This window comes from Triturus cristatus, chromosome 9, assembly GCF_964204655.1.
Source record: "Triturus cristatus chromosome 9, aTriCri1.1, whole genome shotgun sequence".
NCBI lineage: Eukaryota > Metazoa > Chordata > Amphibia > Caudata > Salamandridae > Triturus > Triturus cristatus.
This window is the reverse complement of record NC_140592.1, coordinates 246,214,614-246,286,702: the sequence shown is the minus strand read 5'-3', so window position 1 is coordinate 246,286,702 and position 72,089 is coordinate 246,214,614.

Here is a 72,089-nt window from a genome sequence, read left to right as displayed (position 1 = left end):
ATACGCCTTGATCACGACCTTTCCCTCAAACAGCACAGTAACATGGTAGCTGGCTCATGCTTCCACACCATCAGCATGATGCGCAGAATATTTCCACTGCTACCGGATTCCTTCAGAAAAACTTTGGTGCAAGCCCTTATATTGAGTCGTATTGACTACTGTAACGGACTGCTCCTTTCTGCTAATGAAGGAGTTCTGGATAGGCTCCAGGTGGTCCAGAATACGGCAGCTCGCCTTGTCCTAAATGCTCCCCCCAGAACAGCATCAAAACCTCTATTACAGAAACTACACTGGTTGAGCATTCGACAAAGAGCCAAGTTTAAGATATGTTGCATTATCCATAAATGCTTAAACGGAAATGGCCCTACATACCTGGAGCAGAAATTTATCCCCTACACTCCCTCCAGATCGTTGAGATCTAGTGAGAATTTTCTGTTGGCAGTACCTCGTGCAAAAAAAACCAGACATGGAGGGAAAGCTTTATCTGTTGCAGGGCCCACACTGTGGAACAAACTGCCTCTGGCCCTCAGGCTCTGCACAGACCATTTAAAATTCAGGAAGCAACTGAAAACTCTGCTGTTTACTGATAAAATCTAGACCCTGCCCCTCATCTGCATATTTATATAGACTCTATTTGGTATCACAGCGCAGAGATACTCCGGTTGGAGTCGATTCCAGCGCTATAGAAACCCATAAATAAATAAATAAATAAAATAGTGATAGGACACATACCCCCTATGAGTGGAGGTGGCAGTAGTGATGGGCAACAGGTCCCCTATGAGTGGAGTTAGCAGTAGTGATAGGCAACATACCCCCTATGAGTGGAGGTGGCAGTGGTGATGGGCAACGGGTCCCCTATGAGTGGAGGTGGCAGTAGTGATAAGCAGCATACCCCCTATGAGTGGGGGTGGCAGTAGTGATGGGTAACAGGTCCCCTATGAGTGGAGGTGTCAGTAGTGATAAGCAATATACCCCCATGAGTGGAGGTGGCAGTAGGGATGGGGAACAGGTCCCCGATGAGTGGAGGTGGCAGTAGTGATAGGCAACATACCCACTATGAGTGGAGGTGGCAGTAGTGATGGGCAACAAGTCCCCTATGAGTGGAGGTGGCAGTAGTGATAGGCAACATACCCCTTATGAGTGGGGGTGGCAGTAGTTATGGGCAACATACCCCCATGAGTGGAGGTGGCAGTATTCATGGGCAACAGGTCCCCTATGAGTGAGGGTGGCAGTAGTGAAGGGCAACATACCCACTATGAGTGGAGGTGGCAGTATTCATGGGCAACAGGTCCCCTGTGAGTGGAGGTGGCTGTAGTGATAGGCAAAATACCCCCTATGATTGGAGGTGGCAGTAGTAATGGGCAACAGGTCCCCTGTGAGTGGAGGTGGCTGTAGTGATAGGCAAAATACCCCCTATGAGTGGAGGTGGCAGTAGTGATGGGCAACAGGTCCCCTATGAGTGGATGTGGCAGTAGTGATAGGCAACATTACCCCTATGAATGGGGGTGGCAGTAGTGATGGGGAACAAACCCCCTATGAGTGGAGGTGGCAGTAGTGATTGGCAACAGGTCCCCTATGAGTGGGGATGGCAGTAGAGATAGGTAACATACCCCCTATGAGAGGAGGTGGCAGAATGCATGGGCAATATGTCCCCAATGAGTGGGAGTGGCAGTAGTGATGGGCAATAGGTCCCCTATGAGTGTGTGTGGCAGTAGTGATAGGCAACAAGTCCCCTAGGAGTTGGGGTGGCAGTAGTGATAGGCAACATACCCACTATGAGTGGAGGTGGCAGTAGTGATGGGCAACAGGTCCCCTGTGAGTGGAGGTGGCTGTAGTGATAGGCAAAATACCCCCTATGAGTGGAGGTGGCAGTAGTGATGGGCAACAGGTCCCCTATGAGTGGGGATGGCAGTAGTGATAGGCAACGTACCCCCTATGAGTGAAGGTGGCAGTAGTGATGGGCAACAGGTCCCCTATGAGTGGAGGTGGCAGTAGTGATAGGCAACATACCCCGTATGAGTGGGGGTGGCAGTAGTTATGGGCAACATACCCCCATGAGTGGAGGTGGCAGTATTCATGGGCAACAGGTCCCCTATGAGTGGGGGTGGCAGTAGTGAAGGGCAACATACCCACTATGAGTGGAGGTGGCAGTATTCATGGGCAACAGGTCCCCTGTGAGTGGAGGTGGCTGTAGTGATAGGCAAAATACCCCCTATGATTGGAGGTGGCAGTAGTGATGGGCAACAGGTCCCCTGTGAGTGGAGGTGGCTGTAGTGATAGGCAAAATACCCCCTATGAGTGGAGGTGGCAGTAGTGATGGGCAACAGGTCCCCTATGAGTGGAGTTGGCAGTAGTGATAGGCAACATACCCCTATGAGTAGAGGTGGCAGTAGTGATGGGCAACAGGTCCCCTATGAGTGAAGGTGGCAGTAGTGATAGGCAACATTCCCCCTATGAGTGGCGGTGGCAGTAGTGATGGGCAACATACCCCCTATGAGTGGAGGTGGCAGTAGTGATGGGCAACAGGTCCCATATGAGTGGAGTTAGCAGTAGTGATAGGCAACATACCCCTATGAGTGGAGGTGGCAGTGGTGATGGGCAACGGGTCCCCTATGAGTGGAGGTGGCAGTAGTGATAAGCAGCATACCCCCTATGAGTGGGGGTGGCAGTAGTGATGGGTAACAGGTCCCCTATGAGTGGAGGTGTCAGTAGTGATAAGCAATATACCCCCGTGAGTGGAGGTGGCAGTAGGGATGGGGAACAGGTCCCCGCTGAGTGGAGGTGGCAGTAGTGATAGGCAACATACCCACTATGAGTGGAGGTGGCAGTAGTAATGGGCAACAAGTCCCCTATGAGTGGAGGTGGCAGTAGTGATAGGCAACATACCCCTTATGAGTGGGGGTGGCAGTAGTTATGGGCAACATACCCACATGAGTGGAGGTGGCAGTATTCATGGGCAACAGGTCCCCTATGAGTGAGGGTGGCAGTAGTGAAGGGCAACATACCCACTATGAGTGGAGGTGGCAGTATTCATGGGCAACAGGTCCCCTGTGAGTGGAGGTGGCTGTAGTGATAGGCAAAATACCCCCTATGATTGGAGGTGGCAGTAGTAATGGGCAACAGGTCCCCTGTGAGTGGAGGTGGCTGTAGTGATAGGCAAAATACCCCCTATGAGTGGAGGTGGCAGTAGTGATGGGCAACAGGTCCCCTATGAGTGGATGTGGCAGTAGTGATAGGCAACATTCCCCCTATGAATGGGGGTGGCAGTAGTGATGGGGAACATACCCCCTATGAGTGGAGGTGGCAGTAGTGATTGGCAACAGGTCCCCTATGAGTGGGGATGGCAGTAGAGATAGGTAACATACCCCCTATGAGAGGAGGTGGCAGAATGCATGGGCAATATGTCCCCAATGAGTGGGAGTGGCAGTAGTGTTGGGCAATAGGTCCCCTATGAGTGTGTGTGGCAGTAGTGATAGGCAACAAGTCCCCTAGGAGTTGGGGTGGCAGTAGTGATAGGCAACATACCCACTATGAGTGGAGGTGGCAGTAGTGATGGGCAACAGGTCCCCTGTGAGTGGAGGTGGCTGTAGTGATAGGCAAAATACCCCCTATGAGTGGAGGTGGCAGTAGTGATGGGCAACAGGTCCCCTATGAGTGGGGATGGCAGTAGTGATAGGCAACGTACCCCCTATGAGTGAAGGTGGCAGTAGTGATGGGCAACAGGTCCCCTATGAGTGGAGGTGGCAGTAGTGATAGGCAACATACCCCGTATGAGTGGGGGTGGCAGTAGTTATGGGCAACATACCCCCATGAGTGGAGGTGGCAGTATTCATGGGCAACAGGTCCCCTATGAGTGGGGGTGGCAGTAGTGAAGGGCAACATACCCACTATGAGTGGAGGTGGCAGTATTCATGGGCAACAGGTCCCCTGTGAGTGGAGGTGGCTGTAGTGATAGGCAAAATACCCCCTATGATTGGAGGTGGCAGTAGTGATGGGCAACAGGTCCCCTGTGAGTGGAGGTGGCTGTAGTGATAGGCAAAATACCCCCTATGAGTGGAGGTGGCAGTAGTGATGGGCAACAGGTCCCCTATGAGTGGAGGTGGCAGTAGTGATAGGCAACATTCCCCCTATGAGCGGGGATGGCAGTAGTGATAGGTAGCATACCCCCTATGAGTGGAGGTGGCAGTATTCATGGGCAAAAGATCCCCTAGGAGTGGGGGTGACAGTAGTGATGGGCAACATACCCCCTATGAGTGGAGGTGGCAGTATTCGTGGGCAACAGGTCCCCTATGAGTGGGGGTGGCAGTAGTAATGGGCAACAGGTCCCCTATGAGTGGGGGTGGCAGTAGTGATAGGCAACAAGTCCCCTATGAGTAGGGGTGGCAGTAGTGATGGGCAACATACCCCCTATGATTGGAGGGGGCAGTATTCATGGGCAACAGGTCCCCTATGAGTGGGGCTTGCAGTAGTGATGGGCAACATACCCCCTATGAGTGGAGGTGGCAGTAGTGATAGGCAACAAGTCCCCTATGAGTGGGGGTGGCAGTAGTGATGGGCAACATACCTCCTATGAGTGAAGGTGGCAGTAGTGATGGGCAACAGGTCCCTTATGAGTGGAGGTGGCAGTGGTGATAGGCAACAAGTCCCCTATGAGTAGGGGTGGCAGTAGTGATGGGCAACATACCCCCTATGATTGGAGGGAGCAGTATTCATGGGCAACAGGTCCCCTATAAGTGGGGCTTGCAGTAGTGATGGGCAACATACCCCCTATGAGTGGAGGTGGCAGTAGTGATAGGCAACAAGTCCCCTATGAGTGGGGGTGGCAGTAGTGATGGGCAACATACCTCCTATGAGTGAAGGTGGCAGTAGTGATGGGCAACAGGTCCCTTATGAGTGGAGGTGGCAGTGGTGATAGGCAACATACCTCCTATGAGTAGAGGTAGCAGTAGTGATGGGTAACCGGTCCCCTATGAGTGGAGGTGGCAGTAGTGATGGGCAACAGGTCCCCTATGAGTGGGGGTGGCAGTAGTGATAGGCAGCATACCCCCTATGAGTGGAGGTGGCAGTATTCATGGGCAACAGATCCCCTAGGAGTGGGAGTGACAGTAGTGATGGGCAACATACCCCCTATGAGTGGAGGTGGCAGTATTCTTGGGCAACAGGTCCCCTATGAGTGGGGGTGGCAGTAGTAATGGGCAACAGGTCCCCTATGAATTCGGGTGGCAGTAGTGATAGGCAACAAGTCCCCTATGAGTAGGGGTGGCAGTAGTGATGGGCAACATACCCCCTATGAGTGGAGGGGGCAGTATTCATGGGCAACAGGTCCCCTATGAGTGGGGCTTGCAGTAGTGATGGGCAACAGGTCCCCTATGAGTGGGGGATGGTAGAAGTGATGGGCAACATATCCCCTATGAGTGGAGGTGGCAGTAGTGATGGGCAACATACCCCCCTATGAGTGGAGGTGGCAGTATTCATGGGCAACAGGTCCTCTATGAGTGGAGGTGGCATAGTGATAGGACACATACCCCCTATGAGTGGAGGTGGCAGTAGTGATGGGCAACAGGTCCCCTATGAGTGGAGTTAGCAGTAGTGATAGGCAACATACCCCCTATGAGTGGAGGTGGCAGTGGTGATGGGCAACGGGTCCCCTATGAGTGGAGGTGGCAGTAGTGATAAGCAACATACCCCCTATGAGTGGGGGTGGCAGTAGTGATGGGTAACAGGTCCCCTATGAGTGGAGGTGTCAGTAGTGATAAGCAATATACCCCCGTGAGTGGAGGTGGCAGTAGGGATGGGGAACAGGTCCCCTATGAGTGGAGGTGGCAGTAGTGATAGGCAACATACCCACTATGAGTGGAGGTGGCAGTAGTGATGGGCAACAAGTCCCCTATGAGTGGAGGTGGCAGTAGTGATAGGCAACATACCCCTTATGAGTGGGGGTGGCAGTAGTTATGGGCAACATACCCCCATGAGGGGAGGTGGCAGTATTCATGGGCAACAGGTCCCCTATGAGTGAGGGTGGCAGTAGTGAAGGGCAACATACCCACTATGAGTGGAGGTGGCAGTATTCATGGGCAACAGGTCCCCTGTGAGTGGAGGTGACTGTAGTGATAGGCAAAATACCCCCTATGATTGGAGGTGGCAGTAGTAATGGGCAACAGGTCCCCTGTGAGTGGAGGTGGCTGTAGTGATAGGCAAAATACCCCCTATGAGTGGAGGTGGCAGTAGTGATGGGCAACAGGTCCCCTATGAGTGGGGATGGCAGTAGTGATAGGCAACGTACCCCCTATGAGTGAAGGTGGCAGTAGTGATGGGCAACAGGTCCCCTATGAGTGGATGTGGCAGTAGTGATAGGCAACATCCCCCCTATGAGTGGGGGTGGCAGTAGTGATGGGCAACATACCCCCTATGAGTGGAGGTGGCAGTATTCATGGGCAATATGTCCCCAATGAGTGGGGGTGGCAGTAGTGATGGGCAATAGGTCCCCTATGAGTGTGTGTGGCAGAAGTGATAGGCAACAAGTCCCCTAGGAGTGGGGGTGGCAGTAGTGATAGGCAAAATACCCCCTATGAGTGGAGGTGGCAGTAGTGATGGGCAACAAGTCCCCTCTGAGTGGAGGTGACTGTAGTGATAGGCAAAATACCCCCTATGAGTGGAGGTGGCAGTATTCATGGGCAACAGGTCCCCTATGGATGGGGGTGGCAGAAGTGATGGGCAACAGGTCCCCTATGAGTGGGGATGGCAGTAGAGATAGGTAACATACCCCCTATGAGAGGAGGTGGCAGAATGCATGGGCAATATGTCCCCAATGAGTGGGAGTGGCAGTAGTGATGGGCAATAGGTCCCCTATGAGTGTGTGTGGCAGTAGTGATAGGCAACAAGTCCCCTAGGAGTTGGGGTGGCAGTAGTGATAGGCAACATACCCACTATGAGTGGAGGTGGCAGTAGTGATGGGCAACAGGTCCCCTGTGAGTGGAGGTGGCTGTAGTGATAGGCAAAATACCCCCTATGAGTGGAGGTGGCAGTAGTGATGGGCAACAGGTCCCCTATGAGTGGGGATGGCAGTAGTGATAGGCAACGTACCCCCTATGAGTGAAGGTGGCAGTAGTGATGGGCAACAGGTCCCCTATGAGTGGATGTGGCAGTAGTGATAGGCAACATCCCCCCTATGAGTGGGGGTGGCAGTAGTGATGGGCAACATACCCCCTATGAGTGGAGGTGGCAGTATTCATGGGCAATATGTCCCCAATGAGTGGGGGTGGCAGTAGTGATGGGCAATAGGTCCCCTATGAGTGTGTGTGGCAGAAGTGATAGGCAACAAGTCCCCTAGGAGTGGGGGTGGCAGTAGTGATAGGCAAAATACCCCCTATGAGTGGAGGTGGCAGTAGTGATGGGCAACAAGTCCCCTCTGAGTGGAGGTGACTGTAGTGATAGGCAAAATACCCCCTATGAGTGGAGGTGGCAGTATTCATGGGCAACAGGTCCCCTATGAATGGGGGTGGCAGAAGTGATGGGCAACAGGTCCCCTAGGAGTTGGGGTGGCAGTAGTGATAGGCAACATACACCCTATGAGTGGGGGTGGCAGTAGTGATAGGCAACATACACCCTATGAGTGGGGGTGGCAGTAGTGATGGGCAACATACCCCCTATGAGTGGAGGTGGCAGTAGTGATAGGCAACAAGTCCCCTATTAGTGGGGGTGGCAGTAGTAATGGGCAACAGGTCCCCTATGAGTGGGGGGTGGGATTAGTGATGGGCAACAAGTCACCTATTAGTTGGGTGGCAGTAGTGATGGGCAACATATCCCCTATGAGTGGAGGTGGCAGTATTCATGGGCAACAGGTCCCCTATGAGTGGGGGTGGCAGTTGCGATGGGCAACATACCCCCTATGAGTGGAGGTGGCAGTATTCATGGGCAACAGGTCCCCTATGAATGGGGGTGGCAGTAGAGATGGGCAACATACCCGCTATGAGTGGATGTGGCAGTATTCATGGGCAACAGGTCCCCTGTGAGTGGAGGTAGCTGTAGTGATAGCCAAAATACCCCCTATGAGTGGAGATGGCAGTAGTGATGGGCAACAGGTCCCCTGTGAGTGGAGGTGGCTCTAGTGATAGGCAAAATACCCCCTATGAGTAGAGGTGGCAGTAGTGATGGGCAACAGGTCCCCTGTGAGTGGAGGTGGCTGTAGTGATAGGCAAAATACCCCCTATGAGTGGAGGTGGCAGTAGTGATGGGCAACAGGTCCCCTATGAGTGGAGGTGGCAGTAGTGATAGGCAACATACCCCTATGAGTAGAGGTGGCAGTAGTGATGGGCAACAGGTCCCCTATGAGTGAAGGTGGCAGTAGTGATAGGCAACATTCCCCCTATGAGTGGCGGTGGCAGTAGTGATGGGCAACATACCCCCTATGAGTGGAGGTGGCAGTAGTGATGGACAACAGGTCCCCTATGAGTGGAGGTGGCAGTAGTGATAGGCAGCATACTCCCTATGAGTGGAGGTGGCAGTAGTGATAGGCAACATTACCCCTATGAGTGGGGGTGGCAGTAGTGATTGGCAACATACCCCCTATGAGTGGAGGGGGCAGTATTCATGGGCAACAGGTCCCCTATGAGTGGGGCTTGCAGTAGTGATGGGCAACAAGGTCCCCTATGAGTGGGGGATGGCAGAAGTGATGGGCAACATACCCCCTATGAGTGGAGGTGGCAGTATTAATTGGCAACAGGTCCCCTATGGGTGGGGGTGGCAGTAGTGATGGGCAACATACCCCCTATGAGTGGAGGTGGCAGTATTCATGGGCAACAGGTCCCCAATGAGTGGGGGTGGCAGTAGTGATGGGCAACAGGTCCCCTATGAGTGGGGGATGGCAGAAGTGATGGGCAACATACCCCCTATGAGTGGAGGTGGCAGTATTTGTGGGCAACAGGTCCTCTATGAGTGGAGGTGGCAGTAGTGATAGGCAACATACCCCCTATGAGTGGAGTTGGCAGTAGTGATGGGCAACAGGTCCCCTATGAGTGGAGTTGGCAGTAGTGATAGGCAAAATACCCCCTATGAGTGCTGGTGGCAGTAGTGATGGGCAACAGGTCCCCTATGAGTGGAGGTGGCAGTAGTGATAAGCAACATACCCCCTATGAGTGGGGGTGGCAGTAGTGATGGGTAACAGGTCTCCTATGAGTGGAGGTGTCAGTAGTGATAGGCAATATACCCCCATGAGTGGAGGTGGCAGTAGTGATAGCCATGCAACCCCTATGGTGGCCTGTTGCTAGTGGACAGAATATGGATCCCCTGGGTGTATTTGACATTTGGCAGGTACTTGTTGTTCGTTTGTGTGGTGGGTGTCTGACTTACCGGCTGCGCCGTCCGCGTCTGTTCCTGATCCGGTAATAGATGTACAGTACTGGTATGACCTGCGCGATGGGATGTTGCTCCGTCTCGTACCCTTTTGCTAGCTGGTCCGTCTCATAGCCGTGGATTGTGTTCTGGCGCGAATCATACCTGATATGCTACTTTCCCGGATGCTGTTACGTGCTGTACGTGGCAACCCGTCCGGCGTGTATGATTTGCGCATCGTACTTGTCCGGCCAGAAACTGCTGTGGGAACTGCTTCCGGGGGACTCGAATCGGCGATCGGAGGTATGGCTCATACTGGAAATGCTGCTAGTATCGCAGCCTACGTGTCGGTCGGAATTGTGTCAGTTATGCGCATTGTAATTCATTGCCCGGACGCACCGGCTCCCGGAACGTGTCGTTTGCAAGGTAAGGCTACGAACAGCTCTCGGAGAGCTGTCCGGCCCAGATCGGAATCGACCCCTAAGTGTACGTATCCAGAACGTAACATTTGTAACGTCCAGCTCAGTATTAGTATTGACCATAATTGCGACTGACTATGCTGTAATATGAACATGTCTTGCTGTATTATGTCAATTACGGAAGACACTATGTTGCCCAGTGAATAAATTCTGGATGATAAAGTGGTCATCCCACTGTCAACCACAGCCAAAGCCTTTTCTAAATTAACCCTATCAATCTCACGCAATCTCTTGGCAGCTTCCTGCTGAGAAATCTTCCACAGCTCGTGTATATTCCATACAAAAAGTGCTTTTGACAAGGGTTCCGGGGACCTAGTAAAAAATCCCTGAGATTCATGTCATCAGAAAGAAGGAACCTGTGTTGTTTCACCTGGGAGAGTGTAGAGGACTTTAGCCAATCTAGGAATAACTTCCCAACACTGTATGACATCAACACAGAGTGTTCTACCTGTAGCTATCGTTGATCATGCCTATTAATCCTAAATCCTTCGGGGTTACCCAGGAATCCAGATTGATACCCGTTTGTGTCCACAGGCCAAACCAACCAACCCTTCCAATTGGAGTCTGGTGAATTCAAGGAACCATTGCGTATCGTGGTGTGTAAAGTGCTGCCAATTCTCAAAACGTGAGAATGCAGGAATAGGAGGTGTATTCAAACCCTTTGTTATTTGATATACCTAGACAAGTAGTTTGCTGCACTGCCCTGTTCAGGAAAATCATTTGCTGTGGTATGAGGTATGCACTAAATAAAGCCTCTGTCCTCTGAACCTGCCAAACTTATGTCCCCCCAATAGACTTTGTGTCTATTGTGTCTTTCCAAAAGACAAAACCCTGTGTAGACAGTTGGGAAATAAAGGAAGCAGAATATATCAGCTTGGTGTTTGTGAGCATATTTTTCTTTTCAGGTGTAGGTGCAATAGTAACATGAGGGTGGTTCTGATGTTTCAAAACCTGATAAATAAGCAAACTTCTGTGCAAAAGTCCTTGAACTATCTTTTGGCATGTTGGGCAGTGTTCACATTGTGTGTAGTTATAAACAGAGCGTGGGATACTGGATTTATGTAAAAAATGGTGACCATAATGCTGGTAAGAGAACATGTATCCAAAATTACTTGTACTATCATATAATAAATATTTTGACAAATCCAGCTGATTGCTCTAAATCTGCAAGCAAATTATGCATAGTTTCAATGTCACAATCATCATCAATGAAAGTACTAGAGGCAATAAAATAATTTAAAGAAATTTTGAACAAATAAGGAATTTCCAAAAGTTCAGTCGGACCAAATACATCATATGATATACCGCCCCATACAATTCCTTCAGGAACTGGAACAGCTGTAATGTTCAACAGGGACAAGTCTCTTACTTCACGGTGGGATTATGCGTGTGGTTTAAAAAACAAGTTTACAAGTTGTACAGCAAAGCTTTCTGAGAGAAATCATCCATTCAAAAGAAGGAAAAAGACAGTTACCATATCAATCCAAAGTACCAGGAAAACAGAGCCAATTGTAATCCATAGATGTATCCAGGGAACACCGAAGTAAGTCTTTTTGAGCCAAAGATAGAAAGCATAAACTCGACGCTTGAAATGGAGAGGCAGAGCTCAGGTTCACTTAGATCTAATGAGAAGTCATCTTAATGCGTAAAGTAGCCAGATGCTGTCCGGTCTATCCTTTACAGTGCAGCAGGTTTTGTAGAACTGGGAGATGGCTTGATCTGTGGCATGTTGACATCGACGACATCAATTTTTCGAATTCAAATTTCTGTACTTTTGGACTGTACAGTTGTAGTTGTTTCAATAGGGAGAATCATCTCATTTTCATTTACAGCTTTTCTTTGAAAAGTGGAGTCTTCAGTCGTCATTAAAGCTTCCATCTGAACTTTCTGTATGGAAGCGAGAAGAGTGTGGCGGCTACCCAGGAGCCCACGTGGCCTACTGCTGAGAATCGGCTACATAGTGTGGTTTGATCAGATCAATTGAGACAAAACATTTGTCTCTTCGGCCAGCAAGGGGCAGAAGAAAAACAGTTCTCGTTCAGTGCTAGTGCTCTATCTCTCACTACAGCAGTCTGTACTGTTGTAAGTATCTTTTCTGTGGATACAAAACGCATTTCACTGTTTGTGTACAAATGTGATTTGTATGAAATGGGTACAGTTTTGCCTTTATTGAAGGTGGGGTATGTGTACCCTGATTGACCTGTGACTACATGAATCACCACATTTGTGGTATTTACACATATGTGTAAATGTTTGGAAGCTATCATGTCAGCTTGTATGGAACGGATAATTTCTATATGGTCTATATATAATCCAAAATGTATGTTCTGCCAAAATGTAGGAATCCTAAAATAGATTGTAAGACTTTGAGAGTCTTTAGAGGTTGGAGCAGCGCACTTTTTCCTAAAACATTAGCTGCCAGGCTTTTTCCTTCACTTGATAACTCTTATCCCAAAAATAGGACACTGAGGTGGACAATTTTTTATTTTTTAAAGGTGAATTTGTAGCATACAGTGGCGTACCCCAAAATTATGTTGTTCACCCTATGCAAGTGGAATATTAACTCTTCGTCTGTAAGATAAATATCATCTATATAGGACAATGCCTCATCACAATGTTGAATTAACTCTGTTACTCTTGCTGAGAACAACCAGGGACTATTCTTATACCCTTGGGGCAGTCTACAGATTTGGCGTTGAGAACCTGGGGCTGAGAATGCTGTCAAATGTCTGCTACCAGATGCTATATTTTGGCAGAAGAATCCATTTGAAGAATCTAGTGTTGTTTTGTATTTCTTCTGCACAATGGTATTCATTAATGCGGCACTGTGTGCATTTGGTACTGCAAATGTTTTTGTGCATGTGTTCAAATACCTGTAGTCTAAAACTAAATATTGTGAATTGTCGGGTTTCATTATGGGAAACAAAAGATTATTCATGGAGAAGTGCAATTTTCAATCACACCTTAATATTCAAGTTAATCTAAGATCTACTTGACTTGTTTCTTTGTGTCATGTTTTATTGTAGTTTTAATGGGTTTTCATGGTGAGGTAACTCAGCATCCCACCCTACACGATTACTGTAAAGTGCGGGTGCTAGCTCTAACGCCCACTCCTGCAAGTAGGAATGTTTTAGTTACTCTGAAACGAGTTTGGAGAAAGCCAGTAAAAATACATCTTCCCCCTTTGGGCACTCCATGACGAACTCAGGTGGGCAATCTTTTTCAGCCAAAAGGATATTGTATCCATATATCAGGTTTCTCCCAAAAGAGACCTTTCACTTTACTGTGTATGCCCCGCTACATTTGGTGCGTAATTTCGTATAAACAATATGGGACGCTTACCCTTGTATCTAGTGTCTCCACCATGATGTGTTCATTGAACTCTGCTCTCACCAGGAATTCCATCAGGTTCTGGTGAGCTATTGTTACCTCTGCTGCACTGTCTTGCATCGTCAGAGCCCATTCCCCGTTCAGTAGTAGAATCCTCAGTAGCATAGTCATTTCTTATTTTATGGCCAGCTACATTCTTATTTCTAAATTGAGGTTTATTTTTGGGTTTATTGTCTTGTTTGATAAGGTGGTCTATTGTGATCTGAAGTGCGATGTGTGACTCTTGTCTTGCCTTGCTCTTCTGACCTGTGGTCTGATTATCCTTCTCTCCCCGAGTTTTTTGATGAACCCTGAAAGGAACAAGAGGAACATGTATCAGTATCCTGATACCTGTCAGGTTTTTTAATATTATCACTGTTTCTAAGATTGTATTTTCTATCTAAGAGCTCCTGTTGCGGAGAGCACCCCGTAATTGGGATGCAGTTTGCTTATTATTTTTTGACTGTTTGTTATCCCATTTCTTTTTTTTAAAGAATCGGGTGCTTGCTTTTCGTTATCTTTTTCAGGATAGCTCTTTATTTGTGGTTTTCCAGGTCCAGTTCAGAAGTTATCTCGACCTAGTGAAGCATAGGTTTCTTCGATAATCTTAGGTTATTCTGGCTCCTGTTGTGCAGGAGTAACTTCCCTCAGGCGTTGGCACATATCCACCGCTGCTGCCTCCCCTTTTATGTTACCTAACATAATTTTTTATTCCTGGGAAATATTGCCTATCAATATCATCACTAAGTCCCGGACATGTTCTGCCCCGTACTCATTCGGTATTTGCTTCAATACTTCTGGTATGACTGCTATTGACGGGGTACCATGAGTTCTACTGTAAATGGCAATGAAAACTGTACACCCAAGTGATACAGTTCTCTATCGGGGTAGCTAACTCCATTGGCAAGCAGATTGTTAGACTTCTGTGTTTTTCCTGCAGGCTCGTATGGGGAAATACTGCTTCAAGCTGTGCTATCTATTTTTGGTGCTATCCAGAATGGCATCTGCTCATGTTTCGTGGGCATTCTTCCCATAATCGCGTTCAGCATTTGTGGGCTGATTTTTGTCAAAGTACCTTGCGGTTGACCACCTTTAGTGACCTTTGTAGGTTGAATTGTAAGTATTCCCATTATGAACTGTGTAAGGTTTCTGTATAGTTTTACTATTTCTTTGTAAAGTGTACGTAAAACTGCTACTGGCAATGTATCAATCTCAAGATTCGGTGTGTAAGCATCTATGACAGGCTATGTCACTACTTCTCTGCTGAGCTGACTGAGTCTCACATTTCCTGTGGTGAGGGGGAGGACACCTTTAAACAAATTAATATGTTCTTAGTAGGTTAACAGGACTTCTATGTTCTCGTATAGAGAGTATTCTTCAGGTGTCTCATCTGGAATGTAAGTATGAAAAAAAAGTGTGCGTGCATCGGCAGGTGGGAATTTGATCCAAGAATAGAATACCTCTGTTCTGAATTCCTTGTATGCCTCAATCATGAAGGTAACCGTCTCACCTATTGATGGGAGGCCATAATCTACTAATTTCATAGTAAGTGCATGTCTGCAATTTTCTGAAATGTTTAGAGCACCATCCTGCTCGGCTTCCTCTGCACTAGCACCACTCATACCAGCGTCCCTATTGATAGACATCATGGGAGGAAGTATCAAGAAAAAGAGATAAAGTTATGCACAATGTGGGGAACTATGATCCTTCAAGCTTGAACAAACCTATAGCCAATGCATAGGATACACCTACTCAGCAGCGGCGGATTTGTCCTTCCCACTCCAGATGTCTCTGGGTAAATATGAGTAGGGGTCTCTAAGGAAGCACGACCGAACTACTCCGATTTGACCATAAAATAAGAACCACACCAACATTGATGGCGCCATGTCGTGTAGTTCCTAAACATACATTGGATATGCACGTTTAGACAATGTAAACTAAGGGATTGGTATCCAGACTGATTCTAGACACCCCAATGGACATTTTAGCCTTTAGACCAGCAAGCTGACAGTGCCACCATAAGCCCTCGAACCTTACCAAGGAGCAAATAGTTTCTGGCAACTATCACACATGACAACCCTTGATCCTTCAGGGATCATGGAAACAGTGCAGTACTTTTCATTCAGTCAATCATGCTCACTTAGTCTCAGAGAGATACGCAGAATAAACAATGGGGACGTTTTCAATAAGCATTTATTGAACCAGCATCATTCTTGTATAAAACATGTTTGCTGCGACAATTATTAGACAGAAACAAATGTATAAGATTACAAGCACAAACAGAGGAAATAAAAGGTAGAATACTACCATGGTGCTAAAACACTGAATATATGCCGGCAAATAGATACATGATGATAATCAAGCTTACTCCTATGATGCAAACCCTACCTTAGTGTACCTAAGTGTACCTTGCATGTATGTGGGTGTAATGTTAAGAATTCCCTAGGAAAGAGCCAACCACATTACCTGATGGTAGAGAATGAATGACCTCGTCTTGGTCTCGAGTTGGACAACCCGTTAAGGATGTCAGACCACTGTGTGTTGGAGCTTCTGCTTGCAGGGACCTCAGCATCTTGTGTCAGCCTGGAAGCTTCTCCTCTGCCTATCTAGTGTTGGTATGGTTGTTTTATACAATAAAGATAGCCTTGGGGTTCCTTACAAAATCGATATGTTGTGAGTGTGATTAGGTAAATGAGCCTCAATCAATACCTGTAATTATACAAAGTACTTCTTTTGCCCTAGGCTGAAGATGACCATGACCTTTATACAGAGTATATAAATCCTGTTGTTTGCAGAAACTTTTCTAAGAATTCTCCTGCATAATAAATGAGGCTAGTTTCAAGGCAACCGACATTTATTCAGCACATACCTGTGTAAAATGTCAGTGCTAGAACCATTATGCAGAGCAAGGTAGGACAAATGTAGGTAAAAGGTTGTGTAGCTACTCAGCCTAGATTGGGGTACATGGGGGTACATAACCCGGGGCACTGGTCCAGGACTTGGGGGCTTGTTCTATACACATGCAGAATCCCTTTGGTGCATTTGCAGCCATGCTCTGCTTCTAATTTTAAAAGCACTGCATGCTCAAACACAAAGAACCACCACAACAATCCATGTGCGAATCACCTGATCAGGATGCCGCATATGAGACCAGCCAACAGGAATTTTAAATTTAAATCACTAGCCCATCCAGGGTTGTCTTCCAATCATGCCAGTAAATGACCAATCCCCTTTACTACAGCCAGAACCAATCAATAACTTATATTTGAGCTCCCATCCAATCACAGGCTGTGCCAATCAAGATAGCACTAATCAAGAGTCTACCTCCGCAGAATCAATAAGTGCTATCAATTGATAAGGGGTGGGAGGCTCGCACTGCTAAAACCCACTACGCATGGCTGACAGAGTTTTTTTCACACTCTGTGCTTCAAGCAGAGTGGGAAAAACTCCGCAAACTCCACAGGCAGAGCTGAGTTCACCGCCCAAACCTAGTATTTTTTCAGTTGGTGCAAAACACATTTCAGCATTTGTGTACAAATGTGCTTTGTATGCAATAGGTACATGCATCACCTTCATTGAAAGTGATGTAGGTGTACCTGGTTGGTCCAGTGACTACACAGATCACCAGATTAGTCATGTTGACACGTGTGTGTAAATGTTTGGAAGCTATCATGTCCCCTTGTACGGAACGTAGTATATCAGTATGTTCCTGTGTCCAATTTTGCTCTGAAAATTCTGGTCTAATTAAGTTGTAAAAAGGTTTTACCCTTTCTGTGTAATCTAAAATGTATGTTTTGCCAAAATTCAAGAATCCGAAAATGGATTGTAGTCTTTTCAGAGTCGTTGGAGGTTGGAGAAGTGCACATTTTTCAAAAAATTGTGCCGCCAGGCTTTTACCTCCACTTGACAACTCATACCCTAGAAATAGGACACTGAGGTGACCCAGGTGAGCAAAACCAAGGATTATGTGGTTCACTCTGGCCAATTGTTCCGTTCATTCATCGTCTGTCAGATAGATATCATCTACATAGGACAATGCCGCCTCATCAAAATTTTAAAGTAACTCTGTTACCCTGGCTGAAACGAAACCAGGGCTGTTCTTATACTCCTGGGGTAATCGACAAAATTGGCTATGAAAGCCTAGCGCAGAGAACGCTGTCAAATATCTGCTTCCAGGTGCTATATTTTAGCAGAAAAATCCATTTGAGATGTCTACTGTTGTCTTGTATTTTTTCCAGATGATGTTATTCATTAATGCTGCACCATTTGCATTTTGTACTGCAAATGTACGTGTGGATGCATTTAAATGTCTGTAATCTAAGACTAGACAATAAAAATGATCAGGTTTCAGTACCTGAAATGAGGGATTATTCATAGGTAAGGTGCAAATCTCAATCACACCCTCGTACTCAAGTTGATCTAAGATCCCCCTGACTTGTTTCTTTGCCTCATGTTTAATCGGGCATTGTCTCTGAGGGTGATGAATTGATTTTAATGGGATTTGTGATGAGGTGGCTCATCATCCCACCCAATTTGATTGTGGTAAAGTGCAGGAGCTATAGTTAAAGCCCACTTCTGCATGTGAATTTTTAACTGATTCTGGTACAGGGTCAGAAAAAGCAGGTAAAATAACTTCTACCCCCATTGGGCAATTCATTATGAACTCAGGTTGCCAATGCTTTTCGGCCAAAGGAATGTCATAACCATAGGTCAGGTTCTCTCAAAAGAGACCCTTCAATTTCCTGGTAATGTCCCCCTCCATCTGGAGCGTTATTTCTTATAAACGATGAGGGACGCTTACCCATGCATCAGGTGTTTCCACCATGATATGTTCACTCAGCGCTACTGCCCCAGAAAGTCCATCAGGTTCTGGCAAGCTATGGTGACTTCTGCTGTGCTGCTGAGCATCGTCACTGCCCATTCCCCATTCAGAAGCAGAGTTCTCAGTAGCCTGGGCATGTCTGATTTTAAACCTGGCTACCTTCTTCTTTTTAAATTGAGGTTTTAAAGTATTTTGTTTGTCTCCTTGTTTAATGATTCAGTCCAAAGTGTGATGTGTCTCCCTTTTCGGCTTGACTCGCTCTTCCGATCTGTATTCTGAAGTTGCGTCTCTCTCCAAACGCTTTTCAGATGTCTCCTTAAAGGAATGTGAGCAGATCGTATCAGAATCCTAATACCTGTCAGGTTTTCTAATATTGTCACAGTTTTGTAAGTTATATCTCTGGTCAGTGTGTTCCTCTTGAGGAGACTCACCCTGTGAATGTATTTTGTTTTGTTTCTTTTTTTGTTTATTATCCCATTTTTTCTTTAACCCCTTCAGTGCGTCAGACGGCAGGGGGCTGTCCGACACACCAATGCTCATGTGCATCAGATGGCCCCTGGCCATCCGATCACATGGCACTGGGAATCCATCTGGTGCGGGCACCAGAGGGATTCCCCTTCACCCCCAACAGCCTTGGGAGCTGGGTAAAAGCACGTAGAAAGTCAGGAGAGGTATCATTGGAAATTCTGGGTAGGAAAACGTTGGGGGATCCACACAAGCCATATCTCCCTGGACTCCCCCGGGTGTCTAGTTTTCGTAGATGTGTAGGATTGGTAGGTTTCTCTAGATGGCCGCTGAGCCCGGGGCCAAAAACCCAGGAGCCCTCCTTGCAATACCAGGTCTTTTTGTGATAGGTACTTTTGATATCTCCTCAATACGTTTTGGGCCCTTGCCTGTCGCGGGTACTTGGGCCACCCATGCAAGTGAGGTATCATTTTTCTTGGGAGATTTCGGGGAACGCTGGGTAGTAGGAAATTTGTGTCAGCCCAGTGATACCACAACTTTCTGAACCAGATATTTGGGAAAAAAGTGATTTTTTCAGCTAATTTGAGGTTTGCAGGGGGTTCTGAGTAAAAAAAGGTTGGAGGTCCACACAAGCCACACCTCCCTGGACTTTCCCGGGTGTCTAGTTTTTAGAAATGTGTGGGTTCGGTAGGTTTCCCTAAATGGCCGCTGAGCACGGGGTCAGAAACGCAGGTGACCCCCCATGCAAAACCAGGTCGTTTTGTGATAGGTAATTTTGATGTCTCCTCAAGAAGTTTTGGGCCCTTACCTGTCGCGGGTACTTAGGCCAACCACACGAATGAGGTACCATTTTTATCGGGAGACCAGATGGAACGCCGGGTGGTAGGAAATTTGTGTCAGCCCAGTGATCCCACAACTTTCCCACACAGAAATTTGAGAAAAAAGTTATTTTATTTTAGCTACATTTGAGGTTTTCAGGGCATTCTGGGTAGGATATCGTTGTGGAATCCATGCAACCCATACCTCGTTGTACTACCCCCGGTGTCTAGTCTTCAAAAATATGTGGGTTTGGTAGGTTTCCCTAGATGGCCGCTGAGCCCGGGGCCAAAAACCCAGGTCTCCCCCCTTGCAAAACCAGTGATAGGTAATTGTGATGTCTCCACAATAAGTTTTGGGTCCTTCCCTGTCACGGGCACTTGGCCCATCCACACGAGTGAGGTGCCATTTTTTTCCGGAGACTTTGGAGAATGCTGGGGGGGAGGAATTTTGTGGATCCACACAGATTCCAGAACTTTCCATCACAGAAATGTTGGGAAAATGTGTTTTGTATTTTTTTACAAAGTTTGAGGTTTGCAAGTGATTTTGGGTAACAGAACCTGGTTAGAGCCACACAAGTCACCCCTCCTGGATTTCTGTGAGTGTCTAGTTTTCAAAAACGTATAGGTTTTGTAGTTTTCCTCAGGTGCCAGCAGAGCTAGGGTTCAAAATCCACTGCTAGGCATTTTGCAAAAAAAGGGTCTGTTTTCACTGTAAAAATGTGGTGTGTCCACGTAGCATTTTGGGCCATTTCCTGCTGTGGGCACTAGGCCTACCCACACAAGTGAGGTACCATTTTTATTGGAAGACTTTGGGAAATGTGGGGTGAGTGGAATTTTGTGGATACATGCAGATTCCAGAACTTTCCATCACCGAAATTTGAGGAAAATGATTTGTTTTTTACAAAGTTTAAGGTTTGCTGGGATTTCTGGGTAACAGACACTGGTGAGAGCCAGACAAGTCACCCCATACTAAATTTCCCTGGGTGTCTAGTTTTCAAAAATGTATAGGTTTGCTAGGTTTCCCTGGGTGCCAGCAGAGCTAGGGTTCAAAATCTACAGCTAGGCACTTTGCAAAAAAGGGTCAGTTTTCACTGTAAAAATGTGGTGTGTCCACGTTGTGTTTTGGGCCGTTTCCTGTTGCGGGCACTAGGCCAACCCACACAAGTGAGGTACCATTATTATTGGGAGACTTAGGGGAACACAGAATTGTGGAGCAATTGTTATTGCCTATTGACTTTCGATGCTATTCTGCCGTCCAAATGTAAAACAATGTGTAAAAAAGAAGTCACTTTGAAAAACTTTCTATATACATACATATAGGTGGCTTTCATACCGATTTTTCACTGTTTATATGTTTCCAAATGACTTGCTATATACCGATACACAATAAAAACCATTGCAAGACGCTGCTCAGTTATTGCCTCTAAGATCCTCGGGTTCTTGGTGAACCTACAAGTCCTATATATCAATCAGAAGGGTCCAGCGGATATAACGGTATATTGCTTTCATAATGCTGTCATACTTTGAAGAAGTTACAGGTGAAAATGTTGGCCCAAATGGCTGTTTTTTCCAAATCATTTTCAATTTTTCCTATATTCAACTGTTAGTTTCTATAAAAAAACCTTGAAGGATCTACACAAATGCCCCCATGCTGAATTCAAAATGTTGTCAATTCTTCTGAAATGTATAGCTTTCCAGGATCCATTATTGCTTTCATACCCATTTCTACCACTAACTGGAAGGAGGTTGAAAGCACAAAAAATAGCAAAAATAGGTTACGTCCCAGTAAAATGCCAAAACTGTGTAAAAATGTTTGGTTTTCTGACAAAAGTCTGTCAGTCCCTGAAAGCTGAGAAGATGGTGATTTCAGCACCTCAAACCCTTTGTTGATACCATCTGCAGCACTTTTTCCCAATTTTTCCCCAAAAAACTAAATTGCTGTATTTTGGCTAATTTCTGGGTCCCCTCCAGGGCAATCAATAAACCCTGGGCACCTTTAAAATCCCCATGATGTTGGAAGAAAAGGACTTAAATGTGGCGTGGATACCTTATGTGGCCAAAACGTTACAGGGGCCTAAGTGCGAACTACCCCACATAGCCAATGAAAGGCTTAGCACGGGGGGGGCAAGGAGCGAAAGGGTTAAAGAATCGGGTGCTTGCTTAGAGTTATCCTTTTCAGAACTTCTCTTAACTATTGGGTTCCCAGGTTTGGCTCCCAGATTATCTCTGCCTAAAGAGGAATATGTTTCTTCAATAATCTTAGGTAATTCATGCTCCTGCTGTGCAGGAGTGAATTCCTTTAGGCTTTGGCATGTAGCCCCCGCTGCTGCCTCCCCTTTTATGTTACTCAACATAATGGTAGAAACCCAGGTAAAATTGCCCATCAGCGTCATTCCCAGATCTAAGGCAGGCTCTGCCGAGTAATTATTCTGAATCTGTTTCGGTACATCTGGTGTGACTGCTATTGAAGGGGTACCATGTATTCTGGTGTATGCAGCAGCAAACACTGTACCCCAAGTGGTACAATCTTCTAACTGGGGAGCATCCCCATCGGGAAGCAAATTGTCAGTATTTTGTGTTTTTTCCTGTGGGCCCGTATGGGGAGAGAGTGCTGTTTTTTGTACTAGGCTGAACAGGATTTGCTCCCGGCTGGTGGGAACCTTTCCTGTGATGGCATTTAGTGTTTGTGGGCTAATACCTGTGGTAACCATGTGTGGTTGTGTAGCCTGAGCAGCCCCCGCAGGTTGGACTTGCAATGTTCTCATTACATATTGTGTAAGATTTCTGTAAATTTTTACTAGATCTCTAGAAAGTTTGTACATTCCTGCTGATGTTAAGACAGCAACATCTAGATGCAGTGTGTATGATGCTAACACTGGCCAAGTCACTGCTTCTCTGCTAAGCGGACCGAGTCTCATGTGTTGAGTTGTATGGGGTAGGGCACCTTTAAACCAATTAATGTGCTCTTGGTATGTTAATGGGACTCTAGTTCCACGTATGGAAAATACTCATCTGATGTTTTGTCTTCAATCTAGTCATGAAATAACCATGTGTGTGCATCTGCAGGCGGGAATTTAACCCAAGAATAGAATACCTCTGTTCTGAATGCTTCCTGTTCCTCAACCACGAAGGTAACATCTCCACCTGTCATTGGGAGGCCATGCTGTAATAATTTAATCGTAACCACCTGTCTGCAATTTTCTGTAATATTCAGTGTATCTATCTGTTCTCATCCTGTTTTGTCATTCTCACAGCAGTGGAATTTAACTGATATTTTATAGAGATTGTCAGTGCACAAGGTGGGAATTTTAATCCTCCAAGCTTGATTTAACCTACAGCCAATACAAAGAGAATACCTACTCATCTGAGGCGGATTTGTTTCCCCTTCCCACTACGGATGTCTCTGGTTCAAATGTGATTAGGGGTCTCTGTTAAATCACAACTGAATTACTCAGAATTGACCATTAAATAAGAACCTTACAAACGTTGGCGCCACCATGTCGTGTAGTTCCTATCAATCTGTAGGACCAGCACATTGTTCTGAAAACATAAACTGAGGGCTTCGTGTCAAGACTGGTTCCAGACACCCCATAGGATATGTTGGCCTATAGACCCAGCTAGCTCACAGTGCCACCATAAGCCCCTAACCTATCAGGGAGTGTAGGGTTTCTGGCAACCACTGAACATGACAACTCTGATTCCCAGGAATCATGAAAACAGTACAGAACCTTTTGCTCAGTCACTTGTGCTTTTATTAAATCCTCGCATAAAAATACGTGTGCTGCAATTCTTAGAAGACAGAAGCAGAGAAACGTGATTACAAGCACCAAAAGCTTAAATTGTAGGTAGAGTTTTACCATAGTACTAAAACAATGTATTTATGCAGGTATAGAAACAAGGCAGTAATCTGGTGTACTCCTACGATGCAGACGCCACTCTAAGTGTACCTAGAGTGTGTGTCGGTGTAAAGCCAAGAATCGCCCCAAGGGACGATCCAACTGCATTACCTGGTAGGATAGAGTAAAGGACCCTGCCTTGGTCACGAACTAGACACCCCTCACGAGATGTCAGACCACTACATGGTGATTTCCCAGCATGCAAGGACCCTCAGTGTCAGCAAAAGTACCTCCTCTACTAATCTATCGGGATGCTCATCTTTTCCAATAGAAATCAGGCTTGTGAAGTATGCATAGATTAGTGATGTTGTGGATATGTAGATAGTCCAGTCCCCCCATGGAGGAGGATAATGATGATATTTGTACTTAGTAAGGAATGAGGCCTTGTACATGATGTTCAGGGCGTTGTGATAATGTTGTGCGAAGCTAGATGTAAAACAAGTTTAGCTTCAGATAAACTAATACAACGTTGTTGTGTGTGCAAATGTATGCAACAAGTCACAGCTTGGAAATTATATTTGTGAGGACAATGTAAGAAATGAGCTGCTTCGCTACATGGACCTAACCCGGAAATATACCACTAGGTACATGTAGTACCACTTTAGTAGGGACTTACATGTAAATTAAATGTGCCACTTGGGTGTAAGTCCTAAGGCCAACAAAAACGAGATCAGCAAGAAAATGGAGGTTGAAGACAAAACATTTGATGGAAGTCCACCCTAAGGCTGACAGGTCAGTTCAGATCAGATCAGAAAAAACTTTATTTCTCTCTCAGTCTATAGCACATAAAGTGCAATAAAATTTCATTTACATTAAATATAATATTTCAAAGGTTTTACAATTACAAGATAAAAACAAATATACACAAAGAATATTTATGAAGCCATTAGACAGACATTCCGCTTTGAAAATACAGCTAAAATTAATTTCAGTATCATATGGCCAGGAGGGGAAGGCAGAGGAAGAACAATACATCTAGCGACCCAAGCCCACATAATTTATTATGGCAAAATTCATTTTCTTCTCTTTAGCAAGGACCATAAGAAGGAAGCCACAGAATAGCATATAAAGGGATCTCCTAACTGTTGGATCAAATGCAGGGCACCCAACATTGTCTAAAACCAAATTTCCGTAAATCCAGGAGAATATATCTTTTCCTCTGAGCTGTATAAAAGCTACAAAAGAATAAAATATGTAAATTTCATTAAGAGGCCCTATCACAAGGACATGGCAGCAAATCTCCTGGCGAATATACTTTCCTCTGGAATCCCAAAATTAGCAGGATATAGTTTAATCTATATCTCAATTATAGAAAATGATGCTGGGGGTTGGATACTGTCGCTAAATAGGACTGCAGGTCTTGTGTTATGGAAGGCCTCACAAGGTATGTTAACACTGAGTGGTTTATGATGTTGGCTGACCTTCTTTCGCTCCTGACCTTTTCTTGAAATAGTTCCTTAATTCTAGATTCAGAAATAAGGGAGCAGTTATGAGGATTCTCGCTAAAAACCTTTAGCTCTAGCGAGCTCCGCATATTTTTAACATATTGTAATCACCTGATATTGTATGCTCAATCCAATCTCTGACAGTCCCTGATGATGATCTGGTTCAAGTTTACTGTCTCTCTTCTCCAAATTGAGTGCCACAATAGAATGAGTGCTAAACGAACTATGTCAACTATGAATGGAGCACCAACTTATATATGACAATTGTAGTTTGAACAGATACTTTGAAGACACAACAGCCTTTTGAAAAAAAAAACATCCTCTATGCGCTGTAAGGTCCCAATGGCTGCAGGTTCCCAAACTCCGGCTCCATAGGTAGCCACAGTGATTACTTTAATGTAAAATATTTACTTGATTTCAGATATGCGCGTGGACCCCAATTTCTTTCTAAATGTGAAAATAGCCATTATAGTTTTGTCCATTAGTTGGACCCTATTCTATATTATGTTGTTCCAGGATTGTTTAGAGGCAAATAGTAGCCCCAAGTATGAAAAGGTATTCACCACCTCTAATCTACAATTATTTATAAGGAAGGGTTTTTGTTTCATGGGTGACTTATTGAGACTAATACATGAGTTTTAGCCTCATTTTCTCTAAGGTCCAAATTTTCCATAAGGGTCTTATAGACCTCAATTGAAATCTGTAACGCTTTACCTGTTCTGGCAATTAGCATGGCCCCATCCACATATAAACGTAAAGGAAGGGGGTTAAGTTAATGTATGGGACATCCGGGTGGAACCAATCAAGGTGGCCTCCACCCCATTGGTATAGATTGAAAATAAAAATGGGGCGAGGACGCAACGCTATCTGACGCCCCTCATGATCTCAAATGCCCTTGTGCATTCCCCATTTCTTCCATACTGAACACATGCTGATTCCATGATGGACCTTAGTTTAGTCTGAACAAAGTAGTCAAATGCTGCTGAGAGGTCCATGGAGGGCCATAGATATTTTCCCCCTCTTAGCAGGGGTGTATTTTTCGATGACCAGGTTCAAATTTAAACATTGATTTATAGTTCCTTTCCCTTTCCTGAGGCCATATTGCAAAGGTATTAAAATAGCCTGATCCTTCATCCACTCCTCCGCCCTATTTAACAGTAACCTTCCCATTAATTTGGCTGTGACGCCCATGAGGGATATGGGTCTATAGTTAACAGGCAGAGCCTTGTCCCCATTTTGTAGATAGGGATACAAATATTTTTTGTCCACAAATATGGGGGCCCACCTTTGCAATGACATTCATTATGTTTGTTAAAAGTGGCACCAATGGGTCCTGGTGTACTAAGAAGAAATCTATAGGTATCCCATCCGGCCCGATGCCTTGTCCGAAATACACTGTGCCAAGCAACACCTTATCTCTGATAAATCAAATATCAGGTTGTCCTTAAAGTCAGCTTTCTGCATGGTATTAGGAATGCTCTCCTCAATTGCAATCATCCCACAAGTGTTCTTAAAGTGTGCCACCCAATCTTCTTCCGCTATGTGTGAATCTAAGGCCGGGTCACTCTCACTTTTAAAAAGAGGGGAGCTTATCACTTTCCAGAAATCCCTACTATTTTTCCTGACTGCTGCTGATCTCAAGCTCTCCCATTCTTCCTCCTATAGGCTCCTCATTCTAGCATTTCGGGCCTTCTTGTATTGTGTTTGGAGGTCCTTGACTAAGTATTTCTTTCTCAATGAAGCCTCAAAGTTGCGTGGAGACATTTTAGGGCCTTCAAACATTCTGAGTCGAACCAGCGCACACTTAGCTGCTGGATCGTCGGGTGTGGTCTTACCAAATTTAATTTAATGGGGCTTGGCAGTTCTTCAAAGGCTCTCACTACTAGTGCTGGATCAGAATTAAATTCCAGACATGTTAAAATATCTGGGAGTATTTGGGCCATTATCAGAGGATCGAACGTTTCGTTATTCACCATCTGCCATTGTGGAATTAAACCAATTTAATCTGAGGCTTGGGGACATTAGTGTCTGGTCGCTTTGATGTGACATCCCGGGTCATCAAACAGCAAAGGGCAGCATGATCGCTTAAACTAAGCAATCTAACTTGTACTTGGCGGATTTGTTTGAGTAGACTTTCGGACGCCAATATGTAATCAATTGTAGAACCATTTTCTGGGGACACAAACGTCTTTTCCAAAGCACCGGGATATGGTTCTATTGTGTTAATTATGTTTTGATTCCTAGTAATAAATAGCCTGTTAGGCGCATTTCCATGTTCATTGTGGCTAAAATTACAAATTGACTCCCCCTCCCTCGCCATCAGCTAACCCACACACCGGGCTGTCTAAATTTTCGCAGTTGTAAGCACTAAAGTCTCCTCCACATAAAATTCTTAAATATTTAGGGTGTGAAGTACAAAACAGATCTTGCTCTTTTTGTAGATAAACAACCACCTCTGCCATTTAACCATCAAATGAATTATTATAGTAATTAATTAGGATCCAATCCCAATCTTTGCCGCCCTCGCATAACAGAATCTTGAAGAAAGGTGATTCATTGAAAAACCTTAAAACCTGGCTATTTAATGCGTTTGTCAGCATAAATATTTTGCCTCCTTGCACTTGACCTGCCCTAGAGGGGGTCGCTGGGGTTTGAAAGGATGGATAGCCATCTAAGAAAATAGAGCTTATTTCTCCTGAAAACATAGAATATCATAATCCTGCACTATATTCACCCAATCAGGGTCAGTCAATTTCGACCTTATGCCTACAATGTTCCAAGTAATGAGACTTATCCTCTGCATGCCCTCCTCCCTCGTTCTTACATACTCTTGGTCCTTAGATATAGAACACATAGATTCATGGCAGCCCTCTGGTTCAGTGCCCAGTCAATTGCTAGTCACTGAGCCTTCTAATGAGGCGACCTGATCAGTGGTCCTAATTCCGTATCTGGGCGACTCTGATGGCCGGTTATGGGGGGGGGGGGAGTGGGAAGCAATGTGTCGACCCACCCATGTAACTTGTGATATCATATTTAAGGGTCTGTAAAAGAAGCCCAGAGGTAATACAAAGATCTGAGATTCTAGTGAAAGGTTATTTGGCAATGTTCCCAATAGATTCCCCACTAACCTGTGGTCATGAAAATTATTTACAATGCAGTCACCTCCCAGCAAGTTAGAGGAGAAGCCCATCCATCCCACTCTTTGTGCCATTATCAAGAAGTTGCTGGGTAGGTAATCCTCTTTAGCATATCTGGTTAGTCAGCATAGGGCTTTCGTCATTAGCTGCTCTGTAGATTCGACCTGCCCCCCTCTCAGCTCAGGGACATTTGCCAAAATTAAGACGCAAGGGCAGGCAGCAGGAGACAGGTCTAGACTCACACACTCAATCAGGGGCAAAGATATTCTTTGCTGTCCTCTACCATCAGATTTCATTTGCGCTGGCACTGGCATTAATGAGCCCACGGTATGATGAAATTCCTGCTCACCCGGGGCCCTATGTAATCTTTCTGTCGGTAAGCCCCCCTCGTATTCGGTACACCTCATGGCATTAATAAGAGAATTTAAACTTTCTTCAATCTTTAACAATCACACCGCTAGTGGTTGTAACATTAGTGAAAATGCATTTTCCAGTCTTTGGTATAAATCATTAGTCACATTTTCCATATTTATGTCCTTTGGGGCCGTTTCCGTATTAGCCACAGTGGGTACCTTATGTGTCTTGCCCGCTCTTGTTACTGGTTTGCTCCTTAAATCACTCCTTTTTTTCTTTACCGGGGTTTACTTGGGGATGTTATATCGTTAACATCTGAGGGTAGAGGTTGCCCGCCTAACCCTGCATGAGATCTCAATCTTTCAGTAATTCAAAAGTGGACTCCTGCAGCACTACGCTAGCTGCGGGCTCACACTGTGCTTAAATGCTCACGATGGGCGGGAGTTAAAGTGAAGGATGCTGGATGATGGAGTTCCCTCCTGGGCAACTCAAACATGAACTCCTGCAGCAAACTACAATCCTTTTAATAACACAGTTTACCAGATATCCTGTACACAGTACTCTTGACTAATGAAGAAACACCAGTAGTCGATCCAAGAGGGCCAGTTGTATTTAACCTCTTTTATTGTGGGCGGTATCCCCTCTACTCTTTTCTCTCATTTTCTGCCTTTTCTAAAAGCACAGCTTCTAGCAGAACCGTCTACCTGGGTCACATAAGTTAATGGTAGTTCCATTGGGCTAAAAAAGCCTGAGTTGCACAGCTAATGATCTCTTTTGTCTTTGTGACCCAAGGAAACTGACTACACTGAGGCCATGAGTCTGATATTTCCCATAATGATGTGCTGTTGAAATAATTGTATATGCGTCAAGGTTGTCTGAGCCTGCGCTGAGGTGATGTAAATATAAAGCTGATGATGTATAACAATGAATTCTGCAAATAAATGGTGTGTAAATTTTAACATGCTTCATTTTTGAATTTCAAGTAAAGATTCATACGTGCTACTGTGAATACCAACAAACTGGGATCGGTCTTATGCATTGTATGTGTTTGACAATTAAAGGGGTGCTAACATCTGGTTACACAAATGAGCACCCTAATTGAATGCTGTTTGATCAACAGTCATTTATGAAGAGAAACTTTATGAACCATTTTAATGCATCCAAATGTTTGATGCAGCTCCAAGGACCAGTAACAGCAAGTACTGTGTGTTTTTATGTGCCACTCTTTTAGAGCTGGGTGGGCTGAGGTTCAGGCAGAATGTAATTCTTGGCCCTACTGTATCTGTGACCACTGCTTGATGCTAGAGAAGTCAAAGTCCTCTTGGTCGCAAAGTACCATTGGCATACTAGTCGTAGCATACATTACATTCCAATTTTTGTTTCATGAAACATTTATGGCTAGAGTCTCATGAAGAGCGCATGACTAGTCATGCTCTCTGAAAAACACTGATTTTCATGACACTATAACGTATCGAGGCATCCTTAATGATCAACAAACAAAAATACAAGTACATATGCCCCTGGAGAAGGGATGTATATGGCCCAAAATGCATTAGAGTACAAACGCATTGATGAGATTCAGTGAAACAATTATGAATTATTGAAGACAAAAGCAAGCTTGCTTCAAAGGGGTGTACTCTCTTCTAAACTGAACTATGGCTATATACTATCCAGTGGTGGTGACCAATGGGTAGGTACAGTTAAGACCGCATTTCCATTGGAAATTGATTTGTTTTTGCTTGCTAATAACTTTAGCACCATTTGACGAATCTTCAAGAATCTTTCCAAAACAATTCTCATCTACTTCAGCTCCTTCCTGGATAGTTTTGGGGTGATCCACCAAGTGGGGAATAAAAAACAGGGGTCCCAAAACGTTTTCCCCATGCAATTTTCCATAGGAATATTGAACAGGAATACAGAAAAAAACAGCTGAACTGAACTACACCAAATTTGGTAGAACGCTAGATCTTTTCCCAGAAGCTGTGCTCTTGTGATTTGATGTAAATCCATTCCGTAGTTTTTGAGAAATAAGGGTTCAAAATGTATATACATTTCAGGCTGCTGAGGATCCACTGCTCCAACAGATCAAAAGCTTAAATGTGATTGGCTGCTGTCAATTTCAACAAAGATGTTGTAGCAGCCATTTAGGACCCAGGGACTCAATCCCGATGTCCTGAAAAATATATTTAAAAAACATATAGGAGGATCCCTAGGCCTGGTGGGAGGGGTCCCAGAGGATCTCCCCTTGGCTAAAACATACCTATTGTTTAAATGATACGGTAACATGTAATTGAAGAAAAGTGTGGACTCATTCTCCTTTTACCTTTTTAAATATCTTGGGTGGGCGAGGGCTATGGGGGAGCGCTACTTTATAATTTTCAAAGGGATGGGGTGTGCAGCCCCCCGCCTGAGCCATTAAATGGCTCTGGGAAACCCATCTGCTGGGGCCCGTCCAAATAATTATTTGGGGAGGGGGCATAGGGTTCCCCTCCCCAAGCCATAATATTGCCACAGGAACCACTTCCCCCAGGGCCCGAATTCTGTCAGTGTCTATGGACCCTAGCCCTCAGGACACTGTGTAGTTTTGTGCCAGTGAGAATGTGGGCAGGAAACAGAAATGTAAGTACCTGCTCTCCCAGGCAGAGAACATAGGTTTGCAAAAGCTACCCCCATTCGACAAAAGCAAACGATTGGAGCTGGCTTCCACCGGGACCCAGGATGGGTGCTGGAAGTGGAGCCAAAAGGGCCATAGGGGCCATGGCCCGCCGTCCGCAGCCCCCAGCAATTCTCAATGCTGTGGGTGCATCAGGTGGGATCGAGATTCATACAAAAATGCATTGCAGGCTCCTGACGTCATCCTGGATAGGTGCTGGCTGGCGAGCCAAGTCAGCCAAGGTGGCCATGTTGTTCATGTTGTTGGACTGGAGCACCCTTAAAAAACAGTATGGCCGGCTGCTGCTCTCTGGCTAGTGGGAGCCGCCTGGACCGTGAAGGCCTTGGGCCTTCCCTAAAACCTCCAATGTATGCATCAATTTTTGGTTTCCCTGGTTGGGACCAGGCACCCAAAAGATAAAAAATAAATTAAAAAAAAAACCAGGGCACAAATCTGAAATGAGCAGATCAGCCGCTTATTTCTTATTCATTGCTTCTTGCTGGGAGACCTCATAATGCCATTTAAGATGTTTCCCATACAGAGGGGCACCACAAAGCATTTTTTAAATGTTCTGGGTTTTGCTGCACGCAAAATATATGACCCAAGGAGAGCTTACCATAATTTCTGTTGCACTCCGAGTTTGAGCTGTATGCTCTTCAGCTGGAGTGCGGGTACCCTAGAAGTTGGCCTAAAGGCTATATTTTGTGCCCTGAAGAGTGTAAAGAAAGACTCTACATATTTTTATGGTTCTTTTGAATACCAATACTTTTAAATATGTTTGAGACATTAGTTATTGTTATTTTTTTGCTATGTATGTACATGGAAATACATTGGATTATAGTTCTTGATAAATTATTGTGGTCATTTCTTGACAAAGCCTGCAGGTTTGCTTTATATAGGTTGAGGTGCTGACCCTTCGCAAAAGCCAATAGCCAGCCTTTTGAATTTTGGTTGTCTGACCCTTTGAGACAGCTAGTAGCTCTGACTTACTTAAAATGATATATCTTTATATTGTTATTTTATGTTAAAAAATACGGAAATTCAGCCATAACAGGGTGCACCAAGCTCTACTCTAATGGAATCTAAATTTCTTCAAGTTATTTAGAGTTTGGTCAATGCAGCAAAACTTGCCAGATGCTCTGTCCACCCTTTGTACAGTGTATAAACAAAGATGAAAGTGATGTTATAGTTAGGTCTGGTTATAATATCTTACTTTTCAATAAAAAAGACACTGAAATACACCAGTTATAGTTAACTGAAGTAACTATAACTCACATCACCGCAGCGCACTACTTATCTCCTCACATATTACATCACTCATGACCTGTTCTATGACATAATTTATAACATCACTGATTTCATCCGAAACAACATCATTGATGACAACACTGTGCATGGCGAGTCATTGGTTATAGTTACTTCAGTTAGGCGGTCGCCAGTAGATAGTTATAGTTACAACCTAGTTTCCATAGGAAATCTCAAAATTCTATTTTGAATAACTTTGGCGCCGGTTGACGAATCATCGCGAAATTTTCAAAACTAATGGGGCGCTCCGCTCAGCTCCTACCCTGAAAGTCTTGGGGTGATTCGTCAAGCGGGGGCCAAGAAAAAGGGGGGGTCCCAAAACGCGTTTTCCCCCTGCATTTTTCCATAGGACCTTTAGTCGCAGCTACAGCCTGAACGGCTGAACAGAATTACTTGAAATTTGGTAGAGAGGTAGCCACAAGGTCAAGGAAGTGCCTTTCGCAGGTCTGGTGTAAATCTGTTCAGTATTTCCTGAAAAAATAGCATTTAAAAGCATATCAATATCTATACGCGCGCAGGGTGCGCGCACTGTGCAAGCCCTGTGCGCGCACCCTGCCGTGCGCGAGCGCAATTGCGATTGGTTGTTAGATGTCGGTAAACATTCGAATCGGTCGAAAGCAGGAAGTGTCGGCCGCCATTTTGTCTCTCGCAGTCTGAGGGGGTGAAAAAAAAAGGTGGAGAACGTGAAAAGGGGGCAGAGTGGACAGTTCCTGACCCCCTAGCCTTGGTCAGGGGGTCACAGAAGGACCCCGAAGGGAGAAAAAAACATTTTTTTTTGTTTTTAAATCGCGAGGTGCGCGCACCGCGCGCGCACGGCACGCACTGCGAACCGTGGGAGCTCGGTGCGTGAAGCGCACCGAGTGCCCACAGCGCGCGCACGGTGCGCGAAGCGCACCGCGCGTGCAAGGTGCGCGCACCTCGCGATTTAAAAAAAAAAAACATTTCACGGTGCGCGCACGGTGAAAAACCTGAAAAAAAAAAAAATTATAAATACATAACTTAGCATTTAAAAAAACTAACAAATTCACTGAAAAAACCATAGGTTTCACACACGTTAGAGTTACGAATTAGCATTTAAAAAACCTTGCAAATTCACTTAAAAAACCATAGGTTTCACACATGTTATAGTTAGCTGGACATTTCACTCGTAAAAAAACAATGAAATTCCCCCGTTATAGTTACTGCAGGCAACTATAACTCACGCGACCGCAATCCTCTGCTGATGACGTCAGATATTACATCACTGATGACATATGTGTCTTTATGAAAAATAAATATTTGTAATATATGTATAGCAAAAGATTAATGGAAGAAGACATGGGTAAATAAGTGTCTAAATACAGTGATGTAATATCTGACTCATCAGCAGAGGATTGCGGTCGGAGTTATAGTTGCCTGCAGTAACTATAACGGGGGAATTTCATTGCTTTTTTACGAGTGAAATGTCCAGCTAACTATAACATGTGTGAAACCTATGATTTTTTAAGTGAATATATATATATATATACTTTTGTGTGTGTGTGTGTGTGAGAGTGTGAGTGTATAATAGATAGATAGATAGATAGATAGATAGATAGATAGATAGATAGATAGATAGATAGATAGATAGATAGATAGATAGATAGATAGATAGATAGATAGATAGATAGATAGATAGATAGATAGATAGATAGATAGATAGATAGATAGATGCACAATAAAAGGAGAATTCTTATCATGAAGTGATAGTTGGCAAGTAATTTTGCAAAGAACATGTTTATGCATGTCTAAAAATGAATGCTATACAACAAGCCAAATTTATAAACGATTTGCAATGGTGCAAAGTCAGCAAAAGTGATGCAAACCAGAGCAAAGTGTTCATCTGGGATTAATCTTCCAGCCAATTGGAAAGTATCCCAAAGTTACGTCGCACAGCTTTCCATGTTTTTTTTCACCCAAAGCCCTATCTACCGACATTTGTAGACAGAACTTTTCTCCCAAAATGTAACTCCTCCTCAAAGCAGGCACAAAGTTGGAGAAAAGTTTTCTTTTCTTCAAAAATTTCTAGCATTACTTGTGCTCTGTACAGGAAAACACTTGCAACGTGGGAAAACTTTTTAACCATGTGTTAGACTAATATTTTGTACTGAAAGTGTACCTTCTAGTACAAATTGGGCGCTTGGCATAACACACACCTTTGCACTATGGTGTAGAGGAGTGTGTTTGGCATTAGGCAGAAAGAAAGTGTGCTTGCACAGGGGAGAACAGCGGTCCCCTTTCTTAGGGCCATATGTAGGTAGCCTCACATTTACCGATTCATAAATACCGAATTTTACCGATTCGGTATTTATGAATCGGTAAATGTGATGTAGGTAATGATTCGGTAAAGATTACCGAATCGGAAAAAATTCGGTAATTATGAATCGGTATTTACCGATTCGGTAATGAGGCATACCTTCCCATTGATTCCTATGGGCCTGGAGGCCCATAGGAATCAATGGGAAGGTATGCCTCATTACCGATTCGGTAAATACCGATTCGGTAATGGGGGGCGCATATACAAGGGTGGCAGGGTGTCACATTGACACCCTGTTGCACCCCTGAATCTTGCATGTGTGCACATGTGGCGCACACACATGCCCTAAGGGCATGTATGTCTGCCACATGGCACTCTTAAATCTGCAAAATATTGCTTTTTGCAAGGTATTCGTTATTTATCACCAACCTGTATTTGGTGGTAAATAACGAATTCTTCATACTAATTTTCACTCTGTTGAGTGCTCCCTACATTGCATTTCTGGATTCGGTATTTACCGAATCGGTATTTTACCGATTTCTTAATTTCCGATTTGGTAAATACCGAATCCAGAAATCAGCCCCCTACATCGCAAATGCCTAAATACCGGTCGGTAACGGGATATTTACCGAATTTCGGCCGTTACCGACCGGTATTTGGCTTCCTACATGAGGCCCTTAGTGTTTATGGCCTGTCCTGCTCTCTGCCTTTGACGTACCGCAGTGGAGCAACTTTGGCTGCTGCGCTGAGTGAAAAAATAGTAAATTTGGAGGAATAAATGTATGAAGGCTTTTTAGCAACTACCATTAGTGCACTAAACATACCTGCCAACTCACATGGTGGTGCCACCGTGTGTCACACGATTTCAGCTCCCATCACATGGTCTCCCAGCGTGGAGCCATATCACACTGTGGCAGGGAAAACGAGCTGGAATCCACTGTGAATAGTGGTTTTCCAGTTTGTTTTCCGAGGCTTTTGTCGACGTTCATTAAGGGGTGTAAAAACACCCCAGGATATCGGCATCAGCCTCAGCAATATGTATTATTTTTTGGTGGGGGCTTGGGGGCAAGGTGGGGTTCAAAAGTGCCTCGTAGGAACTTCTCGGCACGAGCCCCCCCCCCCCGCCCCCACCCCCTTCATCACACAGTGAGAGTGTTCTTTCAAGTTGGCAGATAGGCACTAAAGGACATCTTTATTAACTACTGCTAACCTCCTGAAAATTAAATACAAACAGAAGGAAGGAGCACTGAAATACACCGTTTCTAAAACATGCTGAGAAGGAATGTACCAGGAAATGTCCCCAGTCAAGTGCGTCCTTTCAGTCCACAGAAGCTCTAAACACTCTGGGTAGCCCAGGCATTAAAGGTGTATTGGGCTGCAGCCTCTGATCCTATCTCACGGAAAGAGTCTCTGTCGGGGTCGCCTGTAAAAGGCCTCATCTGTCATTTCAAGACGAGGTTGCTTCTTCACAGACTGGTTTTTCAGGCCGCTTCTCATGCAACGTTCTCTTTTTCGTGACTAATTTCGGAAAATGTTTTTGTGAGTGTTGGACTTCCCTTCTGGCAACAATTGTTCTCTTTCTTGAAGCTTTTGTTCTTTAAGAGAGGTTAACAAAACTGTAGGGGCCTAGCTTAGTGGCTAAGTGGTGAGGAGATAGCGCCTTGCTGTTTAATAATATAGTACTTTTCGGCCTGAATACTAGGAAGCAAGTAAATTCAGATCTCTGTGAAGAGATTACAATTGTGGGTTGTGCTATTATGATCATATGTGCGCGGTTCTCAACTGTCAAGTCAGACTGATGACAATAGGGACCGTGCAAAATATATTGCCGGAAAGTGACCGGAATAAAAGCAAAATGTGGATTTAGGTGCAAAGTTCCAGATCTGCATGTCATTCCTAATTCGCATGGTAGAAACTGCTAACAGAGGTACTTACGACACCTACTACTTACCTTACCCCCGTTGTAACAGTATGCACACAGCCCACGAGTTTTGCACAACTTGGAATCAGGCTCTAGGCCATCTAACTTGGTGGCTGTGATGTATTGAGCCCTGCAAGGCAAATAGCCTTATAGTACTGTTAGCAGTTTCTAATTGCTTCTCTTTTTAAGGTTTTACGATATCTATCTGGCTACAGAGGGGTGCCTCAGCAGGATAGCAATCTGGATAACCTGAATGATATTTCATTATTTTTAATATCCCCAAACGTGTGTTTTTTGGTACGGTTGTTTCTGAAACATCCTGGATACTAGGGGTACTGAAAGACAAAATTTTAACTGGACTCTGAGAAATGAGGTCAAAATGTAGGACTTGAGGTAGCCTTTGCTTGTGAGAAGGTGTGGAATAGCCATTTGACCAAAGGTAATGGCTTCTGCGGGACTATTAAGTGCTTGGCACTCAAATCATATCACACAGGTGCTGGAATCCTATTGTGCCACTGCAGCCCACATCCTATGAACTGGGAGCAACGCTCATACCAGGAATGGGATGTGCGCCTTATAGAGGGGTTTTCGGAGAGGTGTGGTCAAGAAGCAAAACAGCACAAAGGCACAGCAGGTTTCTCCAAACAACATGCAAGATCTGTCTTACACCCCTATTTTCTTTGGCCTTGCAACCAGATAGTCATCCATCCATTCATACTGCTTCTTACCAGCACAGTCTACTTGGCAACCGTGAGTCAAGGCATAAGGTTGTTGCTTATCAGTTTGCCTCTGGCAGAGTTTAACCCAGATCTGTGATTGGAAGTGAATGTTTGACAAAGTTCAGAATTACGTTCGTCATCTTTCTTTTGTGTTGCTATAGTTGCCCTAAGTGGGAAGATTATTCCCAGATATGGGTCCCAAGCGTGCTATGCCACTGGATTCTATCTAGCCTCACTGATCAATTAATCAATCAATCATTTGTAGAGCGCACTACATACCTGCGAGAGTCTCAAGGCCCTGGGAGGGGCGGGGGGGCGCTACTGGTCAAACAGCCAGGTCTTGAGTAGCCTTGTGAAGGTCAGCAGGTCTTGGGTCTGTCGTAGGCTCAGTGGGAGGGTGTTCCAGGTCTTGGCGTCGAGGTGTGAGAAGGATCTCCCGTCAGTGGTTGTTCTTCGGATGCGAGGGACGGCGGCGAGTGCGAGGTCGGCAGAGCGGAGCTGGCGGTTGGCAATGTAGGAGGAAAGTTGTCTGTTGAGGTAGGCTGGGCCAGTCTTGTGGAGGGCCTTGTGTGCGTGGAGGAGGAGCTTGAAGGATATCCTCTGGTTGACGGGGAGCAAGTGCAGGTTTCTCAGGTGGGGGGCGAGGTAATTCGAGAATGAGTCGTGCAGATGCGTTTTGGATGCATTGCAGTCGTTTGATGAGCTTGGTCAGGGCTCCCGCGTAGAGGGTGTTTCCGTAGTCGAGTCTGCTGCTGACGAGGGCCTGGGTGACTGTTCTTCTTGTATCTGTCGGGATCCACCTGTAGATCTTGCGGAGCATGCGGAGGGTGTTGAAGCAGGAGGAGGAGACAGCGTTGACTTGCTTGGTCATGAAGAGCGTTGAGTCGAGGATGATTCCCTGGTTGCATGCGTGGTCGGTGGGTGTCGGGGCTGCCCCCAGTGCCGTTGGCCACCAGGAGTCGTCCCAGGCTGAAGGGTTGGAGCCGAGGATGAGGACCTCCGTCTTGTCCATGTTCAACTTCAGTTGGCTGATCTTCATCCAGTCGGCGACGGCCTTCATTCCTTCGTGGACGTTGGATTTGGCGGTGATGGGGTCCTTGGTGAGGGAGAGGATCAGTTGAGTGTCGTCGGCATAGGAGATTATGTTGAGGTCGTGCTGTTGGGAGACGTGTGCCTGCGGGGCCATGTAGATGTTGAACAGTGTCGGGCTGAGGGAAGATCCCTGAGGTACGCTGCAGATGATCTCGGAGTCTTCGGATCGGAATGGGGGGAGGCGGACGCTCTGGGTTCTGCCGGAGAGGAAGGAGGTGGTCCATACCAGAGCCTTGTCTCAGATCCCTATGGCGTGGAGGCGTGCGTGTAGTCTGCGGCGGCAGACGGTATCAAAGGTGGCGGAGAGGTCCAGGAGGATGAGGGCCGCGGTCTCACCGTTGTCCAGCAGGGTCCTGATGTCGTCGGTGGCGGCGATGAGGGCAGTCTCGGTGCTGTGGTTGCTGAGGAACCCTGACTGGGAAGGGTCCAAGATTCTGTTTTCTTCGAGGTATCGGGTTAGCTGTCTGTTGACGATCTTCTCGATGACCTTGGCCGGGAACGGAAGCAGAGAGATGGGCTGGAAGTTCTTGAGGTATCTTGGGTCCGCCTTGGGTTTTCTGAGTAGGGCGTTGATCTCGGCGTGTTTCCAGCTCTCTGGGAAGGTCGCGGTCTTGAGGGAGAAATTGATTATGTTGCGCAGATGGGGTGCGATGGAGCTGCTGGCTTTGTTGAAGATGTGGTGGGGGGCTGGGTCTGACGGGGATTGTGCTCATGGTCTTAATGGCGTCATCGATGCTCATGTTGGCCCAGGCTAGCAGGGGTGGTGTTTGATGGTGTGCGGAGAGTCAAGTGTGTTGATGTCTGTTGGGGCTGTCTGGGTGTTGAAGCTGTCGTGGATATCTGCTATCTTGCGGTGGAAAAAAGTGGCGAGGGAGTTGCACAGGGCTTGCGACGGCGGGATGTCGATGGTGTTGGAGCTGGGGTTGGAAAGTTCCTTCACGATGTTGAAGAGCTCCTTGCTATTGTGTTCATTGTTGTCGAGGTGGTCTTTGATGGAGGTCCTCTTGGCAGTCCTGATGAGGTGATGGTGATTGCGGATGGCGTCCTTGTGGGCTGCGTGGCTGTCCAGAGTCTGCTCACTGTGTAATTTCTTCTCTAGTTTCCGGCAGGCTCGCTTGGAGGCTAGGAGTTCTGGGGTGAACCAGCTGGCTGTCTTGCTGCTGTCTCTGTAGGAGGGTTTCTTCAGCGGGGCAAGGGTGTTGGCGCAGTCGTTGATCCAGCGTCTGAGGCTGTGGGCAGCGTCGTCGGTGTTGGAGGGTTCGGTGGGTGGGCTAAGAGAGAGGTTTGCGTGTAGTTGGTCTTCGGTGATTTTGCTCCAGCAGCGGTGAGGGATCTGTTGGGTGTGATGGTAAGTGGTGGGTTACTGGTAGGTGAAGTGGATGCAGCGGTGGTCGGTCCAGAGGAGTTCGGTGGTGTGGCTGAAGGAGACGTGGGAGCTTGAGGAGAAGACAGGGTCGAGCGTGTGGCCGGCGGAGTGGGTAGGTGTTGTGACGTGTTGTCTCAGTCCGAGGTTGGCGAGGTTATCGATCAGGGTGGTGGAGTTGCTGTTGTTGTTCTCAAGGTGAAAGTTCAGGTGTCCGAGGAGGATGTAGTCTGTGGAGGTCAGGGCGTGTGTGCTGATGAAGTCGGCGATGGAGTCGCTGACCTGGGGTCAGGGTCTGTAGACGAGGGTGCCTCTGAGGGTGGAGTTGGGGTCTGTGTGGATCTGGAAATGCATGTGTTTGGTGGTGCTGAGAGTGTCATCAGTGTTGGTCGAGACCCTGATGCTGTTCTTGTGGACGATGGCGATTCCTCCTCCGACTCCGTTGGTGCGGTCTCTGCGGGTGATCTTGTAGCCGTCTGGGATGGCAATGGAGATGTCGGGTGCGGAGGAGTTCTTCATCCAGGTCTCTGTCAGGAAGGCGACGTCCAGGAATGAAGTGTCGAGCAGGTCCCAGAGCTCGCCGGCATGTTTGCGTGCGGAGCGGGTGTTCAGTAGGATGCATCGGAGGTGATTGTGGCCTTTCTTGGGGGGTGGTTCGGCAGCTCTGAGGCTGGTGTAGCTGCAGTTCCAGCAGGTGAAGGGACCTTGCATGCGTTTCGGGGTGGCTTTGAAGCAGGTGTGGGTCCGTCCAGGGTTGAGAGTGTGGAGTGTGCTGGCATCGTAGCGGCGGCGGTCGTCGTGGCGGCTGCGGGGACCAGGGGTTCTGGCGCTGGGAGCGGTCCGGGCGCAGACGGGTGCAGATGGGCTTGCCTTAGGCGTGCCTTTGTCGCACCAGCGGAGTGCCTGCTGCATGCGTCCGCTGCACAGCGGTCACAGACACCAGAAGACAGTATGGCCAGTACAGGGAAAGACATCGAAAGTGATACAAACCTAAGGCCTGCCACTGGCCATCAGGGATGAGGTGCAGGTGGTAGACTGCGGGTGGAGGAGGGCCTCAACTTCTACAGCAGCGGCAGCTGGGGCAGGGTCAGGACACACAGGCGGAGCTGTGTGGTGGGGGATCGACCTACCTAACAAGGTCAAGGGTCGCTTGTGAGGTGATACCCCAAAACTAGTCCCAGGATGCTTGTTTTCCAGTCCAGGGAGGACCTGGCGGGGGGACCTGGCCTAGCAGTTCGGGCTGGACTGTTCCCATGGGTAGCAGGTCAAGATTGTTTTGCATATTGCTGAGGTCCAAACTGGGGTGGCATAGAGATTAGAAAAAAACAATGGATTAACCCAGATCGGTGACTGGGCGTGAATGTTTGACAATGTTCAACATTCAGTCCGTCATCTTTTTATTTTGCTATAGTTACCTTAAGTGGGAAGGGTATGCCCAGATGTGCATCCCGTGCTCCCTACGCCACTGTATTCAAGGTATCTGGGGTGATACTCCAAAACTGGTCCCACAATGCTTGTTTTCTGGTCCAGAGAGGACCTGGCCTGGCAGTTCGAGCTCGACGTTTCCCATTGGGAGAAAGTTGAAGAGTGATTTTCATAGGGTCCAAACTAGGGTTGCATGTTGAGCAACAAAACAATGTATTTAACCCAGATCTGTCATTAGGGATGAATGTTTAACAATGTTCAGCATTCCGTCCATCATCTTTTTGTGTTGCTATAAGATATGGTGTACTCCACCTTATATACTTTGAATAGAATAATTAATACATGAGTTTCACACATGGCTTGCATTTATGTGAATTTCCGGAAGAGCATTACATGTCAGTAAACAGGGTGTCAAATTGATATACAGCAATCGTCCAGAAATCCAACATTACTCTGGTTATCACACTCAGTGCTAATGAACCTCAGTGATAATTAAACATAACCATCTGAGTCATGAAACAGACAAATCCAGCTAATTTGACTAAAATATGTACACAGATTGGACATACTGTCTGGACAAGCTTCAAACAAATTAATGTTACTAGAAAGACTTCAATCATAGACAGATGCCAAGGATTGCGGATATACTAATATTGTACAAAGGATTGCTGATAAAACACATGTAGTGCAAAGGCCTATGGGTATGAAGATAAAACCAAGGGCCTTTCAGATACAGATGCAGTACAAAGCATTGTGGGCTGTGGCTGGTCCATTGAAACCCCTCAATATTTCTTGCTTTGTAAGTATCACCACTGCAGGATACTCACATACCCTCAATTCTCCAAACAAAGTATACACACACCCACAATCCTTGCATAGGAATTATTTTCATCACCACCATCATCATCATCCCACAGCTTCCATTCTGAAATGGAGAAATTCATTTATTTTAATTTGTATTTCTATAGTAAGTGTATATTTTTCTCTCAAATGCATTTAGCTGATGTTAATTAAATACCGATATTACTTTTTAAGTTGGATTACTATTAGTGTATTTATGTATAACAAATGCCCAGAATACCAGTAAAAAATGTGTTTTTACTACTGCTCATTTATTTAATCACACTTGGCATAGCAATGATGCCTCAAGTACTGTTTTTTTTAAATGATTTGTGGTATAGCTCTTTGCATTAGCGAGCCTTCAAAAAGTGGAAAGATATATGGATATTTCTTGGACCTGAGTAACTTATATTTTGCTCAAAAAGTTTCCCCTTCAACAGGCAGCCCTGGGAGTTTCTCCTAGAAAGTGATTCAAAATGTGCACAGTGAAAGCATCCTCAAACAAGCGCACACTTTGTGAAGACCAAGAAAATGTGATCCGTCAGTTTGTATACCGCAGTGTTTAAGTTCCCTTGAGCATTCTCTTTGCACTGTTAACAAGCATTGGCAAAGCAAATAGGTCTGGCATTGGCCTCAAGCCTTTTGCTTTATCAATGCGTGTTTTGTTGTGCGATGCTTTTTGCAAAACTTTTTGGGGGAGTAAGTTGGCAGGCCTCCATCAATCTAAAGAAAATTATTAACTAAAAGCAAAAATATTTTTGGGGGTTATAATAATTCAGCTACATTGTGTCTAGATGTGCTCCTTGTGTAAGGGTCAAATGCCATCACTCACTCACAGTGAACTTAGCCAGTAGCTGAAGTGGTCTAACCCACTGCCTTATGCTGTATGCTGAAGTGGGTGGAATAAAAATGTGAATTACACAATAGCAGACCAATGGATGAACGGAGTTGGCTAAACGTTCATAGAAGTAAATCTATTGCGCATATAGTCAAACGGTCTTGGCTAACCGCAGACCGAATAAGACAGAAACAAAAAAAGTAATAATCAAAAATTGGCAAAGCCAATATGTGTGGCTTTAATGTGCTAACACATGAAAACAATATTTGGTCATGCCTGTGTTTGCAAGAGTGGGCACATTAAAGCCAAACACTTAGACTTTGTCAATTTCTGTTGAATTATATAACTGATTATTAACATAATGCAGTTTTTAGCTATACAGACTTTAGGTGTATTGCATCCTAATAGCCGAATACACACTTCCCCAAACATGCATGCTATGCTTCGGAAAGCACTCCCTCTCTTACTAATATGGTTTACAGTTATGAAAGGATGCCCTTACTCATGAGTTCCCCACTGCCTTAATATTTACCACAGGTGGCAAAGGTAGGTTCTACAGAGCTATTTTTAACCATATGATTATATTCAGTGTTTAATTTGAGCTGGTGGTTTCCGATGCTCAACACCCGTACTTAATTCTTAGCACCGGTGCTCGTGACAGTCTGCCACGTGGTAGCACTATCTGCCAAATTTGAGTAGGAGTACAACAACAGCGGTTTATTGATTTAATATACAATAACAATCACTAATACGTACCACCCAAGTCATTCTGATTGCTTTTTGGGCATTGGATAGTATGAATTGTCACACTTGTAGGAGTGTGATTGTTAGTAGTTGTGTTGGTACTGTCATTGGCAGCTCTGGCAGGGCAACGGATGGTACAAGCTGTAGAGGCCTCCTGACGAGGGCCCTGGCGATCGTTGTTTTACAAATTAAGCACTGATTATATTCCCAATGACAACAGCTGGTAACATCAGAACATGGCTCTGGCAATATTTAAAGAATGCAGGACATCTGGTGGTCCAGAGGCAAGAGTAAAACTTGTGATGGGCTATGGAGGCTTGAGTCAGTAAAATCTTCACTCGTGATAGCTTCCTGAAATTTATTTTAGTCAACATTATTTAATGATTCATAATGGTTCCTCGTTTTCTTCTGTCATTCACGGAAGGGTTCTTGTGGCCAAAGTTTACTCTCCTTCCAGAAATGATGTACCATGTTAGAATCACTTCAAGAAAACATCAAGGTTATTATTCATTAGTCCAGTGTTATTATAACAAATCTCGCTATGGTCTGTGTTTGAAAACATCCCCTTTTCCACTCCAAAAACATTGTTCTTTTCCACTTTCATAGAGGGGTCATTTTCGCTTTTTTCATAGACAGTTGTTCTTCTCCTCATTGCGGTTTTCCGATTTCTTATGCACACAGGTTTTCTAGGATTTCGTTGAACCTAGCTAGGATTTTGCGAGTCCTTAATTGCGAATATTAAGGAATCGCAATTAAGGACTCGCAAAATCCTATGCATGTAGGAATCGCTATAATAATAGCGACTCCTACACATTCCTTATTTGCGACCCGCAATTTGCGAGTCGCAAATAAGGAATAGCGTCCCATAGGAATGAATGGGAAATTGCAAGCGCAATTTTCGAGTACCAATAGATACTCGCAAATTGCGCATGCAATTTCAGGGTGCAAGGGTGTCAAAAGGACACCGTGTTGCACCCCTGGAATTGACCTGTGCATATATGTTGCACACACACATGACCTAAGGGCATGTGTGTGCGCAACATGAAACTTTGAAAAATGCACAAAAGTGCATTTTTTAAAAGTTTTGCAAATTAACATGAAGTTCAACTTCATGGTAATTTGCACCCCCTATTAGCGAAATTGCTAATTTTATTACTTTACTGCATTGCATTTGGAAGATGCATCCCAAATGCAAAAATACCGGTCGCAAAGGGGCAGATTCTGAGAATCTGGCCGTTTGCGACCGTTTTTTCTTTTGATGTATGTGCCTGATTAACTTTTAGCTAGCCTGTTTTAGCCAAGGTTCCTCATGCTCAGAAAGTCTCGAAGAGCATGTTTTCTGTAACTGTACGTGCATGTCCCATCCTTGAAGAAGTTGATCCGACCAGCGCTTGTCAATGGTTTGAGGCACACTTAGTCCACAATGCAGGTCTTTTCTTTCCATGTGAGGCAGATACTGTGGTCTTTTCTACACAGATTCCATTCCAGTATTCATACCTGCAGATAGAGAGGATGCTCTCAGATTGGCATTTGTTTCCATTTGCAGTGCCATGTAGTATTTTTCACAGGTCAATGGGCAGTGGTTATAAGTGCAACAATAGTCTAGTTCATGTTCAGTTCCATGTAAAAAAACATGCATGTGGGAAGGCCGGTAGAAGACTAAATAAATCTCCAGCCATTTCCCAAATTTCGAGATACCCGGGTCAAGGACATCAACTTTTTTAACACGTACCTGCATGGGAATGTACAGGTGTCACATAACAAAGATGTAAAATCTAAACTGCATTCCACCATACCTCAAGTGCAAAGCTTACTGTACTCCAAAAGCACCAATCACAGAGCTTAGATCTGCACAACAAGCCTGTATATCAATAATGTCGGTAGTTCGGCTAAACAGCTACCCCTAAAAGAGAGGAATCTTTAGCTACACCAGACGGTGGTGTTGCTATTTTTAATCCTATTGCCTATCATATTTGTAACCTCCTACCAGAGTTAGCCAGTTTGAACGTTTAGTGCACTTTCTTTGTTCTGTAAAATCAAGCCAGGGTATTTGTTTTGAGGGAAAGGCAGTTTAATCTATAGTGAAGCTAATATTTAGCTAGCTGCTGTAGCTGAACTTGACTTTGACTTTGATAGTAAAATCGTAGGTGTGCAAAGGAAACTGCAACCATAAAAGGTGTCTGTGAAAACTGTGCTTTAAGATAGTGAGGGCCTGAGATTCCGGAACAACTTTTTTGCCTAGAGTCAAAGCCGTTACTTTGTGCCCACTTCTAAGTTCTTATCAAGCAGATGATTGGTAATTGCTCCTCTGTTCACCTCATTGATATATCTTATGTTGAGAAGTTGTAAAATGGCATGCTTAATAAAGACATTTGCTTATCTAAAATGAATTGTTAACTAAGATAGGTGAAGTCCACCTAGACATCTTCCTACTGCAACATGTTCTGCGCCATTCAGTCGACCTGCTGATGGAGTTGTAGAGCTGCATATCAAAACCACAAGATGCAGTGCAGGACATACAAACTCTGGGAGACACGGTAAAGGACAATGAAGGTAGAGCAAGAAGCAACAATCAGCGATTCCAAGCACTCCCTGAGCCATGGCGGAACCCCACCCAGAACATTTCTTTGAGCCTGGCTCAAGGGGATTACCCCAGCAGAGAGGATCTCTCAATGCTTTGTTGTGAAGCAGGCACAGAGGACTCTGTCTCAAAACCTGCTACCTGGAGCTGCACTCAGACCCAAGGTAGCACATATTCTGAACTATAAAGAGAATGATAAGATTCTGTAGGCGAAACAGGGCCTGAGTATGGTCCAGTATGAATTCCACTGTGTCATGGTCTTTCCTGATTACACAAGACTTGTGCAAAGGCAGCAGAAGTAATGTGAAGGGCCAAGCAGAAACTCTGGGCCTAAAATATGTGTCATATGCTCAAGTACCAGGCCATATTAAGGGCCATCTTTTAATCCCATATCTACTTCTTTGAAACACTAGAAGACGCCTGGGAAAGGGCAGTAGAAAGGCCCATTAGCATGTGGTATGGGAAGGATGTGAGTCTGTTAGGCTCATGATTTACCAATGTAGTGTCCCAATCTAGAGAGAACCACAGGAGATCCCAGTAAAGATGACACACACTCCCATCTCAGAGGAGATCCCCAGACCGTACTGGTCCAATTATCACCCACACTCTTCATCATCAAACTTTGACTGGTCTATCATTATCTATAAATTACCCTCTTGACACTAAACATTTTCAAGCCAACCATTTAGAACAGGGTTCTCCAAAGTCAGTAATGGAGGGCTGGATGCATGGCAGATTTTTAGCATATCCACATTTAAATACATGTAGTTACCTTAAAAATCTGGCATGGAACACAGGAGCTCTCAGAGTATCATGGGCGATCAAATGGGCAACCATGAAGGCTCTCATTTGCCCTCTTAATAAGCAACAAGATGGTCTACTGGAGAACAATGCTAAAAATGTTTGAGACTAGGGGTGCACTTTTCTACTCTTCTTCAAAGTGGAAGCTCCCCATTCTTGGAGTGAGAGAATGCTATTGGCTGCGGCAAAGCCTTTATATTGTGCTATGGTCATATCTTCAGGCAATGGCACCTTTCCAGCTCACACCACTTTTAATTCTACTACTAGTAGTCCTGTATTAATAATAAGAAAAGAAAAACTGCAAAGAACAAGAGGGTATAAAATGGACTACAGCATCTTTAGCAATGCTGCTTTTTCTGCTAGTTCTGCATTGCAAACTGGCTATCATACTTCTCTGGTTATCATGTGAAAATAGAGCTGCAAGTTCCAGAATGGAAATTGCTATTGATGAAAGAACCAGATATGGTGGGATAGCACGCCTCGGACAAGAGGCCACTTCTGATATCGGCACATTATGTGAAATAACCTTATCCTCTAGACTACCACAAGTCTCTGACTTACGTATAGGAGCACTCTAAACAGTACTCGTTAGTACTTCAATTACTCAATGTAAACCAAACTGCACTTGAAGTTTGTGCCATTTCGTTTTCTAGCGTTAATCTGTCAAAGTATTGCAGGGATCAGGATGTGTCCTTCATCAGGACCACTCCGTAGTGTATATTTATTTTCAGAAGCCTAGCAGGATGAACAAATAAACGAATTTTGATTTATGGTAAAAGATAAAAAATAATGCACATACACCAAAATTAAACAATATATATAACTTCGGTATCTCTAAGAAACATTTATATGTTCTACTCTGCAAGGGTGTAAAGGTGGGGCTTTTTGGGCTTCATAAGCATTCCATGTAGTATGCCTGTACAAGATGTCATGTGACATGTTCTACTTCCCCAATGCTCAAGGTATAACTTCGCTTTGGGAAAATGCAGCATAACATGCATGAGATTTCTTTTTTTTTCACTAGAGAAAAATATTTTTCTCCATGGAGAGACTCCATTCTTACATTCAAATTTGGGGATATTCAATTCCCTTTCCCATCCACCCCTTTACCACCACTGCATGCTTGTGAGTAGCTTGACAATGTAGCCATGGCTGCTTAAAATGAGGTGTAACTATCCTCTCACTAGCACTTTACTTTTTGCGCTTTTGTATTGAAGCTGTGAAGGCCTAAAAAATAAGTTAATTTGTTGAAACCACCTGAACATATGTGCTTGCTACAAATGCCCTTCTGTCAGACAAAATGTACCCAATGTACAGGGTGATGTACATAATCCTCAAATAGTTGATGCACTGAAGTAACCACACATTTTGTAACTATAATGATCCAGTTATGAAATTACGGAAAAATGCTGGGCCCACTGGCATACATTACACGTTGTAGTAATTAGCTTCAAAGGAGGAAGTTAAATAGGTATCTGTAACACTAAATGTGTGTTTGCTACTTAGAATATGTTACGAGTAGTTTACCATGTCTGAGCATGCTATGGTTTTGCTAATTTGTCCACATGCAATGTGACACTTTTGATGTACATATCAGATGCATAATTAATAAATATTATTTTAGCTATGTTCATTTTTGAATTGTTAATTTCTAAATTACAAAAACCTTGCACTATATGGAAATGATGATGTAGTATATTAATAAAAATTAATGTACTCTACCATGCTATTGGTCTCTTTTACAGGCATGTTTCACATTGTGTGAATGTGTGTAGAATGAAAGTAACCAATATGTTTAGTACAATGGCCAATAAACAATTTAGTCTTTGGAACAAAATAGCTGTTCTTTGCGCTGAGAGGTAGTTTTGCACCTAAATTTGCTCGACAGTTGATTCAACATGACATCTGACCCAGATCTAATAAAGGTTTATGCGTGCACTTGCAGAAGACAAGGTGATGCAAATCAGTGCAAACGGCATCAAGTATCAGCGTTTGCTCTCAAAGGCTATTTTACACCAAATATTGACCATCATGTGGTGGCAAATCTGCTTTGTGTCAGCTCCCTTTTAACTTTTGCAAAAGGATGTGCCTTGGGCAGAAGTGCGGGAAAAACGTTGGTTTAGTTGCAAAGCCAGGTCCAGTGGCGTAGCTAGGGGGGGGGCGGTGGGGGCGGTCCGCCCCAGGCGGCATTGTTTTGGGGGCGGCGGCCACGCGTCACTGGTGGTCCGTGGCTGCGGCCTTTATAATTTATTTGGGGACACTCACTGACACTACTGTCAGTCACTACAGTGTTCCCAAATAAATTATAAAGGCCGCCACCACGGGCCACCAGTGACGCATGGCCGCCGTATTAAGTGCAACCACACATGCTTGTAAGCTGCCTGCAGTGCACGCACCGCGGTGCACGACATACCGCGTTTGTGGGTCCCGTTCCAGGGCCGTCAATCTTGTAGCGCGCAAAAGCGCGCTACCAATGACGGCCCTGTAAATGGTGCCGTCCTGCCCCCAAGAGTGTTTCTCTGCCTGTGGCCGGGTGTCCCAGCACCTGCTGCGTGGGGGACGTGCGAGGCTGCGTGGTGGACGTGCGAGTCTGCGCGGCCTAAATAACGTGGTCTCGGCCGCCGCCGCCGCTTCCGCATTGGGGTACTGGTAGGTTCGAGGCTAAGTTACGATGCAGCAGGCGCACGGTGAAACCATCCTTCTCGGTTTCTAGTTAATTATCACACATCTTCAGAGGCACATTGGCCTGCCTCCTTCTAATTGATGTGACCCTCTGCACTTGGAAGCTGTGACAGGGAGACCTGGAAACTGAGCAGGCCTTGCGCAAATAGTTGGACCTGGACACCTGGAAAGAAGCACAATCCTACGAGCAGAAATCCAGGTACTGTACTTTGATGCCGCCGTGAGAGCACATTGAGAAAGTGTGGTGTTTTGATTGTATAAGGATGCACTTAGATCAGAGGCGCAACTAGAGCCAAATTTCGGGGGGGGGGGGGGGCTAAGAAAAAATTTCGTGGGGGGGGGGCTGAATCTGTTAAGCCATAGGCAGAGTGGAGCTGCAGGGGCTCTTAGAAGGGGTGAAACACCAGCGAGGCCTCATTAACATGCAAATGGTCTTTTAAAGACCTGTGAAGTGCTCGGGTGCGGCTGTGTGTGCGCCGGGAGCTGTCTCAGCCCGGGCTGCCACACACGAGGGGGGGGGGGGGGGGGCTGAATCCCTTTGAGTCCAATGGGTGTTGCGTGCCTCACTTAGATGCTATCATGATATTATGTGGTTACACCGAAATAGTGTGCCTCGAGGTTACTCCGATGTATTGCTCAATTATGATGATAGAAAAGCGTACTGACAATTTGACATAAATAACAGTCATGATTTGGCTATGATGTGCATTGAGGTTTTGTGCTAATATAGTACGTTGAGATATGTGCCATTATGATGCCATGAGAGGACGCGGATATATTATGCTATTGTTAGGCAAAGAGGATGCACTGATATTCTGTGCTGTTATGATACTGTGACTGATACATTGTGCAGTCATGATGCTACAGATAGTGTAATGTTACGGCGATGCCGTGTAGGTTAACTGTGGGGCAGTTTTACTAAAATCTTGCGCAACACAGCACAGCAGGCAAGAAAGCAAAAGAAGAAGAGAACAGGAGAGCGCCATATTTAAAGAAATATGGCTCTCTCCTCCCCAGTGACAGTGCCCTTGGTCTGCGGGCTACGGCGTGCGCTGGCTTGGCTGTAGGAGGAGTGGGTAATGCCATGTATCGTGGAAAGGTGATGAGAGCGGACAGTTCTGCTGCTGTCAGGTGACAGGAGGTAAGGCCTGTGTGATGGAGGATTTTCTTTCTTGCTTTGCCTCAGGGCGCACATGTTTTGCCTGTGGCACGCATGCCAGCAGCCATCAGCCTGTTCTAAGGGTTAGTAAGAGGTGGCCCCAGAGTTCAAGATGCCCTGTGTTGGATGTTAGGTCACCTGCCCTAGTATTTTATTTTATTGGATTCAGTTCCTGCAATGGGAATCCAGTGTAACTTAGTAGTTAATGTAACTTAAGATTTGACACAGTGCTTCTCGAACCTGTACAGTTCTTTTAAGGGAAGAAGGGGTTAAAAAAAAAGCTCACTCCTGATACTTTTACAGTGTGCATGCATACTCCTGAGTCCTCTTACTGGCTGTTCACGATCAAGCTCTTATTTGTATTTCTAATAGAACATTTCTTTGTACAAATTTTATTATAGCATGCGCACAAAATAATGTGTTGAGAACTGACTGAATATGCAAGGATGGTAGCACTTATTTCATATGTTTTGTCAGGGGCTACTCACATAATGCTAAAGGGAGGGGGTGTTTATAGAGACTTTGCTACTGATCAGAACACGTGTGAGCAGTTTAATAATTATTATACATAAGGATGTGTTAGTAAAGACTCCTAAAAAATAAAGAGTACACCTGGAGTTTGTTGTGAATTTAATGGGTAAACGGTACGCCCAGGGCTCTAAGTGGGTTGAGAAAACTTGGGGAGGTGGGGGAGTGGGGGTCTCTCAAAGAGGCTTTACCTATGTAATAAAGGGTGTGCTTAAACAGTTAAAAATCTGTTCCGCCTGAATGGCATTTTGGTGCTTCTTTATGTAATTGCATCCAAGTATGTAATAGAACTGGCATGCACTTAAAACAAGCCCAGACTATTGGCTTTATCAATGGTTGTTACCTACAGTAGATGAATATGTGACAACAATGACTTTGTGGTAAATAATAGTGAAAATACCGCAGTTCTATAATTAGGACACTGTGAAATTACTATACCATGCCATTAGAAATGTTAAATAAAACTTTTTGTAAAATACTTACTTTTATTTGTTATGTGCTTGAACAAATGTCTAGAAGCTGGTAATGCTTGGCAGCAGCTGCCCATGCAGCAGCATTAATCACTGCAGACATTTTAAATGTAGAGCCTACCCTCTGTCCTTTACACCTCTTGCCCTGCTGTGGATCCCCATGGCGTGCACTTTCAGATCACTAGCAGGTGATCGTATCTTCTGATTAGCTCCTTCGTGGCACCTGCATAACAAAAAAGTCTCTCTAGGCAGCCCTGCCAAGTTCCACACACATCAGGGGTGAGGCTAACGCATTTTAGTGTGGTGTTCTGCATTACCGCACTAAAACACAAATTCACGCCTCTAAAGCTCCTCTCAAACCACCGCGCTGACATGCAGACACAAGCGGGATGGAGCACCGCCCAAGCGCTTCATGATGAGCAACTGTGCGCTGGTCTGGCACAGTGTGCGTCTCCAGCACTGGTACTGCACACTGTGCAGAAAAGATTTCATGTACTATCCTGGGGGCTCAGACAGGCTGCCTGGCTGCAACATTATTGCAGCTGCTGCAAGACTCAGTCCCGACCGGCTGCTGCGGCCTCCATGTGATTTCACATCACATACTGCAGCAAAGTGTATGTCCATATGGCAGACTGATTCTCTCTCTTTTGAGTGCAGGTCGTGGCAGTTGTTTCTTTTTAGTTTGATGCTTCGCTCTGTGCCCCAGTAATTGGTGCCTCAGCATGCGGAGCGCAACGCCAGCATTCACAATCATTGCCCGGTGAGAGGTGGTCACACATTCTTATCTCAGAGGCAGGATCGTCATGTAAAGTAAGTATACAACTGGATCTGACTGCCTCTAGTAGTGCGTCCTCCGGAATCTCGTGGCAGCCCGACTCACTTAGGTCTGTGTGAATCATTGTGCATTTCTGATTTTAATACCAATATGTTGATTATGAGGTGCTAAGCAGCCCACACGAGGTGCTTATCTGTGCATTGCCGCTCTACAGATTGCACAGAGAAACATATTCACGTCTGTTTCAATTCAATGGCAGCAAAGTTACATCCACTGCACCATGTCAAATCTCAATTTCCTATTACAGTGTACCGAAATGTAAATACACATCTGTCAGTAGAGATTTTAATGGAAATAATAATTTTACTTCTTTTTACTGTTTTTGTGCCATAAAACAATGGCTAGTACATGGGACAGAGGGGACACCAGACTTAGAGCCACTGTGGTGCATTGCAATTGTTACTGAAGTGTGAACTCTCAGGCAGCGGGCACCGCTCACTCAGCTATTGATGATTATTTTTATGGAATAGAGACTGAGTTAAGTCTTTTTGAGATATTGGTGCTTCGCAGCACTTTTAAGATAGTTTCTCATTGCTCAAATGGGTGTAATTTCTGATATTTATAAGTTTCCCTCTTCATTGCTTGATTTTGCTCACAAGAAAATGTCCCTCATAATTTCACTGAAATTATGAAAATGTCACACATAGCAATCTGAAACTTTAGCAGCTATGTCTAGTTTTACATCAAAGGCTGATGATTGCTAGTAGTGCCACCAAGTAAAGATTTCTTTTCACTCCCAGAGTGATGGCAAAAATGAAGAGTCCAATAGGGACCCGTCTCAGCATCTGTTTTTCAGAACTGCTGGTGCTTGGCACTGGCAGGACCTGGCTCTCTAAAAGTACTTGTAGATTAAGATAGTCTCCTCATCTGCATACCCAGGGCTTTAAGAGGGCCCAGCAAATCCTGGAAAACTTGAGACCCACCCCCTGTCCAGCCTAGTTTTCTATTTCTGACCTCGAGCTTCTGGATTGTAATTAAAAGAAAACTGCAATCCTCACCATGAACAGAAATAGGCTGGTGGAGGGCTGCAATGGCAGGGATTACTTTGGGCTCTTTTAAGCTCCTGCTTTTTTGCACTGATTTACCATCAGTTACATTATGTATTTGTGGTGACAGAGGGTCACAGTGGGAACTGGTCATCAAAATGAGTGTTATTAATAGAATTTAGGCATGATTGCTGAAGCCCATTGTTGCCCAGTGTACCTCCTCCTACTAAATGTATATTGAATGGACTTTAGAATTAATTTAAAAATGTTTTCTGAAGGCTAGTTTTGTAAAATCAGAGTTTCATCTTTGGGCTGGTTTTTGGGCTGATGCTGCTCTGGTTGGGCTGAATTTGGGCTTGTACTCGGGTAGCTTTGGGCTTGGGACGGATCTCAAAATCTGGCAACACTGCTGGCCTCTCCTGAGGAGTCAAGTCTGGGGCAGTGGCATTGCTGAGCGATTTCTGCAGGCTGCAGTAGAACCAACCTCTACGGGAGAGACCCTGCCACCACTGTGAATACTGGAGCCTGAGGGCGGTAAGAGATAAACGGTTGTCACGAGGGGAGGAAAGGATCTTTGGTGAGTGGCAGGGCAGTGGGCACAAGTCCTATAAAAAGAAGAGGGGGGACTAACCAAGTTAGGCAGTCAGCAAATGACATCATGACACGTGCCATCCATAGCTGCCAAGGTTTCAGATTGCTATGTGTGACATGTTCATAATTTCAGTGTGGTTATGAGTGACATTTGACACTTTCTTGCAAGTAAAAATAAAGCAATGAAGATGAGGAACCATAAATATCAGAAATTAGACCCATTTGAGCAACGAGAAACATTTAGAAGATCTAAAACTGCTGCAAACGCCTGCTTCAGCTGACTATAATTAAAATGACAGCTATGGACCTCTAGAAAGCAAGTCACATGGCTCCTCTAAGAATTAACACCAAAAAGAGCAAGGACCTACGGTTAGGCTGTAGAACCACTGGAGCGAAGCTGTGCAATAAGAGCCACTGACAATACAAGACAACAGTTTAGTAGAGAACACAGATCTTTACTGGACCCCACCAATGTAGAAGGGGCATTGCTGGGTGCACATGAGGCATTCAGAGTTGTAGTGGCATGAGCATCACCAGAGCCTGCCCTGATGTCCTGGCAAAAATATCTCTAGTGACACACAGCGAGGGACAAGTTACACACCAAGTGTAAATACACCAGACGACACTTCAGGCAAAGATTGCATTTTTTTTTCTGCCCATGGCAGAGAAGCAGCTTGGTCTTCAGTCGGGTATTTAGTCCACCCTGCATTGCTGTTTAAAGCCTGCAGCACTGCAGGTGTCGAAAGACCCCTAAATCTAACACCCCAGCTTCAGATCCAGATAAAGCAGGTAAGTGCAAAAGTAGTCTGTCTCGAGTCACAGTCACGACGCACGCTGATGAGAGTACCTGTCTGTGAACATGTGGCATTGCGGCTGTTTAGAGAGAGCTCAAATAATAAACCAGGCGAGAAGAATCGCTAAACTCCATGCTGCTCTCTCTGTCCCACAGGAGACCTGGGCCCAGACTATAACAGGGTGTGAGAGACCCTAACACAAATCTCAATTGCCTCAGGCCTATACCATAAATTCATTAGTCAGCTCACTCACGGACTCCGTCCACCACAGTGAGCATGTGTGTGATAGCATGATTGCTGGGCAAGCCTCGGTAGAACCTGTGAGACACCCATAGTAGTCACAGTCAGGCAGGATGACAAATATGTTTAAAAGTATTTTAAAAAATCACACCAGTTTAATTAAGCGAGTGGCCCCAGGGTGCTGTGCGCAGCCCTCTACAACTGCAAGTTCAGATAGTTAACACTTACTTGCACTAGTTAATTGAGCAGTGTAAAACTAGCATTCCAATGATACATGTGAGAAGCAGTTGTGCCCGAAATTTGACAGTGAGGTGAGATTCAAAATTCGATTCCGAGACTTAAGCTCACACAATCACAGGGCTACAGATGCCAGGGGCGGCAATCTGAGGGATAGCCCCGGGCGCCACAAGCTCTAGCTACGCCCCTGGCCAGGTCTACTAAAGTAGCACGATTTGACTTTGCACCAAATCCAACCTCAAGTAAAGCCTGGCACAAGTAAGGAGTCAAGCAGTCTACTGCCTGATATATTTGCATAAAGGGAGCTTTAAACGAAAACATACATCTTACAAGTCTGACTTGAACTCCTTCTTTCTTTTGGACAAGCTGCTAAACTTTGCTTTTAGAGCCTTTACAACCTCCTTACGCACTGTCATACATTTTACTTTAGTCATAAAATCAGCTGATAATCTGGAAAAAAGAGAACAATTTACAGACTACTACTTCTGTTTATAAAGACGTTATTCATTTCTCCCCAGGAACGAACCTCAAATGCTAAAAACATAGGGGCTTATTTACAAGGCCTTTGCGCCACTTTTGCGTCATTTTTCATATGGGAAAAGTGACGCAAAAGTGGCGCAAGGAGCTTCTAAATCTGCCCCTCAGTGACTTCCTGCAATCTTCACTCGATTAACCTAAATCTTCCTGTCATCCCCAAGCCTTTATGTGCTGTTTTACAATCCTACCTTTATAGCTTTCATGTTCATACCTCCAGATATGGCTCTCAGCTGAACTGCTCTTAATCTCCTTTCATATCTCTCTCAAACCCTTGTAAAGATCCACCTTCTCATACTTGAAAGAAGCTGCAATTAAGCTTTACTATCTCAGCCTTGCCCTCTTCTGCCCTTTCATTATGCCCTGATATCAATATATAGATAGGTAGGTGCATATACCAAGTAGTGTGGCCTGTCTAATGTTAATGTTATGTCTAGCCTAGAGAAATATTTGGCCATTTTACCAGCCTGACGTCAAAATAAATAAATAAAATGAAACATGCACATATTTATATATTCCTAGGGGGACTTTGGGCCACCCTTTTTCATCCATGTTTTCATCCATTCAGCTGTTATTCACATTTTCCTTCGATCCAAAGAATAGCATACAACATGGGGCAATGGGTCAGCCTGCTTCAGTCATTAGCTCTCTTGCACTCTGAGTGACAGCATTTTGTCTGAACACATGCATGCATTCACAAAATGAAATGTACTTCAATGCCAGTGCTAACTGACCAATAATTTACTTTGGAATGTGTTTTTCTTTCAATGCTTATGTTTAAACTATGTCTTGAGGTTACAGTGACTAAAGCCAACAATACCCATTCATGACAGCAATATTCATGTTTTTCTGTGATGTACATTAAAACTAAAAAAGAGTTTCTATACCTCATCTAAAATCACCTTCTGCTAAGAAGCACCCAAACTAGTCTGTTAAAATTACGTGCAATGTTTTTGTATTTTAATTTACATTTTTTATAGAAAATATATGGCCACCCATTAGGGGTCCTGCATGTTTTCTTTTTTTTGGTTTTTATTTTAGTTGTATATGTTTCTACCGAAAAGAAGTACATAATAAATTATCACACCAGCTGGCCAAGGCCAGACCTATTGACTCTACCAAAAATTTTTTTTTCTGTATGTTTGGCCCTCAGTTATCACACATATAGCATTAAAAATACATTTATAACCACCCAAAACATATATGACCTTTTATACGATGGTTCTGCAGTTATGCAGAGCATTTTTTGTTAAAATGCTTATCCATTGCCAATTCAATTTCTGAGGATGTTTTCCTCTTTTAAATATTGAGGATTTTTTTAATCATCTTCGACCCTCATTACGAGTTCTGTGAAACATTCCGATATGTGGACTAACTCCTATTGTAGTACATATCATTTTACAATAAAAATCACACCCACAGCTACATTTCAGCATGGCAAACCTGTTGATATTTATCAGGAGAAACATGTCCAATAGATACTGAGACATGCAGATTTTAGTGAAGTAGGAACCAAAATCCACATGTTAAGCCCCATTTAGGGGAAACATTTGAAATAAGAACTATTGATCACAACCGATGAATGATATATCCCACACTTACATTACTTAAATATTGCTTCTAACACAGGGCCACTCGGAATGAGAGCATCAGTCTCTATAAAATCTCTGCCTGCAGAAGAAATTCGTTTAACACCAGTCCCACAAAGATCTTTCACTCAGTGGTACCACTCCATTCATTTTTCACTTACATAGGTCTCATATTAAATAGAACACAACCACATCAAGTTTTTTCCAAATTACTCCTACCTTATCCAATTGTTTGCACTGGAGGAAATCAATTTCCTGAACATCCTGATAGAAATAAAAAATCTTCTATCTTTTTTGCACTTAAGTGTTTAATTATTTAAGAAGTAGGGCACACGGGACGTTTTAGGTGGTGATAGCTCTATCTTTTCAGTTTTCAAGGTTGCTAGAATTTTGTGCATAATCTTTCTTTTCTTTTTCTTTTCTTTTTTTAGTTTTCTGGATATGGTGAGTATACTAGTGATGTGGAGAAGTAAGAGCTTTGAGTTCAGGAATTATTGAAGATATAGCTCATTTGAAAAGGTCGTTGTGACCCTGATATATGTCTTTTTTTTATTTTACCAGACATTAGAACACTTGTAAGAATGGGTTACAAAGGAAATATTAAGAGTTATAAGCCCTGAAGAAGGTGGTTGAAAGTACCGGAATTTCACCGAAACATATGTTGACCAATTGATTGAAAAGACCAGTTCAAGACATATTGATGGGCGGCTAAAGAAAAACTGTGTTCTTGGTTGTCTGATGAAAATTATTGTTCAGCAGGGTTAAAGGATTTGTGTATATGGAGTATGTATGAGTGTGGGGTATGAGTGAGAGAGAGAGTAACTGGATAGTAGGGTGGTCACATGATTTATTGTTGTTTATTGTACTGTTTCGATTTATTTATTTATTGTAGTACAGTTTGTGAAATCTGTATGACTTGTAAGTATTATATTTATATAAAAAAAGTTTATAAAAAATGAAATACATGAAAATAAGAGTTGTCAGAAATGAAAAATAAAATGTAAATAACAAAAGTAAAAAATAAATGTATAATAAAATAAAAATGTAAATGAATTTTCGGGATCAGCCTGAACTGTATTATTTTCATCAATGTATATTGATAGGTTAAGCGGAAGTGTTATTATTGATAGAAGACTCAATGTTCATTTCTGTTACACATACTATCCTGCCCAGTTACAAGGTATTAGCACAATGTTTTCTACAGTGTGTGACTACAAGGCTCCCCTCATTAACTCTTCCATATTCTTTGAAAGTCCAATAGTAAGGGTAAGGAAATGTGTGGACTGAATTGTGTGATGTTTAAACACATACACACGTATTCACATTTGGTACTGAGTTGCAGCTAGAACCCACTGTGTTATTTGGTTTGCAGCGTTCACACACGTTTGCAGTGTACACGCAGTTTGCACAACATGTTTAGGATAGGAGATTAATGCTTCTCCCACGTTTTGCTTGCATGCATGTCCTTTTTGATATTTATCATTATTTTCTGTCTCAATATCTTTAATTTAATTTATTTTTTATGTTTTGTGTAACAGGGCATCATGAATACTAATTGCTAAGTGAGCTTTCGCTCCTCAGCAGAATATTTACACTGGAATTGTATGCATGTATGCTGGTAGTGTATGAATGTAGCCAGGGATTCATCCTAGGTAAAGTAGGAACATGATCCTGAAGAAAGCCCTGGGCCCTTCTTCGGCCACTGGGAGGGCTGAAACATGTTGTCCTAGTTAGATGTAATAAACATAAACGTCTCTTACACGTCACATATCCCTATTTACCCTTCTATTCACCACCCCCTAATAAAGAGGACTATCCTTAGAGTAGGTGAGCGGGATTTTGTCCTCAAGAACGAGGCATTACCCCATACCGAGGATGCAGGGGTATTTTATTTAGCCTCATACTGGATACGTTCGCCTGGCGTGTTAGTGATAGGGAACAGAACCTCAACAGGTTCTATTGGGAAGTGCTTCTCCATGAGTAGATAAAAAAAGAAAAGGGGAAAGTCTACACAAATGTTTCGTACAAATGCTGCATTGTTCCCTGAGTATTCTTCTTCAGCGGTGAAATGCCAAGGCCAAAATAAGGTACACTGCATAACTTGTGCTAGGGGTACTTCTAGAAAAATATGATGAAGGCACTTTATTAGCTTTACTTCATTAAGGTCCCAAATAGCGCTGCAAGGGCTGATCTGCAACCTTTACTGTGACTATTTTAATTCTAAATAAAAATAATTTCAAAGATAACAACAATTAACAAATACCAAATTGTTGTCCATAAAAAACCCTGAGAAGGAGCTTTAGAATGTTCCTTCCACTTTCCCATTGCTCAGGTTCCTCCTTCCTATACTCTTTGTACCCGCAGGCATCTGTCATATCTTCATGGTTAAAACGATTATTGGTTGACATCAGACAACATTTTTCTGAAAAGCTGCTCAGCAGGTACTAGCACTTCGCTGGAATGGATAAGTGAATCTCAAATATGTTAGGACTCCAGAAGCCAATACTCTGGGTGACATCCAAGCACGCTAAAATACTTTGATTGTAGACAAGGCTTTATTAAGTATTGCCTAACTTCCAGACCAGTGTACTTTAGAAGTGAAGGTGCTGTACAGAAAATATGGGAGCCTTGTCCAGACCTTCCATGTTTTGAAGAGTACATTCTTTACTGGGGAAAAAAAAACTTGTGGGGGTCTGGGATATGCTGGGACCTGGCCACTGTGATGAAATGCGGTTCATAAAACTGAAATGAAAGTTCAGCAGTCCCAAAAAAAACAAGCCTACTTTCACAGCCCATTAGAAAGGGTACAGGCAAAGCTACTCACAGTCCTCTAGTAAAGGACTGAGAGCTGGGAGCATGACTGCAGGATTTTTCTGCGGGCTGAGTACAGCAGATTTGAGGGACAGAGAGGCTGGGTACAAAGCCTGGCTAGAGGCCATGTGGGATCAGTGTATAGACAAACTGGACATGAAGCATTATTAGAGGCTAAGCCGTGCACCATGAACTTTTTAACTTTTTTACATTTTCAAAAGTTGTACATTTTGAACTCAAGGGGACCGGGGCCTAGTGAAGGCAGTCAAAGACTGTGTACTGTAAATTCAGCTCAGGAAGTCATGGCTAGAGACCGGAGGGGAAATTATTTAACACTTTGCATCGGGGTGCATCATAAAAGGGACTAAAACCCAGAGCAAAATGTTGGGTTGGGATTTATTTTTCAATACAAATTCTGATTTGTGTTGGAAAGTTGCCTAAAGTAAAACAAAGTAGAGACACTCTTTATTTTATGCTACTTTTGTATTATGGGGGCGTGCCATGGGTTGTACATGACCCTTCTGCTGCAGCCTCCCATGTTGCAAATCCTTGACTGCTAACACTGGTAGACAGGGCAGTAGTGGCTACTACCGGACGGGGGTGATGTGATGGGGGGCTAATTAACAATAAAAAACACTTACCTTTAGAACAGCCAGCAGGCCGCCGCCTCCCCTGTGTCCTCTTTCTTTCTGTAGTTCATCTGGTAGCAGGAACCACCTGGTACACAGGCTCCCCTGAGCCAATCACACTGCAGCGCGTCGTGGATTGGTGCACAGACTCGAACAGGGAGCCTGTGCATGTTACTCACCAGGCAGCCTGGGGAGAAACATGCAAAGTGCGAATGAGCTGTTTGGTCTGCGCAAGAGGGCCGGCCAAGCAGTTCATGCGCACTTTGGGAGTGCAAACCACTCCTCCCCTGATCTGGCCAGCCCGCCCCACACTTCACACAGGCCGCTGACATGCAATAGGAAAAATAAAATGACAATAGTGATCCGTTATTCTCGTTTTATTTTCACTTTTTGCACAGTGGGGCAACGGTCCTCCACCTTAGCGGACAAGCTGCCACTGTGACAGGGATTTGCACCCAAAACGAATGCATCCTCACGGCAGAGACAAAAGGTTTGAAAAAAGTTTTCTTTTTTCAAAACTTTTCATTATTTGCATGTGAACTTCCCCAGGCCTTTTGCTGCTTCCAGCAACTGGCCCCCACTGTTTCTGACCTCCACTTTGGGTGGCAAAATCGGCGGGAAAACCAAGTGAGGAAGGGAGGTGTGCCCACCTTTGCCAACACCACCCCTCAGGTGGGGGAGGCGAGGTGAAGCACAACTCTCAGTGCCCGCCATCTTGCAGATGGGGGGACCAAGCCAACCAGAGAGAGGCATATTCCCCCCTCCCACTGGAGGGTGGCATAATAGGGGGTGTACCCACCCCAAGGAAGGGACCCATTGGTCCCAACCTTTACTTACCTGTAACGCCCCTAAATCTAGTATTTAGGGGCACTCCTGAACGTTGCCTCCTCAGACAAGAACCGACTAGGAAGAAAAGAAGAAGAAGAACCGATAAACCATGCCAAAGCTAAGAAGAGGAGGACGCCGACTGACTTGGCCCCAGCCCTACTGGCCTGTCCCCACCTCGAACCTGCAGAAGCGAAATCCCAGTGTGCCCTGCAGCCACCAACCTCAAGAACCCAAAGGACCTGCTTTGCCTTCCACCCCAAAGACTTTATCTCCTGTGAACACTGGATTTGTTCACCCACAGACTCTGGCTCCGGCCAGATCTGCGAGTCTGCACCACTCTGCACCCTACGAATACGGCCCGAGTTCGAGTGGCCCGACACCACAAAGAGGTCTCACCAGCAATCCTGACCCAAGATCAGATGATCTCTGACCTGCCTCGACCCTCTCCACGACGCCTGCAGTCTCTTTCTGTAGGATCCCCCTGACAGCGACCGGAGCTGGTAAAAAAACCTGACGCCTAAAGACACCCCTGCACCCGAAGTCCCACGGCCTTGGGTTGCCCAGCTGATGGTGTCCCATCATCCCCAGGCATCTCAACTTACCTCTCCAACCGGTGGCCATCTCCAGAAGATCTTCGTCCCCGAGCCTGCAATCTTTGTTGAAACCGGAGGATCCCCATTGAAATCAACAGGGCACCTGACACCAAAACAGCACCCTGCACGCAGCCACCCCAGCGCCGCTCCTGGGGTACTTTGGATGCCTACTCGGATCCCCCTTTGCCGTACGCCTAACACCAGGAGCTTTGCTCCCACAGCCCTGTGGCCTTCCCGTGAGCAGCCACCAACTGGAGGCCCCCTATCCCCCATTGGATAACATTGGGCCTCAGCACTTTGTACCCGGCAGACCTAGTGCTGCTGAGGGTGCTTTGAGAGTGCATCCTTGACCCTGGGGGGACCCTTGTTCTAACCCCAGAAACTCAACCCCAAAGACTGAGTACTTACCTATTTACCGATAACTTGATTTCTCTCCATAGGAATACATTGACTGTTTTACCGTGAAAAATGTTGTGTGGAGTTGAATTGTATGAAAACCTGAAAATCTACAACTGTGCAAAACTGATTTTTTCTTACCTTTTCTCCAGGAAATGTCCCAGTGTGATATCTAGGCATATCACACTGAGTGGAAAAAGTAACTTAAAAAGTAATCTGAAAAGTAATTTCGACATTTTAAACTAAGTTCTATTCCAATAAATTGCATTTGAACCTGCACTCAATTGTAAAACACTGCATACGATTTTGAAAGCATTTATTTCACTTACCTGTGCCAGACTTGGCTTGGTTCTAGAAATAAAATAACTCAATAATATTTTTATACAATCAAAATCGGTCGGTCGGTTCAGTCTTTGAGTGTGTGACATCATTTGCTGATTAAGTGTGTACAACAAATGCTTAACACTACCCTCTGATAAAGCCGTACTGCTCGCCCACACTACCACAAATAGATAGTAAGGTTCTATCTACTTTTTCTTCTTCCTACCTTTGAGGTTTCACTGGACTCTGTGCACACTATACCTCATTTTGGTATAGTGTATACAGAACCAGCTTCCTACACACACCCCCTGAAAAATATATTTTTATTTTCCGTCTCAGTCATCTATTTGTGAATGAAACAAAAAAGTTCACACAAAAGACAATGCAAAGAAAAGCAACCTGTTGCCCAAGCTTCTCAGGCCACATCTCCTTGATCAGAGCATTATGTTCTTTTGAGCACGGAGCATGCCTCAGAACAGAAGAGCTAAACGCTTTAACAAAGTCAACACAGACTAAAGCTTGGAGGTGGAGATCATCTTCGTGGTTGATAGATGTTTAGGAAGAAAGGCAGATCAGCAAAAAGGACGTAGGCTTCTGTAGTGAGCCACCTGGACTTCCTTATTGTGGCTCCTCTGCCCCTGATGTTATGTGCACAACATTTTCTGGCTGGGTGCGGCCAGAGGCTATGAATAAAAAGAGACTAGACTGCACATGGTCTGTTGCCTGTACACTATAGCATGGAGTGATTCATTGTCCCAGGTGCAAGAGCAGCATGGACCAGGTGCAGTACGTACAAGGCCTGGCTATCAGACTGGTGACAAGGAGTGGGATACACACAGCCTCACAGATTGGCAATTACCCCCAGTGCAACTCCTGTGCCCTGATGGAAACAGATGCCTGTGCCGAACAAACCCAAGAACTTCAGTCCTCCACCAGTGGTGACTGTGGGGCAGTGCTACGTAATTGGCCATGCCTCCACTGGTGACTGCCACTGTGGGGTCAACTTCACCCAGACAGGGACTCACAAAAAAGAAAAAGCAGAATCAAGTCACCTGGATCTTCTGACTGTGCACCAGCAGCACTGTGTGCGGCACCGCCCCCAAGCGTATATTTCGGTGCCTGCAATTGTGTTTTGTCTCCTGAGGGGGAGGACGCATTTGAAAATAAGCCAGCATGCTCATAAGGGGCAATAAAAAAATAAAAAAAATAAGACAGTGTGGCAAGAGTGAAAGATTCTGCAACTGTGAGAGGCACGAAATATCAAACCCCATCACCAGGAGCAACTGTAAACACTGTATAGTTCCTGTATACATTATCGCACTGTTACACCTGGCTTGTCCAACGGGTTTATCCCTAGACTTTTTGCTTTTTGGCCTTCTGTTTCTGACCTGTTTTTATTGGTTTTATGACTCTGGGCACTTTACCACTGCTGATCAGTGCTAAAGTGCATATACCTTCCCTGTAAATTGTGTTATGGATTGGTGATTCTATGATTGGCATATTTGATTTACTAGTCAGTCCCTAGTACAGTGCTCTATGTGTGCCCAGGGCCTGTAAATCAAATGCTGCTAGTGGGCCTGCAGCACTGATTTGTGCCACCCACATAAGCAGCCTGTAAATGTAACTCAGGCCTGCCATTGCAGAGCCTGTGTGCAGTTTGGTACTGCCATGTCAACTTGGCAAATGCACCCACTTGCCAGGCCCTAACCTTCCCTTTTCTTACATGTTATTCACCCCTAAGGTAGGCCCAAGGTACCCCTGTGGGCAGGGTGCAGTGTATGTCAAAGGCAGGACATACCCTGGTGTGTGTGGCATGTCCTGATAGTGAAATACTGCCAATTTCGTTTTTCACTATTGGCTACCCATTCCCATAGGATAGAATGGGGAGTTTGTTTGTAACATCTTATAAACATAACTACCCCTGGGAACAAGGTAGGAAAATAAAGTTTGGTATGCCTGAACTCAGAATGTTAAAATGCATCTTTTAGTGAGGGTGATGTTTACATTCTGTGTTTGAAAATACCACTTTTAGAAAGTAGGTATTTTCTTGCTTAGCCATACAGTGTGCCTCTGCCAGGACTGTCTGGCTTTGCAGTGACAGGGGCTGGGGATGTGCAGTGACTCCAGAGAGTCTGGATGAGTCAGGGCTGGGATGAATAGATCTGGGCTGCATTTAGAGTAGGGGGAGGAGAATTCCTTTCACCTGATTGGGCCTGGTCTGCCTTCAACAATGCTGTCTCCACCTCCTGCTAGGAAGCTGCACCAGAGAGGACAAAACTGGTTTTGACTGAGCACAGGGCTTCTCTGCCACCAGAGAACAAAGGATTTTGCTGTATAAATATTGGGGCCCACACCCCAGAACTTCAGATCACTTTTGGACTTCAGGAGGAACCGCTGCCAAGGAGACAAGCTGGAGAAACTGGAGGAGGAGTACTGCCCCTTTGCTGTGTGCTGTCTGGGGTTGGTCTACAGTGGCTGTTTCTGCCAAGGAGAGGAACTGTGTGTGTATCCTGCTTGAGAAAGTATCTCCAAGGGCTTGAAGTGGAGCTTGCCCCCTATTCATGAGGTCTCAGGAACAGCAAAGACCTCACAGTCCTTCTGGGCACCATCTCTGGTACCGCTGGTTCCAGTCGCCACAGAAGAAAAGGGCAACCAACTCCATCACCGAGTCCATTGCAGACTCTGTGTCCTGAAGACGCCACAGAGGGCACCGCCTCGCTTCGCAACGCAACCTTGGTCTCACCGACTCTGTCAACGAGCCGCTGCTTGCACCTCGCCCTGTGATCACCGCACTCTGCACCACTTCACTACATTCTGTACAGACGTCACTGACTCCGTCACTGCCCGGCTCAACCAACATTCGGCTCCGTTGCCGCACCGTGACCTGCCAGCACCGCATCGTCCACCGCCTCACCCTGCAATGCAAGCCTTGGTCTCACCGACTCCATCAACGAGCCACTGCCTGCACCGAGCCGTGAGGACATCTCACGCTGGAACGCTTCCATTTCACATTGCAACGGCGACGGTTGCCCCTGACCGGCTCGTACCATTGTGTCAGCAGCAACAAGAAAGGGTGTGTCTCCGAGTCTGTTGACGCTTTAGCTAACCCGTACCGACGCTGTTGGCTGGAATTGTTAGACTCTGTTGTGTTTAGTGTCACGGTAGCCCCAAAAGGAGCTACAGAGTTGGAGGAACTGTGTTCTCAAGTTATTCCTGCAATTTAAAGGTTATTTTGCACAGTAACTATTTTTACAGTATTGTATGTTGGATTTTTGTTGTTTCTGGTCTTGTTGGTTTAGACAAAGTTTTTCTTATTTTTCTACACTGGTGTCGTGTCCATTTGTAGTGTTTTTACTGTGTTACTGTATGCATGCACAACTGCTTTACACACTGCTTCTGAGATAAGCTTGTCTGCTCGTGCCAAGCTACCAAGAGGGTGAGCAGGGGTTATTTTAGAAGTGTATCCCCCTTACCCTGACTAGGAGGAAGGGTCCCTACTTGGTCTAAGGTTTCTCCCTCTGCCACCTAGAGACCCCCATTTCTAACACATACTTCTCCAAACAGCAAAGAAACATGGCTAATGATGATAATGCAGTTCCCACTCAGGGGCATCTGCAAATAACAATACCCCGGAAGGATGCATTAGTGGCTGTCTTTCAGCAGTTTACCGAATTGGTTGACCTCACCACCGCAAGCCCCCAATGAAGAACATGGATGGGGAGACTGGACACTTATTTTGTTGCCACCCGTGAAAATGATGGTGAAGTGAAATACTCATTGCTACTACACTATGCAGGGGAAGAAATCTACAAATTATTCAAACCTCTGCCAAACACTGCTGCAACAAATGTCTATGATGTGGCTGTAAGAACCCTCAGTGCGCATTTTGATCCACAACTAAATATGGACTTTGATAGATTAAAACTATTTCAGACTCACCAGTGTGAAAATTAGTCAATTGACACATTCTACGCCCGTCTTTGTGAGCTCACTAGTACATACATGGCAGATGAGCTGCCAAAGAAAATAAAAGCTCAACTCATTCAGGGATGTCGAAACAAGGCACTCAGAGGCCTCATCTTACGACATCCCAGCATCACACTGGATGACATCTTGATCATGGCAAGAGCTCATGACCTGTCGGCCGCAAGGGCCAATGAAATGGACATTGCAATCACCCAATCACCCGGCTACACTGGTCAAAGTGGAACGAGCAGATGCGGTGTACATAAAAAAAGAAATCCAGAAAGCCCAAAAGTCCAACACCCTCGCCAGCAGAGTGCCACTGCAAGTACTGTGGCTGTGAAGAACACTCACCAGAAAACTGCCCTGCTGTTGCAGGGATTCTGCTTATGCACAGAACTATGCGCAGGAAACCAGGACCTCAGAGAATTGTGGTGTACCAGAAACTCCCCTCAGAACCAAGAACCCCTATCCGACTAGCTTAGTGTCACATTCGTTATCCGAGATTTAGCTCGGCGGTCCCAATGTATAGACAACCCAGAACAAGCGACTTAGATACTCTCAGGAGTGGTGGGAGTCCGAAATGCCTGTTGGTATCTATATATCAGTCCACAACAGAATAACAAAGACACGGTAAAGTTTAAAGAGTTTATTTTATAAACCTCGCGTCCTAAGATGCAGTACTTTGGCTAACACAAGCAGACAAATGGTTAAGATCAGAACCATCAGCATTGTTACAATACCATAGAAAATGAAAGGAGCAATCATAATAATAATGACAGTGGAAAGCGACCACCCTCCTTTCTCTAGCAACTAATAAGTTATTATTAGACTAAAAGAAGGTCTCTTAGGCTTGCATGGGGGACCCCATACCTTATAGATCAGCTTAGTGGAATCACATCACAGGATCAGCAAAGCTCTCTCCTGCAACAGCTCTTCGTTTCGAATGTAAGTGAAAACATGCTGCTCTGCAATATTAAAGGACTCGTCTTTCAGGTATTGGCAGCTGTATGTATGTTATGGCTAGGAAGTGGTACGATCAACCTGAACACAACAACCTGCACCGTCTAGTGACCCAGACTCGTTCTTTACACGGTGTACAGACCAAGGTCACTGCTCACTGTTAAGGATGTTAAACAACAGACGGTTCTCATGTGAAGCAAAGTCGAGTCAGCAGTTCTCGAATGAATAACATGTAACAACAGTGTCCCGTGCAAAAGCAGCAGAAGCGGCAAGCTGGCTTTCTAACAGCCGACGAGGTTATGCTAACTTAGCGTTGTACATAGGGAGTGGTTAACCCATACTACACTGCACAAGGCGATATGTTCAAACTGCAGAAGATTGAACCACTTTGCTAAGGTGTGCCATGGTGGATCGAGGGGGAGAGGAGGCCGTGGAAAACGAACACCAACGAGGGCGAAACAACAACTATCATTGCAGGACCATGAACTTCAGGATACAGCCAGACTCCCCCATCGGAGATGGCAATGGCAAGAGGAATCATCATCAGTAGATGAGGAGAAGTATTCCTCATTTCATTTGCAGGAGACCTGAAGTGGAACAGGGGATTGCAACCTCAATGCATAGTGGAAATTTCCGGATCGGAAGTCACAGTCCTAATTGAGATGGGGGCCGCAGTAAATGTAATACGTATACAGCAGTATCAATGTCTCCGTCCAAGGTCAATGCTGATCCCATCTTATACCAAGAAATACACATATGGGAGTCAAAACTCCCTGCCCTTAAAAAGACTCATGAAAGTGTATGTGAGGTCAAATGACCAGGAACTCCAGGCATTATATAGCAATGGGGCAACCCGATAGGCCACTGGACTCAGGTAAAATGTGGTACAAAAGTTAGTGTCAAAGTGGAGAACAGTCAAACCACATATAAATAAGGAAAAGATCCTTGTTATCTAATCAAAAATCAGACATCCCATGGAGAACAAGACAGCCCATCACAGAGCAGAAATGTCAGGGAATTCAGTGGTCAGAGAAAGGGGTGATGCGGAGACCCAACCTGATCTGGACTGAGAAAGCTGGTATGAAGGCTCTCACCATCAGCGATGTGACCTGAGACCAAACCCTAAGCCTAACCCAAAGTTCAGAGATTTTGTAAGCAATGTGTAGGCATGTTTTTCAGTACCAAGTGGTGAAGAGATGTAGTGAGCCACAAGGACTTCCTCATTGTGGCTCCCTTGCCACAGATGTTATATGCATGACATCCTCTGCCTGGGTGCGGCCAGAGGCTATAAATGAAAGGGGACTAGATCGCATGTGGCCTGTTGCCCGTACACTGTAGCATGGTGTGATAAATTGTCCCAGGTTCGAGAGTGGAATTGTACCAGGCATAGTATGTACGAGGCTAGACCATCACAGCTACTACCATCTTTTTACAATGAAAGCAAGTTCTGGGACAACTTTTGCCATATCCAACAAATAGGAAGTGAGTCACTTAATAAAAACCTTGAGTGCCGAAAGTGAGACACAATGACAGAGAGGGTCAGATCTTACCAGTGGAAGCTAGTTCTACTGTGGGACGTCTCCCCTGAAGTTGGAGAATAAAGCAAGCCCTAGAGATGGGGGACGCTGTGTCTTGTATTAACTGCATTTCATAATTAGTTGGGACTCCATTGACAATGCAAGCATAATTGAAAAGAAGCATTTTAAATGCAATTAGTATAGGAATATTGCGCTGGTTTTGTGCAATCCCACTCCTAAATAAAGAGCAGCTTTTAACTGATCCGCAGCTTCAAGTACCTGCAGCCATGCATTTACTCCACATTTTAAAAGAAGATGCAGCATTACCCCCCCTCTCATGCAGGCAGGATCCAGGGCAGAACATTCCACCAGAGAGAAATGCTTCACAGACGCATGTCTGATGAGCAAGTTGCTTACTTTCAGTGACAACTCTTTCTAGTGGGCATTCAATCTAACAGCAGATTTCTCACTTTCTAAATTCCCCCCAGGTGCCAGGCTAGATTTAGAACTTTTAATAGCAACTGCTCCCATGTGCCGATAAGTAGCACCAATGCGTTTGTGGGGACCTCAAGCCATCCCAGGAATCAACAAGGCAGGACCGTATTCAGGACCACCCAGGCCCATTGACAAAAGTTTTCCTTGGGACTCTTCAGAATCTTCAGACACAGATCGAACATTTCAGATTCATTTCTGACAGTGTGCAATATCTAGCTTTTTAGAACCCTAAAAGTCGATGCCACAGTATGGGGAGGAGGGAGGGTGAGAGGAATCTGCAGTATCCACCAGAAAGAGCAATACTGAAGGAAAATAATTTGTTCTTCTGATGGATACTTCCCTCTGCAGATCCCTCACTTTTCGAATAGTTACAAAAACATTACATCTTATGAGCTGGAGGGTCTGAAGAGTGGACTTATACCAGGACGTCCTTTAGGACTGGGTGGGTAAAATGGCCTTCCCTGCATACTTGGCTGCAGAGAAAGGCTGCCTGGCAAAGGTGTGAATGGATATCCATGTTGCAGCTTTGAAGATGTTCAATACTGAAACATCTCTTCCCAGTGCAATAGTGGCAGGTGTGGCTCTAGTGGAATGAGCACAGGGCCTTAAGGAGGCTCTTTTTTAGCTGGAGAACAGCCTGTTTTAATACATAGGTTGGGCCAGCTGGAGAGCCTTCCCCTTATTAGCACAGGAAAAGTAAATGAACAGGTAAGGACTTACTCAGTCCTCCTTCATGTGCCCAATCAAGAAGAAGTGCCCTTCTTGGATCTAGCTGGTGAAGACCCTCATCCTTCTTAGAGAGGTGAAGATGAAAGAGAAGGCAACGAGAGTGATGAACTATTCCACATGGAAGGCTGATATCAACTTTGTCAGAAAGGAAGCATGAGTTTGCACAACCCATTCATCTATAAAAGAAGGTGGCATATTGAGGTAGCACTTATGGCATCTTTAGCTCACTGACGCGGTACCCAGAAGAAATTGCCATGAGGAATACCGTCTTAATGGTAAGTACTCTTAGTGCACAACTGTGCATATGCTGGTCTACACACCAAGAATGCGAGAACCAATTTAAGATCCATTTGAGGCATAATAAATAATACTAAAGGTAACATGAATGTGAGCTCCTTCAAAAAAGGCATCCCAGCCAGTGACTTGAATAATGAAGGTTAGCCAGACAAACATAGAAAGGCCACAGATGCTGATAAGTAATCTTTAACATTTCCCATCATAAAGCCCTACTGGGACAAACATTAAAATATCAGCCAATTTTGTCATGCAAATGTCAATTTGACGGGCTCCACACCAGGCCACAAACTTTGCTCAATTGCTCAATTATCAGAATAGATTTGGTAGATAGGTACCTAGTTGAGAAAATAATGTTTACTGCTTCAAGGGGCAGATTGAACTAGCTCAGTTGCTGCTATGGATTCGGGTGGAGGACTCTGCCTGAGGTCACCGAAGGATCAAAAGGATTTGAAGGAAGCTGCTCAGGAGATCAGAGTGCCGAGTCACCCATTCAAAAAGCCCCAATCTGGGTCTCAGAGAATGATCTGAGCCCAGTTTGTTTGGAACTTTTTCAGAAATCAGGGTGGGAGTGGTAGGGGTGGGAATGTGTACAGTAGATGGAGTCTCCCACTTCAAGCGGAAGCGCTCCACCAAGCAAAGATGCCTTGAACCACTTCCAGGTGAAGACACCATTCATGGCCTGCCAGATGGCATCTGCTGAACTCACCTGTCCAGGCATTCAGCATACCCACCAAATAGCTGATCGTCAGCGGGTCTGGTCCCATGGGAGTCCAACCACTTCAACAACCACAGTTCTTCCTAGCACTGGATCTACAACCTCACCCAATATGAGGGCTTTTGGACGTCAAGAGAAGGGCATACCCAAGCTGCACAACCTAAAGTGCCCACTGGTCTGAAATTATAGCATGTCAGCCAGGGCAATTAAAAATTAATGTTTCACCCTACTGATTGCAGATGACCATGGGAAGGGAAATCCAAGTTGCTGGGCCACAGCATGGGCAGTGGAGGACAAGCAAGAGGACGGCTGTATCTGCCGGTTCCTGCAGCCTTGGACACCACCACGTCCTCTTGAGTCGCAAAGGGATTGTGCTGGCTGATGTACTAGTTGCAAAGGCTGCCTCTGTTGATATAAGAGACCTCGAGAAGTTCCTCTGAATTTCTGGTATTGTTGATAGAATTGAGACGCCAGAGAGACTAAAGCATGTCTGACCTAAGGCACAGCAGTGCAGA